The sequence below is a fragment of the Oncorhynchus nerka genome, linkage group LG23 (genome assembly GCF_034236695.1).
Source record: "Oncorhynchus nerka isolate Pitt River linkage group LG23, Oner_Uvic_2.0, whole genome shotgun sequence".
NCBI lineage: Eukaryota > Metazoa > Chordata > Actinopteri > Salmoniformes > Salmonidae > Oncorhynchus > Oncorhynchus nerka.
In genome coordinates, this window is record NC_088418.1 from 4805676 (window position 1) to 4877764 (window position 72089).

A 72089-nucleotide genomic window follows, 5' to 3' on the forward strand; every position below is an offset into this window, starting at 1 on the left:
ACTGACTAAACCCCGGCTGAGCCTTCCCCTCACCAGGCTCTACCATCTGAACTGACTAAACCCCGGCTGAGCCTTCCCCTCATCAGGCTCTACCATCTGAACTGACTAAACCCCGGCTGAGCCTTCCCCTCATCAGGCTCTACCATCTGAACTGACTAAACCCCGGCTGAGCCTTCCCCTCATCAGGCTCTACCATCTGAACTGACTGAACCCCGGCTGAGCCTTCCCCTCATCAGGCTCTACCATCTGAACTGACTAAACCCCGGCTGAGCCTTCCCCTCACCAGGCTCTACCATCTGAACTGACTAAACCCCGGCTGAGCCTTCCCCTCATCAGGCTCTACCATCTGAACTGACTAAACCCCGGCTGAGCCTTCCCCTCATCAGGCTCTACCATCTGAACTGACTAAACCCCGGCTGAGCCTTCCCCTCTCCAAGCTCTACAATCTGAACTGACTAAACCCTGGCTGAGCCTTCCCCTCATCAGGCTCTACCATCTGAACTGACTAAACCCCGGCTGAGCCTTCCCCTCACCAGGCTCTACCATCTGAACTGACTAAACCCCGGCTGAGCCTTCCCCTCATCAGGCTCTACCATCTGAACTGACTAAACCCCGGCTGAGCCTTCCCCTCATCAGGCTCTACCATCTGAACTGACTAAACCCCGGCTGAGCCTTCCCCTCATCAGGCTCTACCATCTGAACTGACTAAACCCCGGCTGAGCCTTCCCCTCACCAGGCTCTACCATCTGAACTGACTAAACCCCGGCTGAGCCTTCCCCTCGCCAGGCTCTACCATCTGAACTGACTAAACCCCGGCTGAGCCTTCCCCTCACCAGGCTCTACCATCTGAACTGACTAAACCCCGGCTGAGCCTTCCCCTCATCAGGCTCTACCATCTGAACTGACTAAACCCCGGCTGAGCCTTCCCCTCGCCAGGCTCTACCATCTGAACTGACTAAACCCCGGCTGAGCCTTCCCCTCATCAGGCTCTACCATCTGAACTGACTAAACCCCGGCTGAGCCTTCCCCTCGCCAGGCTCTACCATCTGAACTGACTAAACCCCGGCTGAGCCTTCCCCTCATCAGGCTCTACCATCTGAACTGACTGAACCCCGGCTGAGCCTTCCCCTCGCCAGGCTCTACCATCTGAACTGACTAAACCCCGGCTGAGCCTTCCCCTCATCAGGCTCTACCATCTGAACTGACTGAACCCCGGCTGAGCCTTCCCCTCGCCAGGCTCTACCATCTGAACTGACTAAACCCCGGCTGAGCCTTCCCCTCGCCAGGCTCTACCATCTGAACTGACTGAACCCTCTAATTATGTTGCGGGTCAATTTGACCCATTTCCACTTTTGAGTTGTCTAAAATACTAGTTAACCTCTCCTTTTCTCCACGAAATTAAATTACTTTTCCTTATTTATAGGGTCATGAACCTAACTTTAAAAATGTGGACACTGATGTGTTGTGTAATGTCTGTGTAGATTTTGTATACAAACATGATGTTGTGGGTCATTTTGACCTGGAGGTTTTCATGTGTGTAGATATTCGTACAGGTCCAAAATAAACAGGTGTGTTTGATGTATTTTGTTTTTGACATGGTTCTGGTTGCATTTTTATAATTATGTTTGAGTAAAAAGCAACTTTCCCAAGCTTCTCTTTCTCAGTGCGAGAGTAGCAGATCTCTGACACAAACAGTCAAATTTGCTCCAAACAGAAAATGCTTGTTTGTGAAAAAGGGGAAATAAGTTTAACATATACTTTTGTTTTTAAATCAAACATTATTGTATTTCTTCTTTCTGAAAAGTCTGACAAGACAAAATCAAGTTTAGGCTGTTTTTACTTATTTGACTGTCTTGAATGTGTTTAAACTGACCAATGTGTTAATTAAACTGACCAATGTGTTTATTAAACTGACCAATGTGTTAATTAAACTGAGCAATGTGTTTATTAAACTGACCAATGTGTTTATTAAACTGACCAATGTGTTAATTAAACTGACCAATGTGTTAATTAAACTGACCAATGTGTTAATTAAACTGACCAATGTGTTTAAACTGACCAATGTGTTAATTAAACTGACCAATGTGTTTATTAAACTGACCAATGTGTTAATTAAACTGACCAATGTGTTTAAACTGACCAATGTGTTAATTAAACTGACCAATGTGTTAATTAAACTGACCAATGTGTTAATTAAACTGACCAATGTGTTAATTAAACTGACCAATGTGTTTATTAAACTGACCAATGTGTTTATTAAACTGACCAATGTGTTTATTAAACTGACCAATGTGTTAATTAAACTGACCAATGTGTTAATTAAACTGACCAATGTGTTAATTAAACTGACCAATGTGTTAATTAAACGGACCAATGTGTTAATTAAACTGACCAATGTGTTAATTAAACTGACCAATGTGTTTAAACTGACCAATGTGTTAATTAAACTGACCAATGTGTTTATTAAACTGACCAATGTGTTTATTAAACTGACCAATGTGTTAATTAAACTGACCAATGTGTTAATTAAACGGACCAATGTGTTAATTAAACTGACCAATGTGTTAATTAAACTGACCAATGTGTTTAAACTGACCAATGTGTTAATTAAACTGACCAATGTGTTTATTAAACTGACCAATGTGTTTATTAAACTGACCAATGTGTTAATTAAACTGACCAATGTGTTAATTAAACTGACCAATGTGTTAATTAAACTGACCAATGTGTTTATTAAACTGACCAATGTGTTTATTAAACTGACCAATCATTTGTCAGTCTGACCCATACCACAATGGATGTCCTTTTTAATGGACTGAGCAGCCATCTCAGATATGAAAATATTGACTAACAGTTCTGTCAAATGTCAAATGCAAGTTAGTTTGCAATTTCATTATGCAAAAACTGTTGCACGGGCATTTTCCTGCCCTACCTCCAGGTTAAGGATATGAACCTGTCTAACATCAGTTTGGGTTAGGGTTAAGTTTGGTTGCTCTGAGGTTGGAGGGGTGGCGATATTTGAGGTGTGTCCTTTAAATTAAGTGCAAAATTGACAATTTCATGCAGTGCTAATGGGAGGTTTTAAGACCCACAAAAAGCAAGTCTTAATTGTACCAGACAACAACCTCCAGAACCTGTTTTGTGTTAAAAATCCACTTCATGTACTCTGTGTTATTGTCAAACAATAAAAACGACATGTTTGTAAGCATAAACAGAGTGGATTTCTACAGGCTAGACCAGACAGTGTGTTCTATAAGATCTGTCCACGGACCAGGTTTAACAATCTCACTAGTGGTTAAACAAACATACGTTGTGTTAATTGATGTGGTTTAATGTATTATATTTCAGACATATAAAACATTATATTTCAGCCGAACTATTTCCCAATTTGAAGTCTAGCCAATGTTGATATTTTAAGCTCACTGGACATTTTCTATGATGTACGATAGACCGAGAACACAGACAAAACTCATGGTGACTTACATCTGTCAACTTTTGCAAAAAAATTATTATGAAAATATATACAAAATCATTGCGTCAATACAAACATGGTCTTGAGTAAGGCAGCTCCAAAATGCAGGTGTTTCAGTCTAGCTCAGTGCTTTCTGTGGTGGTGGGGCAGCCAGAGGAAAATAAGGAGCGTAGGGGGTCGGAAAATGTTCTCTAGTTGCGCCGTGATTGGCTCAGTGTCCTGTCACTCATGGGGACACTACTTCACTTTCAAATCTAGGGGTAGAGCTTGACACTTCAAGACCCTTGGGTGCTGACATAGAGTTACTTTAGAAGTGCCCATCCAAGAAGGCTCGAGGTCATTGGATAAAATTATGTCAAATCACGTTATATTTACAGCAGCCTTGATTGGACTGATCATTTCAACATAATTTTTTTTTTTAAATACTAAAAATAAAGAAAAACCCTAAAATAAGAAGGTGTGTCTATACTTTTGACTGGTACTGTATATGCATTCCAGATCACTACCTCATGATGGTTGGTTGAGAGAAGGCCAAGAGTGAGGTCATAATGTATTATTCCAGCCCAGGTGCAATTTAGATTTTGACCACTAGATGGCAGCAGTGTGTGTGCAAAGTTTTAGACTGATCCAATGAACCATTGTATTTATGTTCAAAATGTCGTATCAAGAATGCCCAAATGTGCCTAATTTGTTTATGAATAACTTTTCATGTTCAAAATTGTGCACTCTTCTCAAACAATAGCATGGTATTATTTCACTGTAATAGTTACTGTAAATTGGACAGTGCAGTTTGATTAACAATAATTTAAGCTTTCTGCGAATATCAGATATGTCCTGGGAAATGTTCTTGTTACTTACAACCTCATGCTAATCGCATTAGCCTACGTTAGCTCAACCTCATGCTAATCGCATTAGCCTACGTTAGCTCAACCTCATGCTAATCGCATTAGCCTTTGTTAGCTCAACCTCATGCTAATCGCATTAGCCTACGTTAGCTCAACCTCATGCCAATCGCATTAGCCTACGTTAGCTCAACCTCATGCTAATCGCATTAGCCTACGTTAGCTCAACCGTGCCATGGACAGATCCCGAAGAAGTGTTCAAACGTAATTTTGGACTCACTAATGTAGATAGGTTGAAATACATACAACTTACATATCACAACATTTTGATTTTGAAATCTCTTGCACCTGAGAGCAACCTTGAGGGAATCTTATTTGAGTCAGAATAGGATGTTCATATGATAGGTAAGATATAGAAACCTTGCAGAGAACAAAAACTCAAAAAATAACGGATATTGACACATGATGGAGGGAATGTTGGAATATAACTAACAAAAATTATACTTTATGAAAATATACGATTAATCCAGTATTTACTCATGTATATAATTTATTATACAAGAGACAAAATGCACAAATTCTGCAGCACAACAGCAGAGTCATGTCTTAAACCTTGCAGAAAGTCTATCCAACCAAGACTTAATTCTAAATTCTACAGCATAATGGGCAGAGTCATGTCTTAATTCTAAATTCTACAGCATAATGGGCAGAGTCATGTCTTAATTCTAAATTCTACAGCATAATGGGCAGAGTCATGTCTTAATTCTAAATTCTACAGCATAATGGGCAGAGTCATGTCTTAATTCTAAATTCTACAGCATAATGGGCAGAGTCATGTCTTAATTCTAAATTCTACAGCATAATGGGCAGAGTCATGTCTTAAGTGTAAAACTAATCATGACTCAATAATCCATGCTTTCTGGGAATGCAATAAAGTCCGGAAGTTGTGGGCGGAGCTAGAAAGTTGGCTGTCAGAAGTATTACAACGTAAACATACTTTTAATCCGTCTGTCTGCATATGGGCTGGACGATTCTCTTCTCATCACTCATCTTGAAAACACCTACACTAAAAAACGTGAAAATCAATCAATCCACCACCACTAGGAAAATGAAAAAAAATCAAATAAATCGTATGATTTATTTTTGAAATATTGAAATAGCAACCGAGGAAAATTTAACTGGTACAAGCGGCATACAATAATGCAGGCATTAGAGACGGGGGGGTGTGAGTACCGCGGGTCACCCGTGGTACAAGTCAGTATTCAACGTCCATATCTGAGGACGTCAGGAGATGACGTGGAGAACAGGCCACTAGGGGGGCAACAGTGAGCTCTGTTGCCTTCAAGTCGGTTTTGCTTCCAGAGATCAGAAAAGCTTAAATATGCCGTTTTGAATAATCAATAATAATAACTGTATTTTTTATAACGGGAGGATTTATTATTGTAGCAAGGTTAATTAAGATAAACAGGACCCAGTTGTACTGTTTTGTACAGCAAAGGTCAAAATGTTATATAAAATCAATCCAGGAACCATCTACTGAAACCACCCCAGCCAACCTCAGTCCAGGCCTGTCCAGCTGAGACCTAGTCAGTATAATGCATGCTAGAGTGGATTATAGATAACAGCCTGTCAGATATCTGACCTCGCTATCCATCACCCTGACTGATAGGGTAGCATCCTGTATCCTGTATGCAGAGTGATCAGCACAAATACTCTATCAACAATCAAGCTGTACAGGGAGAGAGAGAGAGTGGGAGAAAGAGAAACAGAGAGAGAGAGAGTGAAAGAGAGACAGAGAGAGAGAGAGAGAGAGAGAGAGAGAGACAGAGAGAGAGAGAGAGAGAGAAAGAGAGAGAGAGAGAGACAGAGTGAGACAGAGAGAGACAAAAAGGAAGTGGGAGAAGAGATACAGAGAGAGACTCACTCCCGAGAATCCACGCCAAGAGGACCTACACCCAGACCACAGCATCACCAGTCACAGCCCCACCCCAACCAGCCGAGACCCCCCCAAAAACAAATCCTGGCCACACCCTTTATAGACCCCCCCCAATCAGGCCTATGCCCCTTCTGCCCCCTCCCCCCCTTCAGCAAAGACCACAACATGACAGCCCCATGTATGCCCAGGTTGTGAGCAGAGCAACAGGCCCAACCCCCACTAATGCATCCCCCAAAGCCCCATCCGGCGGCAGGGCAGCCTAGTGGTTAGAGTGTTGGACTAGTAACCGGAAGGTTGCAAGTTCAAACCCCCGAGCTGACAAGGTACAAATCTGTCGTTCTGCCCCTGAACAGGCAGTTAACCCACTGTTCCTAGGCCGTTATTGAAAATAAGAATTTGTTCTTAACTGACTTGCCTGGTTAAATAAAGGTAAAATAAATAAAACAAATTTAAAGGTATGTATCAGATGCTCTGGAGGCGAAAGAAACGCACACCTGTTTAGGAGAGGTGCTGGTTAGCAGAGTTGAACACCTGTTTAGGAGAGGTGCTGGTTAGCAGAGTAGAACACCTGTTTAGGAGAGGTGCTGGTTAGCAGAGTTGAACACCTGTTTATTAGAGGTGCTGGCTAGCGGAGTAGAAACCTGTTTAGGAGAGGTGCTGGCTAGCAGAGTAGAACACCTGTTTAGGAGAGGTGCTGGTTAGCAGAGTAGAACACCTGTTTATTAGAGGTGCTGGCTAGCAGAGTAGAACACCTGTTTAGGAGAGGTTCTGGCTAGCGGAGTAGAAACCTGTTTAGGAGAGGTGCTGGTTAGAGGAGTAGAACACATGTTTAGGAGAGGTGCTGGTTAGCAGAGTAGAACACCTGTTTATTAGAGGTGCTGGTTAGCAGAGTTGAACACCTGTTTATTAGAGGTGCTGGTTGGCGGAGTAGAACACCTGTTTAGGAGAGGTGCTGGTTAGCAGAGTAGAACACCTGTTTAGGAGAGGTGCTGGTTAGCAGAGTAGAAACCTGTTTAGGAGAGGTGCTGGTTAGCAGAGTAGAACACCTGTTTAGGAGAGGTGCTGGTTAGCAGAGTAGAACACCTGTTTAGGAGAGGTGCTGGTTAGCAGAGTAGAACACCTGTTTAGGAGAGGTGCTGGTTAGCAGAGTTAAACACCTGTTTATTAGAGGTGCTGGTTAGCAGAGTTGAACACCTGTTTAGGAGAGGTGCTGGTTAGCAGAGTAGAACACCTGTTTATTAGAGGTGCTGGTTAGCAGAGTTGAACACCTGTTTATTAGAGGTGCTGGCTAGCGGAGTAGAAACCTGTTTAGGAGAGGTGCTGGCTAGCGGAGTATAAAACCTGTTTAGGAGAGGTGCTGGCTAGCAGAGTAGAACACCTGTTTAGGAGAGGTGCTGGCTAGCGGAGTAGAAACCTGTTTAGGAGAGGTTCTGGCTAGCGGAGTATAACACCTGTTTAGGAGAGGTGCTGGCTAGCGGAGTAGAACACCTGTTTATTAGAGGTGCTGGCTAGCGGAGTAGAAACCTGTTTAGGAGAGGTTCTGGCTAGCGGAGTATAACACCTGTTTAGGAGAGGTTCTGGCTAGCGGAGTAGAAACCTGTTTAGGAGAGGTTCTGGCTAGCGGAGTATAACACCTGTTTAGGAGAGGTGGTGGCTAGCGGAGTATAACACCTGTTTAGGAGAGGTGCTGGCTAGCGGAGTAGAACACCTGTTTATTAGAGGTGCTGGCTAGCGGAGTAGAAACCTGTTTAGGAGAGGTGCTGGCTAGCGGAGTAGAAACCTGTTTAGGAGAGGTGCTGGTTAGCAGAGTAGAACACCTGTTTAGGAGAGGTGCTGGTTAGCAGAGTAGAACACCTGTTTATTAGAGGTGCTGGCTAGCGGAGTAGAAACCTGTTTAGGAGAGGTGCTGGCTAGCGGAGTATAACACCTGTTTAGGAGAGGTGCTGGCTAGCGGAGTATAACACCTGTTTAGGAGAGGTGCTGGTTAGCAGAGTTGAACACCTGTTTATTAGAAGTGCTGGCTAGCGGAGTAGAAACCTGTTTAGGAGAGGTGCTGGCTAGCGGAGTATAAAACCTGTTTAGGAGAGGTGCTGGCTAGCAGAGTAGAACACCTGTTTATTAGAGGTGCTGGCTAGCGGAGTAGAAACCTGTTTAGGAGAGGTGTTGGCTAGCAGAGTAGAACACCTTTTTAGGAGAGGTGTTGGCTAGCGGAGTATAACACCTGTTTAGGAGAGGTGCTGGCTAGCGGAGTATAACACCTTTTTAGGAGAGGTGTTGGCTAGCGGAGTAGAACACCTGTTTAGGAGAGGTGCTGGCTAGCGGAGTATAAAACCTGTTTAGGAGAGGTGCTGGCTAGCAGAGTAGAACACCTGTTTAGGAGAGGTGCTGGCTAGCAGAGTAGAACACCTGTTTAGGAGAGGTGCTGGCTAGCGGAGTATAAAACCTGTTTAGGAGAGGTGCTGGCTAGCAGAGTAGAACACCTGTTTAGGAGAGGTGCTGGCTAGCAGAGTAGAACACCTGTTTAGGAGAGGTGCTGGCTAGCAGAGTAGAACACCTGTTTAAGAGAGGCTAGCAGAGTAGAACACCTGGGAGAGAAAAAGAGAGCCGCGCACTCTAGGAGCTCAGATGCAATAATGTAATACCCTAATAACCAAGGTCTCGACAGACAAGCTGTCTCCATCAGGGTTTCACATTGGTTATTAAATGATTGCGTCTGAGCTCCTAGAGTGTGCGGCTCTCCTCTTCTCTTCCATGTATCGATTGTCCAACACACTCTGCTCACACCTACTGTGAATCGTGTGTTTCTAAACCACACAAAAACAACACTAGACACAACAGGAACACAAAGATTTTACTGTCTCGTCCTGGAATATACAAGGTCAGAGGTCATCTGCCTTTGGCCTCAAGAACAGGAACCCAGACTTCATCAAATAAAAATTTGAAATACAGAAATGTTCATCCTACAGGAAACATGGCATGGAGGAGATCGACCCACTGGTTGCCCCATGGGTTACAGAGACCTGATATTCCCATCCTTTAAACTACCAGGCGTGAAACGAGGAAGAGATTCGTTCAAAATAAAGCCAGGTCACACTTGATACAAGTCCGTATACAACGTCCATCCTTTAAACTACCAGGCTACCTGCCAGGTCACACTTGATACAAGTCCGTATACAACGTCCATCCTTGTCTGAGAACGTCGCGAGATGTTCCGGTCACTAGGGGCAACGAGGAGTGCTGTTACCTTCAAGTAGGGGGTTTTGCTAGGGCGTTGTGGATGGTGGGTAGTTGTGTTTGTTTGAAGCCTATCCCAAACTTTAACACTGACTTTAAACATTCACATTTAATACCTATCCACAAGATTTCGGAGTTTGCAATTACAATTTAGTCCTTTAGCAGACGCTATTATCCAGAGCGACTTGCAGTAGTGAGTGTATACATTTTTCATAGTTTAAGACTTAAACTTAACTCTTTACAATTAAGTTCCTCCCCCTTATCATTAAATTCCTATACCATTAGGTTAAATTCCTCTCCCTTACCATTAAATTCCTATACCATTAGGTCCCCCTTACCATTACATTCCTACACCATTAGGTCCCATTCCTCGCTCTTACCATTAAATTCCTACACCATTAGGTCCCCCTTACCATTACATTCCTATACCATTAGGTCCCATTCCTCCCCCTTACCATTAAATTCCTACACCATTAGGTCCCCCTTACCATTACATTCCTATACCATTAGGTCCCATTCCTCCCCCTTACCATTAAATTCCTACACAAGTAGGTCCCCCTTACCATTACATTCCTATACCATTAGGTCCCATTCCTCCCCCTTACCATTAAATTCCTATACCATTAGGTCCCATTCCTCCCCCTTACCATTAAATTCCTACACCATTAGGTCCCATTCCTCCCCCTTACCATTAAATTCCTATACCATTAGGTCCCATTCCTCCCCCTTACCATTAAATTCCTACACCATTAGGTCCCATTCCTCCCCCTTACCATTAAATTCCTACACCATTAGGTCCCATTCCTCCCCCTTACCATTAAATTCCTACACAATTAGGTCCCATTCCTCCCCCTTATCATTAAGTCCACATCCCCCCATATCTACCGCCACCTTTTTCTGCCAGTCTTGATGCTGCTGTGGATATGGTTACCAAGGTAACGTCTCCAGTGGCTTTCAGGTTACAGTAGTTTATAATGTTGTTGCATGATGGGAGAACACACACACACACACAGGGTACAGTATTATACAGCATTGCTGCAAGGAGAAGTGAAACATTGGCACTAGGCAGCCTGATATCTTCTAGAGGAGTGATATATTGGCACTAGGCAGCCTGATATCTTCTAGAGGAGTGATATATTGGCACTAGGCAGCCTAATATCTTCTAGAGGAGTGATATGTTGGCATTAGGCAGCCTGATATCTTCTAGAGGAGTGATATGTTGGCACTAGGCAGCCTGAAATCTTCTAGAGGAGTGATATATTGGCACTAGGCAGCCTGATATCTTCTAGAGGAGTGATATGTTGGCACTAGGCAGCCTGATATCTTCTAGAGGAGTGATATATTGGCACTAGGCAGCCTGATATCTTCTAGAGGAGTGATATGTTGGCACTAGGAAGCCTGATATCTTCTAGAGGAGTGATATATTGTCTTCAAGAGAGCGAGAGTTGCACCCCTTCTGAAAAAACCTACACTCGATCCCTCCGATGTCAACAACTACAGACCAGTATCCCTTCTTTCTTTTCTCTCCAAAACTCTTGAACGTGCCGTCCTTGGCCAGCTCTCCCGCTATCTCTCTCAGAATGACCTTCTTGATCCAAATCAGTCAGGTTTCAAGACTAGTCATTCAACTGAGACTGCTCTTCTCTGTATCACGGAGGCGCTCCGCACTGCTAAAGCTAACTCTCTCTCCTCTGCTCTCATCCTTCTAGACCTATCGGCTGCCTTCGATACTGTGAACCATCAGATCCTCCTCAACACCCTCTCCGAGTTGGGCATCTCCGGCGCGGCCCACGCTTGGATTGCGTCCTACCTGACAGGTCGCTCCTACCAGGTGGCGTGGCGAGAATCCGTCTCCTCACCACGTGCTCTCACCACTGGTGTCCCCCAGGGCTCTGTTCTAGGCCCTCTCCTATTCTCGCTATACACCAAGTCACTTGGCTCTGTCATAACCTCACATGGTCTCTCCTATCATTGCTATGCAGACGACACACAATTAATCTTCTCCTTTCCCCCTTCTGACGACCAGGTGGCGAATCGCATCTCTGCATGTCTGGCAGACATATCAGTGTGGATGACGGACCATCACCTCAAGCTGAACCTCGGCAAGACGGAGCTGCTCTTCCTCCCGGGGAAGGACTGCCCGTTCCATGATCTCGCCATCACGGTTGACAACTCCATTGTGTCCTCGTCCCAGAGCGCTAAGAACCTTGACGTGATCCTGGACAACACCCTGTCGTTCTCAAATAACATCAAGGCGGTGGCCCGTTCCTGTAGGTTCATGCTCTACAACATCCGCAGAGTAATGACCCTGCCTCACACAGGAAGCGGCGCAGGTCCTAATCCAGGCACTTGTCATCTCCCGTCTGGATTACTGCAACTCGCTGTTGGCTGGGCTCCCTGCCTGTGCCATTAAACCCCTACAACTCATCCAGAACGCCGCAGCCCGTCTGGTGTTCAACCTTCCCAAGTTCTCTCACATCACCCCGCTCCTCCGCTCTCTCCACTGGCTTCCAGTTGAAGCTCGCATCCGCTACAAGACCATGGTGCTTGCCTACGGAGCTGTGAGGGGAACGGCACCTCAGTACCTCCAGGCTCTGATCAGGCCCTACACCCAAACAAGGGCACTGCGTTCATCCACCTCTGGCCTGCTCGCCTCCCTACCACTGAGGAAGTACAGTTCCCGCTCAGCCCAGTCAAAACTGTTCGCTGCTCTGGCCCCCCAATGGTGGAACAAACTCCCTCACGACGCCAGGACAGCGGAGTCAATCACCACCTTCCGGAGACACCTGAAACCCCACCTCTTTAAGGAATACCTAGGATAGGATAAAGTAATCCTTCTCACCCCCTCCCCCCCTTAAAAGACCTAGATGCACTATTGTAAAGTGGCTGTTCCACTGGATGTCATAAGGTGAAAGCACCAATTTGTAAGTCGCTCTGGATAAGAGCGTCTGCTAAATGACTTAAATGTAAATGTAAATATATTGGCATTAGGCAGCCTGATATCTTCTAGAGGAGTGATATATTGGCACTAGGCAGCCTGATATCTTCTAGAGGAGTAATATGTTGGCACTAGGCAGCCTGATATCTTCTAGAGGAGTGATATATTGGCACTAGGCAGCCTGATATCTTCTAGAGGAGTGATATATTGGCACTAGGCAGCCTGATATCTTCTAGAGGAGTGAAGCATTGGCACTAGGCAGCCTGATATCTACCAGAGGAGTGATATATTGGCACTAGGCAGCCTGATATATTCTAGAGGAGTGATATGTTGGCACTAGGCAGCCTGATATCTACTAGAGGAGTGATATATTGGCACTAGGCAGCCTGATATATTCTAGAGTGATATGTTGGCACTAGGCAGCCTGATATCTACTAGAGGAGTGATATATTGGCATTAGGCAGCCTGATATCTTCTAGAGGAGTGATATATTGGCACTAGGCAGCCTGGTATCTTCTAGAGGAGTGATATATTGGCACTAGGCAGCCTGGTATCTTCTAGAGGAGTGATATATTGGCATTAGGCAGCCTGATATATTCTAGAGGAGTGATATGTTGGCACTAGGCAGCCTGGTATCTTCTATAGGAGTTATATGTAGGCACTAGTCAACCTGGTGTCTTCTAGAGGAGTTATATTTTGGCACTAGTCAACCTGGTTTCTTCTATAGGAGATATATGTTGGCACTAGTCAACCTGGTTTATTCTAGAGGAGTTATATATTGGGACTAGTCAACCTGGTTTCTTCTTGAGGAGTTATATATTGACACTAGTCAACCTGGTTTCTTCTAGAGGAGTGATATATTGGCACTAGTCAACCTGGTTTCTTCTAGAGGAGTTATATATTGGCACTAGTCAACCTGGTATCTTCTAGAGGACTGATATATTGGCACTAGTCAACCTGGTATCTTCTATAGGAGTTATATATTGGCACTAGTCAACCTGGTATCTTCTAGAGGAGTGATATATTGGCACTAGTCAACCTGTATCTTCTATAGGAGTTATATGTTCGCACTAGTCAACCTGGTATCTTCTATAGGAGTTAAATGTTGGCACTAGTCAACCTGGTATCTTCTATAGGAGTTATATGTTGGCACTAGTCAACCTGGTATCTTCTATAGGAGTTATATGTTGGCACAGGGTTGGTTATTATTTTCCTCGGAACCATAAATCTCAGACCAAGACCAAGAGGCTGACATGTAAGAGTAAACAGCAATGATACTGGCTTTTCTTTTCTTTTCAGTTAACTTCACAAACATGACCAAATACCTCTTTGCAGTGATAAGGAAGCACATCACTGTAGACTACTTACAGTGTGCTACAGTCAGATTTAAAAACATACGAAAATATTACAGTGTTGCACACATTGTCCTTTAGCAGCTGGTGTTAAAGGTGCTACGATTCATCTAATGAGAGTAACTTTTTTTGTCATCACGTGTAAAATCTCACTTAACTTCAAAACTTCACGTTAGAAAATCGATGCAATACCAAACCGTCATGCCCGTTGAACGGCTGCCTAGTGCAAACATATCACTCCTCTAGAAGATATCAGGCTGCCTAGTGCCAATATATCACTCCTCTAGAAGATATCAGACTGCCTAGTGCCAATATATCACTCCTCTAGAAGATATCAGACTGCCTAGTGCCAATATATCACTCCTCTAGAAGATACCAGGCTGCCTAGTGCCAATATATCACTCCTCTAGAAGATATCAGGCTGCCTAATGCCAACATATCACTCCTCTAGAATGAGAACAGTCTTACTTAGAAATAGTTGCTTCAATGTGTTACACATAGAGTGGCTTGGATGTATAGCCCAAAGAGACCAAGGCAGGTCAAAGACGGCAGCGTGTTCTGGCCGGGAACGGCAGGGTAGCCTAGTGGTTAGAGTGGAGGGAAGGCAGGTAGCCTAGTGGTTAGAGTGGAGGGGCGGCAGGTAGCCTAGTGGTTAGAGTGGAGGGGCGGCAGGTAGCCTAGTGGTTAGAGCGTTGGTCAGTTCAAACCCCTGAGCTGACAAGGTACAAATCTGTCGTTCTGCCCCTGAACGAGGCAGTTAACCCACTGTTCCTAGGCCGTCATTGAAAATAAGAATTTGTTCTTAACTGACTTCCCTGGTTAAATAAAGGTTAAAAAAAAAAAGAAAGAAAGAAGAATTACCTGCAGTGACATTGGCTCCCTTATAAATACAGATATAATAATTATAGTAGTAAATAACTGATTATTATATCCTACAAACGAATAATCCTACAATTAAACGACCTTTCTTCAAATGTCCCTAACTATGTAAATATACTGCATTAACATTTGTGTGACTGAATCCCCGTGTGGAATTCAACTGTATGAATATAGAATGTAAAAAAAAAAGCAAATTCCACCCCTTACAAAGACGCTTAGAAATTAGCATTTGTATTTACAATATTTACAATATCAAATACATATGTGGGAGAAGCAGAATGCTTGAAGTTTACAGAGTATGTAAATTAAACAGTATATGAATATGTTGTATGTGTTCTCGTCCAAAATGTCACCCTATTCACTATAAACTACATTAGATAGGATCAGAGCTCTAAATAGGGAATAGGGTGCAGCCAAATAGTGTATCATTATTAGGGGCCATGGCTGTCACTTTAATAGAAGGAGTTCACTTAGCATATCCTAGTAGGTACCGCACTCAGCTGCGGCCAATCAGGAGGCCTGAGCGTGCCTATTGGCCGAGGCTGCGGAGGATGCCTTGTGCCGTTTGATGGGGGGGGGTTTCTCTAGTTTTCTCTCTCTTCTCTCCTCTTTTCTGTGCTCATCCATTCATCCGCTGTAGTCAGCATAATACAGGAGGTGGGGAGAGGAGCCAGAGACCGGAGAGACAGGAGCTGAGAAACGGAGAGAGAGAGAGAGAGAGAGAGAGAGAGAGAGAGAGAGAGAGAGAGAGAGAGAGAGAGAGACAGAGAGAAAGAGAGAGAGACAGAGAGAGAGAGAGAGAGAGAGAGAGAGAGAGAGAGAGAGACAGAGAGACAGAGAGAGAGAAAGAGAGAGAGAGAGAAAACAGGCTGTCTGCCTCAGGACCACTGCATCTCCACTAAATCTCTAGGCTGTCACACCAGCGCACAGCAGAGGAGAGGAGGAGAGAGCGGCGAAGAGTGATTTCAATAAGGACATCATTGGTACGTTATCTGGGACAAACATCGTCTGTCACGAAGATCAAACTTAAAAAAGGAAAACTAGGTGAAAGGAAACGTCCCTTAGGATCATCCATTGGATTTGTCAGATTGTTCCTGTTTCTCTTCAGAAGAAAACATTGGATTCTGTCTATATTCAGAAAAAAACATTGGATTCTGTCTATATTCAGAAAGAAGTCAAGGCAAGAGAAGGATAACCCGTACTGGGACTGTTTGCTCCCTAACAGCTGAGTCAATCATACAGTAGGAGTGCAGGGGTGTTTCTGAGCTGGTTTCTCTGCACTACTCTCTCATTCTGCTACTGAAGACACATTTGGAGTAGGAGAGGATTTCTCAATGTCTGACACATTCTTACTGACTGATTTCCTACTCAAGTATTTATTTTTGACTGACTGATGAACTGAGCTCGTTGCTCGTTGTTGCTACTGTTTTTCTGCTACTGCACAACTCTCTGATACCACTGTCCTGTCTGAGCATCCTCCTTCTCCCCCTCCTCGGCACCTCTGTCCTCCTCTTCCACTTCTACTCTGCCAGTTGATGTCTTTTCTCTGCATACTCTCCCACTGCTCTGCAGAACAACACACTCATGGTCGATGCCAAGGACCGTAAAATGAAATGTCTGACATTCCTCTTGATGCTCCCAGAGTCAGTTAAGAGCAAGTCGGCGAGCTCGAAGAGCTCCAAAAAGACAGTTAACGTCGGTGGCGCTTCCGGGGGTAGTACCGGGTCCAAGCTGCCGCCGGTGTGCTACGAGATCATTACCCTGAAGAAGAAGAAGAAGATGGCAGCAGATATATTCCCCAGTGCTAAGAAGCAGGGTGGAGGGTCGTCGGCCACAGTGCAGGAGTACCAACAACAGAACCTGAATAATAACAATACAATTCAGAACTGTAACTGGCAGGGGCTGTACTCTACCATACGAGAGAGGTAGGTGACACTAACTAACTAACCAAGTTACTAACTAACAAACTAACTAACCCATATAATATATATATATATAGTTGAAACAAACTAACTAATACACATACTAGAGAGGTAGGTGACACTAACTAGAGAACTAACTAACTCATATACTAGATAGATAGGTGACACTAACTAACTACACTAATATATGAGAGAGGAAGGTGAACTAACTAACTAGCTAACTAGCTAACTGACTGACTAACTAACTAACTAACTAACCAACAAACAAACTAACTCATATACAAGAGAGGTAGGTCACACTAACTAACTAACTAACGAACTAACTCATATACTAAAGAGGTAGGTAAAACTAACTAACTAACTCATATACCATAGAGGTAGTTGACACTAACTAAAGAACTAACTAACTCATATACTAGATAGATAGGTGACACTAACTAACTACCCTAATATATGAGAGAGGAAGGTGAACTAACTAACTAGCTAACTAGTTAACTAGCTAACTGACTGACTAACTAACTAACTAACTAACTAACTAATTAACTAACTAACTAACTAACTAACTAATATACAAGAGAGGTTGGTGACACTAACTAACTCACTCATATACTAGAGAGGTAGGTCACACTAACTAACTAACTCATATACTAAAGAGGTAGGTAAAACTAACTAACAACTAACTCATATACTAGAGCGGTAGGTGACACTAACTAACTAACTAACTAACTAACTAACTAACTAACTAACTAACCTAACTAACCCCTATTCTAGAGAGGTAGGTGACACTAACTAACTAACTAACTAACTCATATACTAGACAGGTAGGTGACACTAACTTACTTATATACTAGACAGGTAGGTGACACTACCTAACTAACTAACTCATATACTAGACAGGTAGATGACACTAACTAACTAACCCCTATTCTAGAGAGGTAGGTGACACTAACTAACTAACAAACTCATATACTAGACAGGTAGGTGACACTAACTAACTAACTAACTAACTCATATACTAGACAGGTAGGTGACACTAACTAACTAACTCATATACTAGACAGGTAGATGACACTAACTAACTAACCCCTATTCTAGAGAGGTAGGTGACACTAACTAACTAACAAACTCATATACTAGACAGGTAGGTGACACTAACTAACTAACTTATATACTAGAGAGGTAGGTGACACTAACTAACTAACTCATATACTAGACAGGTAGATGACACTAACTAACTAACTTATATACTAGACAGGTAGTGACACTAACTAACTAACTAACTCATATACTAGACAGGTAGGTGACACTAACTAACTAACTCATATACTAGAGAGGTAGGTGACACTAACGAACTAACTCATATACTAGAGAGGTAGGTGACACTAACTAACTAACTTATATACTAGACAGGTAGATGACACTAACTAACTAACTTATATACTAGACAGGTAGGTGACACTAACTAACTAACTAACTCATATACTAGACAGGTAGGTGACACTAACTAACTAACTCATATACTAGACAGGTAGATGACACTAACAAACTCATATACTAGGAGAGTAGGTGACACTAACTAACTAACTAACTCATGCTACAGAAGTAGGTGACACTAACTTACTCATGTTCACTAGCTCCTTTTGGATATTTACACTTTGCTGTTCTGGGTCAGGTCCCAGGCTGGACAGTGAGCAGAGACCAGGGAATCATACAGTAACAGAATCTCAACATCTTCTAGGACAGAGACCAGGGAATCATACTGTAATGTAACCTCAACATCTTCTAGAACAGAGACCAGGGAATCATACTATAACAGAATCTCAACATGTTCTAGAACACAGACCAGGGAATCATACTGTAATGTAACCTCAACATCTTCTAGAACAGAGACCAGGGAATCATACTATAACAGAATCTCAACATGTTCTAGAACACAGACCAGGGAATCATACTGTAATGTAACCTCAGCATCTTCAAGAACACAGACCAGGGAATCATACTGTAATGTAACCTCAGCATCTTCTAGAACAGAGACCAGGGAATCATACTGTAATGTAACCTCAACATATTCTAGAACACAAACAGGGAATCATACTGTAATGTAACCTCAGCATCTTCTAGAACACAGACCAGGGAATCAAACTGTAATGTTACGTCAACATATTCTTGAACACAAACAGGGAATCATACTGTAATGTAACCTCAACATATTCTAGAACACAGACCAGGGAATCAAACTGTAATGTTACGTCAACATATTCTTGAACACAAACAGGGAATCATACTGTAATGTAACCTCAACATATTCTAGAACACAAACCAGGGAATCATACTGTAATGTAACCTCAGCATCTTCTAGAACACAGACCAGGGAATCATACTGTAATGTTACCTCAGCATCTTCAAGAACACAGACCAGGGAATCATACTGTAATGTTACGTCAACATATTCTAGAACACAGACCAGGAAATCATACTGTAATGTTACCTCAACATCTTCTAGAACACAGACCAGGGAATCATACTGTAATGTTACCTCAGCATCTTCTAGAACACAGACCAGGGAATCATACTGTAATGTAACCTCAACATCTTCTAGAACACAGACCAGAGAATCATACTATAACAGAATCTCAACATGTTCTAGAACACAGACCACGGAATCATACGGTAATGTAACCTCAACATCTTCTAGAACACAGACCAGGGAATCATACTGTAATGTAACCTCAACATCTTCTAGAACACAGACCAGGGAATCATACTGTAATGTAACCTCGACATCTTCTAGAACACAGACCAGGGAATCATACTATAACAGAATCTCAACATGTTCTAGAACACAGACCAGGGAATCATACTGTAATGTTACCTCAGCATCTTCTAGAACACATACCAGGGAATCATACTGTAATGTTACCTCAGCATCTTCTAGAACACAGACCAGGGAATCATACTGTAATGTTACCTCAGCATCTTCTAGAACACAGACCAGGGAATCATACTGTAATGTTACCTCAGCATCTTCTAGAACACAGACCAGGGAATCAAACTGTAATGTTACCTCAGCACTTGGTAGAGCAGGTGTATTCATATCTTACCCCACAAAGTCTGTAGTAGTGGTGGTCTTAATCAGTCCCTTATATGAGAGGAAGAATGAAAAACATAACGGATCTGACTACAAGGTCCAGAACTCAGTTTGGGGGCTCTCAACCCAGAACAGGTTTGTACACTACTATATGAGTGAGATAGGTACAGTAACTGTGTACCACAGGCTGAACAGGAATCATCATCTTGTAGACCCATGCACAGGCAATCATAGTGTAACTTGGCCTGAGCACTGAGAAAGCATCTACTATAGATCCAGGACCAGCCTGGGTACTCTCCTCTAGAGCCTGGACCAGCCTGGGTACTCTCCTCTAGAGCCAGGACCAGCCTTGTTATTCTCCTCTTGAGCCTGGACCAGCCTGGGTACTCTCCTCTAGAGCCAGGACACAGATCAGGTTATTCTCCTCTAGAGCCAGGACCAGCCTGGTTATTCTCCTCTAGAGCCAGAACACTGACCAGGTTATTCTCCTCTAGAGCCTGGACCAGCCTGGGGACTCCCCTCTAGAGCCTGGACCAGCCTGGGTACTCTCCTCTAGAGCCAGGACACAGAGCAGGATATTCTCCTCTGGAACCAGGACCAGCCTGGGTACTCTCCGCTAGAGCCAGGACCAGCCTGGGTACTCTCCTCTAGAGCCTGGACCAGCCTGGGTACTCTCCTCTAGAGCCTGGACCAGCCTGGGTACTCTCCTCTAGAGCCAGGACCAACCTGGGTACTCTCCTCTAGAGCCTGGACCAGCCTGGGTACTCTCCTCTAGAGCCTGGACCAGCCTGGGTACTCTCCTCTAGAGCCCGGACCATCCTGGGTGCTCTCCTCTAAAGCCAGGACCAGCCTGGTTATTCTCCTCTAGAGCCTGGACCAGCCTGGGAACTCTCCTCTAGAGCCTGGACCAGCCTGGGAACTCTCCTCTAGAGCCAGGACACAGAGCAGGTTATCCGGGTATTGAGTAGGGTTAAAACATTACAGTAACGTTCCCCAAACTCCCTGGTTTTCCAGAAACCATTTTAGTAGGAGTGCAGATATAGGATTAGTTTAACCTGTAGATCACAACGAACACAACTATTGTATATGGACGGTGAGGACCAGGGTCAGTATCAGAGTAGGAATGGTGATCTAGGATCAGGTCATAAAGCGTCTCAGTAGGAATGGTGATCTAGGATCAGGTCATAAAGAGTCTCAGTAGGAGTGGTAATGTAGAATCAGGTCATAAAGAGTCTCAGTGGGAGTGGTGATCTAGGATCAGGTCATAAAGAGTCTAAGTAGGAGTGGTGATCTAGGATCAGGTCATAAAGAGTCTCAGTAGGAGTGGTGATCTAGGATCAGGTCATAAAGAGTCTCAGTAGGAGTTGTGAACTAGGATCAGGTCATAAAGAGTCTCAGAGTAGGAGATCTACTATCAGGTCATAAAGAATCTCAGTAGGAGTTGTGATCTAGGATCAGGTCATAAAGAATCTCAGAGTAGGTGATCTAGGATCAGGTCATAAAGAGTCTCAGTAGGAATAGTGATCTAGGATCAGGTCATAGTCTCAGTAGGAGTGGTGATCTAGGATCAGGTCATAAAGAGTCTCAGTAGAAATGGTGATTTAGGATCAGGTCATAAAGAGTCTCAGAGTACCTGATCTAGGATCAGGTCATAAAGAGTCTCAGAGTAGGTGATCTAGTATCAGGTCATAAAGAATCCCGGAGTAGTTGATCTAGGATCAGGTCATATAGAGTCTCAGAGTAGGTGATCTAGGATCAGGTCATAAAGAATCTCAGAGTAGGGGATCTAGGATCAGGTCATAAAGAGTCTCAGTAGGAATAGTGATCTAGGATCAGGTCATAGTCTCAGTAGGAGTGGTGATCTAGGATCAGGTCATACAGAGTCTCAGTAGGAATGGTGATTTAGGATCAGGTCATAAAGAGTATCAGTAGGAGTTGTGATCTAGGATCAGGTCATAGTCTCAGTAGGAGTTGTGATCTAGGATCAGGTCATAAAGAGTCTCAGTAGGAGTGGTGATCTAGGATCAGATCATAAAGAGTCTCAGTAGGAGTGCTGATCTAGGATCAGGTCATAAAGAGTCTCAGAGTAGGTGATCTAGTATCAGGTCATAAAGTGTCTCAGAGTAGCTGATCTAGGATCAGGTCATAAAGCGTCTCAGAGTAACTGATCTAGGATCAGGTCATAAATAGTCTCAGAGTAGCTGATCTAGGATCAGGTCATAAAGAGTCTCAGAGTAGGTGATCTAGGATCAGGTCATAAAGAGTCTCAGAGTACCTGATCTAGGATCAGGTCATAAAGAGTCTCAGAGTAGGTGATCTAGTATCAGGTCATAAAGTGTCTCAGAGTACCTGATCTAGGATCAGGTCATAAAGAGTCTCAGAGTAGGTGATCTAGTATCAGGTCATAAAGAATCTCAGAGTAGGTGATCTAGGATCAGGTCATAAAGCGTCTCAGAGTAACTGATCTAGGATCAGGTCCTACATTGTCTCCGAGTAGGTGATCTAGGATCAGGTCATAAAGAGTCTCAGTAGGAGTGGTGATCTAGGATCAGGTCATAAAGAGTCTCAGTAGGAGTGGTGATCTAGGATCAGGTCATAAAGAGTCTCAGTAGGAGTGGTGATCTAGGATCAGGTCATAAAGAGTCTCAGAGAAGGAGATCTACTATCAGGTCATAAAGAATCTCAGTAGGAGTTGTGATCTAGGATCAGGTCATAAAGAATCTCAGAGTAGGTGATCTAGGATCAGGTCATAAAGAGTCTCAGTTGGAATAGTGATCTAGGATCAGGTCATAGTCTCAGTAGGAGTGGTGATCTAGGATCAGGTAATAAAGAGTCTCAGTAGGAATGGTGATTTAGGATCAGGTCATAAAGAGTATCAGTAGGAGTTGTGATCTAGGATCAGGTCATAGTCTCAGTAGGAGTGCTGATCTAGGATCAGGTCATAAAGAGTCTCAGAGTAGGTGATCTAGTATCAGGTCATAAAGTGTCTCAGAGTACCTGATCTAGGATCAGGTCATAAAGAGTCTCAGAGTAGGTGATCTAGTATCAGGTAATAAAGAATCTCAGTAGGAGTGGTGATCTAGGATCAGGTCATAAAGAGTCTCAGAGTAGGTGATCTAGTATCAGGTCATAAAGTGTCTCAGAGTACCTGATCTAGGATCAGGTCATAAAGAGTCTCAGAGTAGGTGATCTAGGATCAGGTCATAAAGAGTCTCAGTAGGAGTGGTGATCTAGGATCAGGTCATAAAGAGTCTCAGTAGGAGTGGTGATCTAGGATCAGGTCATAAAGAGTCTCAGAGTAGGTGATCTAGGATCAGGTCATAAAGAGTCTCAGAGTAGGTGATCTAGGATCAGGTCATAAAGAATCTCAGAGTAGGAGTGGTGATCTAGTATCAGGTCATAAAGAATCTCAGAGTAAAGAATCTCAGAGTAGGTGATCTAGGATCAGGTCATAAAGAGTCTCAGTAGGAGTGGTGATCTAGGATCAGGTCATAAAGAGTCTCAGTAGGAGTGGTGATTTAGGATCAGGTTATAAAGAGTCTCAGAGTAGGTGATCTAGGATCAGGTCATAAAGAGTCTCAGAGTAGGTGATCTAGGATCAGGTCATAAAGAATCTCAGAGTAGGTGATCTAGGATCAGGTCAAAAAGAGTCTCAGAGTAGGTGATCTAGGATCAGGTCATAAAGAATCTCAGAGTAGGGGATCTAGGATCAGGTCATAAAGAGTCTCAGTAGGAATAGTGATCTAGGATCAGGTCATAGTCTCAGTAGGAGTGGTGATCTAGGATCAGGTCATAAAGAGTCTCAGTAGGAATGGTGATTTAGGATCAGGTCATAAAGAGTATCAGTAGGAGTTGTGATCTAGGATCAGGTCATACATTGTCTCCGAGTAGGTGATCTAGGATTAGGTCATAAAGAGTCTCAGAGTAGGTGATCTAGGATCAGGTCATAAAGAGTCTCAGTAGGAATAGTGATCTAGGATCAGGTCATAGTCTCAGTAGGAGTGGTGATCTAGGATCAGGTCATAAAGAGTCTCAGTAGGAATGGTGATTTAGGATCAGGTCATAAAGAGTATCAGTAGGAGTTGTGATCTAGGATCAGGTCATACATTGTCTCCGAGTAGGTGATCTAGGATTAGGTCATAAAGAGTCTCAGAGTAGGTGATCTAGGATCAGGTCATAAAGAGTCTCAGAGTAGGTGATCTAGGATCAGGTCATAAAGAGTCTCAGTAGGAGTGGTGATCTAGGATCAGGTCATAAAGAGTCTCGGTAGGAGTGGTGATTTAGGATCAGGTTATAAAGAGTCTCAGAGTAGGTGATCTAGGATCAGGTCATAAAGAGTCTCAGAGTAGGTGATCTAGGATCAGGTCATAAAGAGTCTCAGTAGGAGTGGTGATCTAGGATCAGGTCATAAAGAGTCTCGGTAGGAGTGGTGATTTAGGATCAGGTTATAAAGAGTCTCAGAGTAGGTGATCTAGGATTAGGTCATAAAGAGTCTCAGAGTAGGTGATCTAGGATCAGGTCATAAAGAGTCTCAGAGTAGGTGATCTAGGATCAGGTCATAAAGAGTCTCAGTAGGAGTGGTGATCTAGGATCAGGTCATAAAGAGTCTCAGTAGGATCTAGTGGTCATGTAGGAGTGGTGATCAGGATCAGGTAAAAGAGTCTCAGAGTAGGTGATCAGGATCAGGTCATAAAGAGTCTCAGAGTAGGTGATCAGGTCAGGTCATAAAGAATCTCAGAGTAGGTGATCTAGGATCAGGTCATAAATAGTCTCAGAGTAGGTGATCTAGGATCAGGTCATAAAGAATCTCAGAGTAGGGGATCTAGGATCAGGTCATAAAGAGTCTCAGTAGGAATAGTGATCTAGGATCAGGTCATAGTCTCAGTAGGAGTGCTGATCTAGGATCAGGTCATAAAGAGTCTCAGAGTAGGTGATCTAGTATCAGGTCATAAAGAATCCCGGAGTAGTTGATCTAGGATCAGGTCATATAGAGTCTCAGAGTAGGTGATCTAGGATCAGGTCATAAAGAATCTCAGAGTAGGGGATCTAGGATCAGGTCATAAAGAGTCTCAGTAGGAATAGTGATCTAGGATCAGGTCATAGTCTCAGTAGGAGTGGTGATCTAGGATCAGGTCATACAGAGTCTCAGTAGGAATGGTGATTTAGGATCAGGTCATTAAGAGTATCAGTAGGAGTTGTGATCTAGGATCAGGTCATAGTCTCAGTAGGAGTTGTGATCTAGGATCAGGTCATAAAGAGTCTCAGTAGGAGTGGTGATCTAGGATCAGATCATAAAGAGTCTCAGTAGGAGTGCTGATCTAGGATCAGGTCATAAAGAGTCTCAGAGTAGGTGATCTAGTATCAGGTCATAAAGTGTCTCAGAGTAGCTGATCTAGGATCAGGTCATAAAGCGTCTCAGAGTAACTGATCTAGGATCAGGTCATACATTGTCTCCGAGTAGGTGATCTAGGATCAGGTCATAAAGAGTCTCAGAGTAGGTGATCTAGGATCAGGTCATAAAGTGTCTCAGAGTACCTGATCTAGGATCAGGTCATAAAGAGTCTCAGAGTAGGTGATCTAGTATCAGGTCATAAAGTGTCTCAGAGTACCTGATCTAGGATCAGGTCATAAAGAGTCTCAGAGTAGGTGATCTAGTATCAGGTCATAAAGAATCTCAGAGTAGGTGATCTAGGATCAGGTCATAAAGCGTCTCAGAGTAACTGATCTAGGATCAGGTCCTACATTGTCTCCGAGTAGGTGATCTAGGATCAGGTCATAAAGAGTCTCAGTAGGAGTGGTGATCTAGGATCAGGTCATAAAGAGTCTCAGTAGGAGTGGTGATCTAGGATCAGGTCATAAAGAGTCTCAGTAGGAGTGGTGATCTAGGATCAGGTCATAAAGAGTCTCAGAGAAGGAGATCTACTATCAGGTCATAAAGAATCTCAGTAGGAGTTGTGATCTAGGATCAGGTCATAAAGAATCTCAGAGTAGGTGATCTAGGATCAGGTCATAAAGAGTCTCAGTTGGAATAGTGATCTAGGATCAGGTCATAGTCTCAGTAGGAGTGGTGATCTAGGATCAGGTCATAAAGAGTCTCAGTAGGAATGGTGATTTAGGATCAGGTCATAAAGAGTATCAGTAGGAGTTGTGATCTAGGATCAGGTCATAGTCTCAGTAGGAGTGCTGATCTAGGATCAGGTCATAAAGAGTCTCAGAGTAGGTGATCTAGTATCAGGTCATAAAGTGTCTCAGAGTACCTGATCTAGGATCAGGTCATAAAGAGTCTCAGAGTAGGTGATCTAGTATCAGGTAATAAAGAATCTCAGAGTAGGTGATCTAGGATCAGGTCATAAAGCGTCTCAGAGTAACTGATCTAGGATCAGGTCATACATTGTCTCCGAGTAGGTGATCTAGGATCAGGTCATAAAGAGTCTCAGTAGGAGTGGTGATCTAGGATCAGGTCATAAAGAGTCTCAGTAGGAGTGGTGATCTAGGATCAGGTCATAAAGAGTCTCAGAGTAGGTGATCTAGGATCAGGTCATAAAGAGTCTCAGAGTAGGTGATCTAGGATCAGGTCATAAAGAATCTCAGAGTAGGAGTGGTGATCTAGTATCAGGTCATAAAGAATCTCAGAGTAGGTGATCTAGGATCAGGTCATAAAGAATCTCAGAGTAGGGGATCTAGGATCAGGTCATAAAGAGTCTCAGTAGGATCTAGGATCAGGTCATAGTCTCAGTAGGAGGTGATCTAGGATCAGGTCATAAAGAGTCTCAGTAGGAATGGTGATTTAGGATCAGGTCATAAAGAGTATCAGTAGGAGTTGTGATCTAGGATCAGGTCATACATTGTCTCCGAGTAGGTGATCTAGGATTAGGTCATAAAGAGTCTCAGAGTAGGTGATCTAGGATCAGGTCATAAAGAGTCTCAGAGTAGGTGATCTAGGATCAGGTCATAAAGAGTCTCAGTAGGAGTGGTGATCTAGGATCAGGTCATAAAGAGTCTCAGTAGGAGTGGTGATCTAGGATCAGGTCATAAAGAGTCTCAGAGTAGGTGATCTAGGATCAGGTCATAAAGAGTCTCAGAGTAGGTGATCTAGGATCAGGTCATAAAGAATCTCAGAGTAGGAGTGGTGATCTAGTATCAGGTCATAAAGAATCTCAGAGTAGGTGATCTAGGATCAGGTCATAAAGAGTCTCAGTAGGAGTGGTGATCTAGGATCAGGTCATAAAGAGTCTCAGTAGGAGTGGTGATTTAGGATCAGGTTATAAAGAGTCTCAGAGTAGGTGATCTAGGATCAGGTCATAAAGAGTCTCAGAGTAGGTGATCTAGGATCAGGTCATAAAGAATCTCAGAGTAGGTGATCTAGGATCAGGTCAAAAAGAGTCTCAGAGTAGGTGATCTAGGATCAGGTCATAAAGAATCTCAGAGTAGGGGATCTAGGATCAGGTCATAAAGAGTCTCAGTAGGAATAGTGATCTAGGATCAGGTCATAGTCTCAGTAGGAGTGGTGATCTAGGATCAGGTCATAAAGAGTCTCAGTAGGAATGGTGATTTAGGATCAGGTCATAAAGAGTATCAGTAGGAGTTGTGAACTAGGATCATGTCATAAAGAGTCTCAGAGTAGGTGATCTAGGATCAGGTCATAAAGAGTCTCAGAGTAGGTGATCTAGGATCAGGTCATAAAGAGTCTCAGAGTAGGTGATCTAGGATCAGGTCATAAAGAGTCTCAGTAGGAGTGGTGATCTAGGATCAGGTCATAAAGAGTCTCAGTAGGAGTGGTGATTTAGGATCAGGTTATAAAGAGTCTCAGAGTATCTAGGATCAGGTCATAAAGAGTCTCAGAGTAGGTGATCTAGGATCAGGTCATAAAGAGTCTCAGTAGGAGTGGTGATCTAGGATCAGGTCATAAAGAGTCTCGGTAGGAGTGGTGATTTAGGATCAGGTTATAAAGAGTCTCAGAGTAGGTGATCTAGGATTAGGTCATAAAGAGTCTCAGAGTAGGTGATCTAGGATCAGGTCATAAAGAGTCTCAGAGTAGGTGATCTAGGATCAGGTCATAAAGAGTCTCAGTAGGAGTGGTGATCTAGGATCAGGTCATAAAGAGTCTCAGTAGGAGTGGTGATTTAGGATCAGGTTATAAAGAGTCTCAGAGTAGGTGATCAAGGATCAGGTCATAAAGAGTCTCAGAGTAGGTGATCTAGGATCAGGTCATAAAGAATCTCAGAGTAGGTGATCTAGGATCAGGTCATAAATAGTCTCAGAGTAGGTGATCTAGGATCAGGTCATAAAGAATCTCAGAGTAGGGGATCTAGGATCAGGTCATAAAGAGTCTCAGTAGGAATAGTGATCTAGGATCAGGTCATAGTCTCAGTAGGAGTGCTGATCTAGGATCAGGTCATAAAGAGTCTCAGAGTAGGTGATCTAGTATCAGGTCATAAAGTGTCTCAGAGTACCTGATCTAGGATCAGGTCATAAAGAGTCTCAGAGTAGGTGATCTAGTATCAGGTCAGAAAGAATCTCAGAGTAGGTGATCTAGGATCAGGTCATAAAGCGTCTCAGAGTAACTGATCTAGGATCAGGTCATACATTGTCTCCGAGTAGGTGATCTAGGATGAGGTCATAAAGAGTCTCAGTAGGAGTGGTGATCTAGGATCAGGTCATAAAGAGTCTCAGTAGGAGTGGTGATCTAGGATCAGATCATAAAGAGTCTCAGAGTAGGTGATCTAGGATCAGGTCATAAAGAGTCTCAGAGTAGGTGATCTAGGATCAGGTCATAAAGAATCTCAGAGTAGGAGTGGTGATCTAGTATCAGGTCATAAAGAATCTCAGAGTAGGTGATCTAGGATCAGGTCATAAAGAGTCTCAGTAGGAGTGGTGATCTAGGATCAGGTCATAAAGAGTCTCAGTAGGAGTGGTGATTTTAGGATCAGGTTATAAAGAGTCTCAGAGTAACTCAGGTCATCATTGTCTCTCAGAGTAGGTGATCTAGGATCAGGTCATAAAGAGTCTCAGTAGGAGTGGTGATCTAGGATCAGGTCATAAAGAGTCTCAGTAGGAGTGGTGATCTAGGATCAGGTCATAAAGAGTCTCAGAGTAGGTGATCTAGGATCAGGTCATAAAGAGTCTCAGAGTAGGTGATCTAGGATCAGGTCATAAAGAATCTCAGAGTAGGAGTGGTGATCTAGTATCAGGTCATAAAGAATCTCAGAGTAGGTGATCTAGGATCAGGTCATAAAGCGTCTCAGTAGAGTCTCAGGTGGAGTGGTGATCTAGGATCAGGTCATAAAGAGTCTCAGTCTCCGAGTGGTGATTTAGGATCAGGTCATAAAGAGTCTCAGAGTAGGTCAGTCTCAGAGATCTAGGATCAGGTCATAAAGAGTCTCAGAGTAGGTGATCTAGGATCAGGTCATAAAGAATCTCAGAGTAGGTGATCTAGGATCAGGTCATAAAGAGTCTCAGAGTAGGTGATCTAGGATCAGGTCATAAAGAATCTCAGAGTAGGGGATCTAGGATCAGGTCATAAAGAGTCTCATCTAGTAGGTCATAAAGAGTCTCAGAGTGGTGATCTAGGATCAGGTCATAGTCTCAGTCAGGTCAGTGGTGGTGATCTAGGATCAGGTCATAAAGAGTCTCAGTAGGATCTAGGATGGTGATCTAGGATCAGGTCATAAAGAGTCTCAGTAGGAGGATGATCTAGTTGGTGAGTAGGACTGATCTAGGATCAGGTCATAAAGAGTCTCAGAGTAGGTGATCTAGGATCAGGTCATAAAGAGTCTCAGAGTAGGTGATCTAGTGATCAGGATCAGGTCATAAAGAGAGTCTCAGGTCATAAGTCTCAGTAGGAGTGGTGATCTAGGATCAGGTCATAAAGAATCTCAGAGGAGGGTGATCTAGGATCAGGTCATAAAGAGTCTCAGTAGGAGTGGTGATCTAGGATCAGGTCATAAAGAGTCTCAGTAGGAGGGAATAGTGATCTAGGATCAGGTCATAGTCTCAGAGTAGGTGATCAGTAGGAGTGGTGATCTAGGATCAGGTCATAAAGAGTCTCAGTAGGAATGGTGATCTAGGATCAGGTCATAAAGAGTCTCAGTAGGAGTGGTGATCTAGGATCAGGTCATAAAGAGTCTCAGAGTAGGTGATCTAGGATCAGGTCATAAAGAGAGAGTAGGTGATCTAGGATCAGGTCATAAAGAGTCTCAGGTGAGTGGTGATCTAGGATCAGGTCATAAAGAATCTCAGAGTAGGTCAGTGGTAACTGATCTAGTATCAGGTCATAAAGAATCTCTCAGAGGGAGGTGATCTAGGATCAGGTCATAAAGAGTCTCAGTAGGAGTGGTGATCTAGGATCAGGTCATAAAGAGTCTCAGAGTAGGTGATCTAGGATCAGGTCATAAAGAGTCTCAGAGTAGGTGATCTAGGATCAGGTCATAAAGAGTCTCAGAGTAGGTGATCTAGGATCAGGTCATAAAGAGTCTCAGTAGGAGTGGTGATCTAGGATCAGGTCATAAAGAGTCTCAGAGTAGGTGATCTAGGATCAGGTCATAAAGAGTCTCAGAGTAGGTGATCTAGGATCAGGTCATAAAGAATCTCAGAGTAGGAGTGGTGATCTAGTATCAGGTCATAAAGAATCTCAGAGTAGGTGATCTAGGATCAGGTCATAAAGAGTCTCAGTAGGAGTGGTGATCTAGGATCAGGTCATAAAGAGTCTCAGTAGGAGTGGTGATCTAGGATCAGGTCATAAAGAGTCTCAGAGTAGGTGATCTAGGATCAGGTCATAAAGAGTCTCAGAGTAGGTGATCTAGGATCAGGTCATAAAGAATCTTAGAGTAGGAGTGGTGATCTAGTATCAGGTCATAAAGAATCTCAGAGTAGGTGATCTAGGATCAGGTCATAAAGAGTCTCAGTAGGAGTGGTGATCTAGGATCAGGTCATAAAGAGTCTCAGTAGGAGTGGTGATTTAGGATCAGGTTATAAAGAGTCTCAGAGTAGGTGATCTAGGATCAGGTCATAAAGAGTCTCAGAGTAGGTGATCTAGGATCAGGTCATAAAGAATCTCAGAGTAGGTGATCTAGGATCAGGTCATAAAGAGTCTCAGAGTAGGTGATCTAGGATCAGGTCATAAAGAATCTCAGAGTAGGGGATCTAGGATCAGGTCATAAAGAGTCTCAGTAGGAATAGTCATCTAGGATCAGGTCATAGTCTCAGTAGGAGTGGTGATCTAGGATCAGGTCATAAAGAGTCTCAGTAGGAATGGTGATTTAGGATCAGGTCATAAAGAGTATCAGTAGGAGTTGTGATCTAGGATCAGGTCATCAAATCAAATCAAATCAAATCAAATGTATTTATATAGCCCTTCGTACATCAGCTGATATCTCAAAGTGCTGTACAGAAACCCAGCCTAAAACCCCAAACAGCAAACAATGCAGGTGTAAAAGCACGGTGGCTAGGAAAAACTCCCTAGAAAGGCCAAAACCTAGGAAGAAACCTAGAGAGGAACCAGGCTATGTGGGGTGGCCAGTCCTCTTCTGGCTGTGCCGGGTAGAGATTATAACAGAACATGACCAAGATGTTCAAATGTTCATAAATGACCAGCATGGTCGAATAATAATAAGGCAGAACAGTTGAAACTGGAGCAGCAGCACAGTCAGGTGGACTGGGGACAGCAAGGAGTCATCCTGTCAGGTAGTCCTGGGGCACGGTCCTAGGGCTCAGGTCCTCCGAGAGAGAGAAAGAAAGAGAGAATTAGAGAGAGCATATGTGGGGTGGCCAGTCCTCTTCTGGCTGTGCCGGGTCATACATTGTCTCCGAGTAGGTGATCTAGGATCAGGTCTTAAAGAGTCTCAGAGTAGGTGATCTAGGATCAGGTCATAAAGAGTCTCAGAGTAGGTGATCTAGGATCAGGTCATAAAGAGTCTCAGTAGGAATAGTGATCTAGGATCAGGTCATAGTCTCAGTAGGAGTGCTGATCTAGGATCAGGTCATAAAGAGTCTCAGAGTAGGTGATCTAGGATCAGGTCATAAAGAGTCTCAGTAGGAGTGGTGATCTAGGATCAGGTCATAAAGAGTCTCAGTAGGAGTGGTGATTTTAGGATCAGGTTATAAAGAGTCTCAGAGTAACTGATCTAGGATCAGGTCATACATTGTCTCCGAGTAGGTGATCTAGGATCAGGTCATAAAGAGTCTCAGTAGGAGTGGTGATCTAGGATCAGGTCATAAAGAGTCTCAAATCTAGGATCAGGTCATAAAGAGTCTCAGAGTAGGTGATCTAGGATCAGGTCATAAAGAGTCTCAGAGTAGGTGATCTAGGATCAGGTCATAAAGAGTCTCAGAGTAGGTGATCTAGGATCAGGTCATAAAGAGTCTCAGAGTAGGTGATCTAGGATCAGGTCATAAAGAGTCTCAGAGTAGGTGATCTAGGATCAGGTCATAAAGAGTCTCAGTAGGAGTGGTGATCTAGGATCAGGTCATAAAGAATCTCAGAGTAGGAGTGGTGATCTAGTATCAGGTCATAAAGAGAGTCTGATCTAGGATCAGGTCAGAGTCATAGGATCAGGTCATAAAGAGTCAGGTCATAAAGAGTCTCAGTGGTGAACTAGGTCAGGTCATCAGTAGGAGTGTGATCTAGGATCAGGTCATAAAGAGTCTCAGTAGGAGTTGTGATCTAGGATGAGGTCATAAAGAGTCTCAGTAGGAGTTGTGATCTAGGATGAGGTCATAAAGAGTCTCAGTAGGAGTGGTGATCTAGGATCAGATCCGCTCTCTTATTCATTACGATTTATAAGGCAAAACTGATCTTGGATCAGCGATCATACTCTGATACACTCAAGTTAACAATCGGGTAATGACATTCGTTATATTCTTTCCAATGTGCTGAATTCTGCATTAAGGGGTGTTAATGTGAGGAATGATTCCCATCTCTGTAAGCTAAAGAGTTGTAATTAACCGAGTATTGAATTCTTGCCAAAAGCTAGTAGACCATTTAACAGCTGCATCCAGAGGTCTTCTGTTTTCTCCTGAGCAACAGAACAAAGTAGAGGCCATGTAGTCAATTCAGTTCCTGAAATTAAATTGTGTGAGATTGAATGTGATTGCCTGTGGCTATAAATCCGTGTAGTAGTAGGAGTTACCTTTTTCATATTGATTCTCCTTGATTTATTTAATTCCATTTTTAATTGTCCTTGTCAATCCCTCTCTTGAGATCTCTCTCTCTCTCTCTCTCTCTCTCTCTCTCTCTCTCTCTCTCTCTCTCTCTCTCTCTCCCTCTCTTCTCTCTCTCTCTCTCTCTCTCTCTCTCCCTCTCTCTCTCTCTCTCTCTCTCTCTCTCTCTCTCTCTCCCTCTTTCTCTTTCCCTCTCTCTCTCAATCTAGATAGTACTCTATGTGAGAGATACGATCAAAACAGTGACAGTACGATCAAAGATCCCCTGACACAACCTTTCTCTCTGTCGACCAGTAATATATTAGGGGTTGACATAAAATACCGAACAGGTTACTACTCTGTCCAATGAAGTCCTTCAATCATTCTCTGATCTGTTTCTCAGGAACTCTGTGATGTTCAACAATGAGTTGATGGCCGACGTTCACTTTGTGGTTGGACAAACAGGAGGGACGCAGAGACTACCAGGACACAGGGTAAGGGCCAGTATCCTTAATATCATTACTGTCAGGATCCTTACTGTTAGTATCATTACTGTTAGTATCATTAGTGTTAGTATCATTAGTGTTAGTTTCATTACTGTCAGTATCATTACTGTTAGTATCATTAGTGTTAGTTTCATTACTGTCAGTATCATTAGTGTTAGTATCATTACTGTTAGTATCATTACTGTTAGTATCATTAGTGTTAGTATCATTACTGTTAATATCATTACTGTTAGTATCATTACTGTTAGTATCATTACTGTTAGTATCATTAGTGTTAGTGTCATTACTGTTAATATCATTACTGTTAGTATCATTAGTGTTAGTATCATTACTGTCAGTATCATTAGTGTTAGTATCATTACTGTTAATATCATTACTGTTAGTATCATTACTGTTAGTATCATTAGTGTTAGTATCATTAGTGTTAGTATCATTACTGTTAGTATCATTACTGTTAGTATCATTAGTGTTAGTATCATTACTGTTAGTATCATTACTGTTAGTATCATTAGTGTTAGTATCATTAGTGTTAGTATCATTACTGTTAGTATCATTAGTGTTAGTATCATTAGTGTTAGTATCATTACTGTTAGTATCATTACTGTTAGTATCATTAGTGTTAGTATCATTAGTGTTAGTATCATTACTGTTAGTATCATTACTGTTAGTATCATTAGTATCATTAGTGTTAGTATCATTAGTATCATTAGTGTTAGTATCATTAGTGTTAGTATCATTAGTATCATTAGTGTTAGTATCATTAGTATCATTAGTGTTAGTATCATTAGTGTTAGTATCATTAGTATCATTAGTATCATTACTGTTAGTATCATTAGTATCATTAGTGTTAGTATCATTCGTATCATTACTGTTAGTATCAGTAGTATCATTACTGTTAGTATCATTAGTATCATTAGTGTTAGTATCATTAGTGTTAGTATCATTAGTATCATTAGTATCATTAGTGTTAGTATCATTAGTGTTAGTATCATTAGTATCATTAGTATCATTAGTGTTAGTATCATTAGTATCATTAGTATCATTACTGTTAGTATCATTAGTATCATTAGTGTTCAGTATCATTAGTGTTAGTATCATTAGTATCATTAGTGTTAGTATCATTAGTATCATTAGTGTTAGTATCATTAGTGTTAGTCATCATTAGTATCATTAGTATCATTAGTGTTAGTATCATTAGTGTTAGTATCATTAGTATCATTAGTATCATTAGTGTTAGTATCATTAGTATCATTACTGTTAGTATCATTAGTGTTAGTATCATTAGTGTTAGTATCATTACTGTTAGTATCATTAGTGTTAGTATCATTAGTGTTAGTATCATTAGTATCATTAGTGTTAGTATCATTAGTATCATTAGTGTTAGTATCATTAGTATCATTAGTATCATTAGTGTTAGTATCATTAGTGTTAGTATCATTAGTATCATTAGTATCATTAGTGTTAGTATCATTAGTATCATTAGTTTAGTATCATTAGTATCATTAGTTTAGTATCATTAGTATCATTAGTGTTAGTATCATTACATTAGTGTTAGTATTAGTATCATTAGTGTTAGTATCATTAGTGTTAGTATCATTAGTATCATTAGTGTTAGTATCATTAGTCATAATATCATTAGGGGTTAGTATCATTAGTGTTAGTATCATTAGTATCATTAGTGTTAGTATCATTAGTGTTAGTATCATTAGTATCATTAGTGTTAGTATCATTAGTATCATTAGTGTTAGTATCATTAGTATCATTAGTGTTAGTATCATTAGTATCATTAGTGTTAGTATCATTAGTATCATTAGTGTTAGTATCATTCATTAGTACTGTTAGTAGTATCATTAGTATCATTACTGTTAGTATCATTAGTATCATTAGTGTTAGTATCATTAGTATCATTAGTGTTAGTATCATTAGTGTTAGTATCATTAGTATCATTAGTGTTAGTATCATTAGTATCATTAGTGTTAGTATCATTAGTATCATTAGTGTTAGTATCATTAGTGTTAGTATCATTAGTATCATTAGTGTTAGTATCATTAGTATCATTAGTGTTAGTATCATTAGTATCATTAGTGTTAGTATCATTAGTATCATTACTGTTAGTATCATTAATATCATTACTGTTAGTATCATTAGTATCATTAGTGTTAGTATCATTAGTATCATTACTGTTAGTATCATTAGTGTTAGTATCATTACTGTTAGTATCATTAGTATCATTAGTGTTAGTATCATTAGTATCATTACTGTTAGTATCATTAGTATCATTAGTATCATTAGTGTTAGTATCATTAGTGTTAGTATCATTAGTATCATTAGTGTTAGTATCATTAGTATCATTAGTATCATTACTGTTAGTATCATTAGTATCATTAGTGTTAGTATCATTAGTATCATTAGTGTTAGTATCATTAGTATCATTAGTATCATTAGTATCATTACTGTTAGTATCATTAGTATCATTAGTGTTAGTATCATTAGTATCATTAGTATCATTACTGTTAGTATCATTAGTATCATTAGTGTTAGTATCATTACTGTTAGTATCATTAGTGTTAGTATCATTAGTGTTAGTATCATTAGTGTTAGTATCATTACTGTTAGTATCATTACTGTTAGTATCATTAGTATCATTAGTGTTAGTATCATTACTGTTAGTATCATTAGTGTTAGTATCATTAGTGTTAGTATCATTACTGTTAGTATCATTACTGTTAGTATCATTACTGTTAGTATCATTAGTATCATTAGTGTTAGTATCATTAGTGTTAGTATCATTAGTATCATTAGTGTTAGTATCATTAGTATCATTAGTGTTAGTATCATTAGTGTTAGTATCATTAGTATCATTAGTATCATTACTGTTAGTATCATTAGTATCATTAGTGTTAGTATCATTCGTATCATTACTGTTAGTATCATTAGTGTTAGTATCATTAGTATCATTAGTGTTAGTATCATTAGTGTTAGTATCATTAGTATCATTAGTATCATTACTGTTAGTATCATTAGTATCATTAGTATCATTAGTGTTAGTATCATTAGTGTTAGTATCATTAGTATCATTAGTATCATTAGTGTTAGTATCATTAGTATCATTAGTGTTAGTATCATTACTGTTAGTATCATTAGTATCATTAGTATCATTACTGTTAGTATCATTAGTATCATTAGTGTTAGTATCATTAGTGTTAGTATCATTAGTATCATTAGTGTTAGTATCATTAGTATCATTGGTGTTAGTATCATTAGTGTTAGTATCATTAGTATCATTAGTATCATTAGTGTTAGTATCATTAGTGTTAGTATCATTAGTATCATTAGTATCATTACTGTTAGTATCATTAGTATCATTAGTGTTAGTATCATTAGTGTTAGTATCATTAGTATCATTAGTATCATTAGTGTTAGTATCATTAGTATCATTAGTGTTAGTATCATTAGTGTTAGTATCATTAGTATCATTAGTATCATTAGTGTTAGTATCATTAGTGTTAGTATCATTAGTATCATTAGTATCATTAGTGTTAGTATCATTAGTATCATTACTGTTAGTATCATTAGTGTTAGTATCATTAGTGTTAGTATCATTACTGTTAGTATCATTAGTGTTAGTATCATTAGTGTTAGTATCATTAGTATCATTAGTGTTAGTATCATTAGTATCATTAGTGTTAGTATCATTAGTATCATTAGCGTTAGTATCATTAGTATCATTAGTATCATTAGTATCATTAGTGTTAGTATCATTACTGTTAGTATCATTAGTGTTAGTATCATTAGTGTTAGTATCATTACTGTTAGTATCATTAGTGTTAGTATCATTAGTGTTAGTATCATTAGTATCATTAGTGTTAGTATCATTAGTATCATTAGTGTTAGTATCATTAGTATCATTAGTGTTAGTATCATTAGTGTTAGTATCATTAGTATCATTAGTGTTAGTATCATTAGTATCATTAGTGTTAGTATCATTAGTATCATTAGTGTTAGTATCATTAGTATCATTAGTGTTAGTATCATTAATATCATTACTGTTAGTATCATTAGTATCATTAGTATCATTACTGTTAGTATCATTAGTATCATTAGTGTTAGTATCATTAGTATCATTAGTGTTAGTATCATTAGTGTTAGTATCATTAGTATCATTAGTGTTAGTATCATTAGTATCATTAGTGTTAGTATCATTAGTATCATTAGTGTTAGTATCATTAGTGTTAGTATCATTAGTATCATTAGTGTTAGTATCATTAGTATCATTAGTGTTAGTATCATTAGTATCATTAGTGTTAGTATCATTAGTATCATTACTGTTAGTATCATTAATATCATTACTGTTAGTATCATTAGTATCATTAGTGTTAGTATCATTAGTATCATTACTGTTAGTATCATTACTGTTAGTATCATTAGTGTTAGTATCATTACTGTTAGTATCATTAGTATCATTAGTGTTAGTATCATTAGTATCATTACTGTTAGTATCATTAGTATCATTAGTATCATTAGTGTTAGTATCATTAGTGTTAGTATCATTAGTATCATTAGTGTTAGTATCATTAGTATCATTAGTATCATTAGTATCATTACTGTTAGTATCATTAGTATCATTAGTGTTAGTATCATTAGTATCATTAGTGTTAGTATCATTAGTATCATTAGTATCATTAGTATCATTACTGTTAGTATCATTAGTATCATTAGTGTTAGTATCATTAGTATCATTAGTATCATTACTGTTAGTATCATTAGTATCATTAGTGTTAGTATCATTACTGTTAGTATCATTAGTGTTAGTATCATTAGTGTTAGTATCATTAGTGTTAGTATCATTACTGTTAGTATCATTACTGTTAGTATCATTAGTATCATTAGTGTTAGTATCATTACTGTTAGTATCATTAGTGTTAGTATCATTAGTGTTAGTATCATTACTGTTAGTATCATTACTGTTAGTATCATTAGTATCATTAGTGTTAGTATCATTAGTATCATTACTGTTAGTATCATTAGTATCATTAGTGTTAGTATCATTAGTATCATTACTGTTAGTATCATTAGTATCATTAGTATCATTAGTGTTAGTATCATTAGTGTTAGTATCATTAGTGTTAGTATCATTAGTGTTAGTATCATTACTGTTAGTATCATTAGTGTTAGTATCATTAGTATCATTACTGTTAGTATCATTAGTATCATTAGTGTTAGTATCATTAGTATCATTAGTGTTAGTATCATTAGTATCATTAGTATCATTAGTGTTAGTATCATTAGTGTTAGTATCATTAGTATCATTAGTATCATTAGTGTTAGTATCATTAGTGTTAGTATCATTAGTGTTAGTATCATTAGTGTTAGTATCATTAGTATCATTAGTATCATTAGTGTTAGTATCATTAGTGTTAGTATCATTAGTGTTAGTATCATTAGTATCATTAGTATCATTAGTGTTAGTATCATTAGTGTTAGTATCATTAGTATCATTACTGTTAGTATCATTAGTATCATTAGTGTTAGTATCATTAGTATCATTAGTGTTAGTATCATTAGTATCATTAGTGTTAGTATCATTAGTATCATTAGTATCATTAGTGTTAGTATCATTAGTGTTAGTATCATTAGTATCATTAGTGTTAGTATCATTAGTATCATTAGTGTTAGTATCATTACTGTTAGTATCATTAGTATCATTAGTGTTAATATCATTACTGTTAGTATCATTAGTATCATTAATATCATTACTGTTAGTATCATTACTGTTAGTATCATTAGTGTTAGTATCATTAGTGTTAGTATCATTAGTATCATTAGTGTTAGTATCATTACTGTTAGTATCATTAGTATCATTAGTGTTAATATCATTACTGTTAGTATCATTAATATCATTACTGTTAGTATCATTACCATTAGTATCATTACTGTTAGTATCATTACTGTTAGTATCATTACTGTTAGTATCATTAATGTCATTACTGTTAGTATCATTAATATCATTACTGTTAGTATCATTAGTATCATTACTGTTAGTATCATTACTGTTAGTATCATTACTGTTAGTATCATTAATGTCATTACTGTTAGTATCATTACTGTTAATATCATTAGTGTTAGTATCATTCGTATCATTAGTGTTAATATCATTAATATCATTACTGTTAGTATCATTACTGTTAGTATCATTAGTATCATTACTGTTAGTATCATTACTGTTAGTATCATTAGTGTTAGTATCATTAGTATCATTACTGTTAGTATCATTACTGTTAATATCATTAGTGTTAGTATCATTCGTATCATTAGTGTTAATATCATTAATATCATTACTGTTAGTATCATTACTGTTAGTATCATTAGTATCATTACTGTTAGTATCATTACTGTTAGTATCATTAGTATCATTACTGTTAGTATCATTACTGTTAGTATCATTAGTGTTAGTATCATTAGTATCATTACTGTTAGTATCATTACTGTTAGTATCATTAGTATCATTACTGTTAGTATCATTACTGTTAGTATCATTACTGTTAGTATCATTAGTATCATTACTGTTAGTATCATTACTGTTAGTATCATTAATATCATGACTGTTAGTATCATTACTGTTAGTATCATTAGTGTTAGTATTATTAGTATCATTAGTGTTAGTATCATTAATATCATGACTGTTAGTATCATTAGTATCATTACTGTTAGTATCATTAGTGTTAGTATCATTAATATCATGACTGTTAGTATCATTAGTATCATTACTGTTAATATCATTAGTGTTAGTATCATTACTGTTAATATCATTACCATTAATATCATTACTGTTAGTATCATTAGTGTTAGTATCATTACTGTTAATATCATTACCATTAGTATCATTACTGTTAGTATCATTACTGTTAGTATCATTACTGTTAGTATCATTAGTGTTAGTATCATTAGTGTTAATATCATTACTGTTAGTATCATTACCATTAGTATCATTACTGTTAGTATCATTAGTGTTAGTATCATTAGTGTTAATATCATTACTGTTAGTATCATTACCATTAGTATCATTACTGTTAGTATCATTAGTGTTAGTATCATTAGTGTTAATATCATTACTGTTAGTATCATTACCATTAGTATCATTACTGTTAGTATCATTAGTGTTAGTATCATTAGTGTTAATATCATTACCATTAGTATCATTACCATTAATATCATTACTGTTAGTATCATTAGTGTTAGTATCATTAGTGTTAATATCATTACTGTTAGTATCATTAGTGTTAATATCATTACTGTTAGTATCATTAGTGTTAATATCATTACTGTTAATATCATTAGTGTTAGTATCATTACTGTTAGTATCATTAGTATCATTACTGTTAGTATCATTACTGTTAGTATCATTAGTGTTAGTATCATTAGTGTTAGTATCATTACTGTTAGTATCATTAGTGTTAGTATCATTAGTGTTAGTATCATTACTGTTAATATCATTAGTGTTAGTATCATTAGTGTTAGTATCATTACTGTTAATATCATTAGTGTTAGTATCATTAGTGTTAGTATCATTACTGTTAATATCATTAGTATCATTAGTATCATTAGTGTTAGTATCATTAGTGTTAGTATCATTACTGTTAGTATCATTAGTATCATTAGTATCATTAGTGTTAGTATCATTACTGTTAGTATCATTACTGTTAGTATCATTAGTGTTAGTATCATTAGTGTTAGTATCATTACTGTTAGTATCATTAGTGTTAGTATCATTAGTGTTAGTATCATTACTGTTAGTATCATTAGTATCATTAGTATCATTAGTGTTAGTATCATTACTGTTAGTATCATTAGTATCATTAGTATCATTAGTGTTAGTATCATTACTGTTAGTATCATTAGTATCATTAGTATCATTAGTGTTAGTATCATTACTGTTAGTATCATTAGTGTTAGTATCATTACTGTTAGTATCATTAGTGTTAGTATCATTACTGTTAGTATCATTAGTGTTAGTATCATTAGTGTTAGTATCATTACTGTTCATATCATTAGTGTTACTATCATTACATCATCATCATCTGTCAGTATCGGTACCGTTACTATCATCACATAGACTCTGCTTCGTCGCTTCATAGCAGACAACACTGTAGGTTTAGAAGGAGGAATCCTTTGTGTTCCTCTCTCACTTCCTTCGTCATGTGTCTTTCAGACGCCACTCAATTATTTAACTACATGAGGCTAAAGGATGAAGGGAGGGAGACAGGAGGAGGAGGAGGAGGAGGAGGATGAAGGGGAGGGGAAGGATGGAGAGACTGAGACAGACAGTTGAGTGAAGGAGGAGGAGGAAGAGGAGGAAAGATGGAGAGAGGGAGTGGAGTGGAGGAGGAGGAGAAGGACTGAGAGACAGACAGACAGTTGAGTGAAGGAGGAGGAGGAGGAGGAGGAGGAGGAAGAGGAAGAGGAGGAGAGATGGATAGAGGGAGTGGAGTGGAGGAGGAGGAGAAGGAGGGGAAGGACAGAGAGACTGAGACAGACAGTTGAGTGAAGGAGGAGGAGGAGGAGGAAGAGGAAGAGGAGGAGAGATGGAGAGAGGGAGTGGAGGAGGAGGGGGATGGAGAGATGAAGGGGGGAGTGTAGTGAAGGTGGAGGTGGAGGATGGAGAGATGAAGGGAGGGAGTGTAGTTTAAAATTATATATATTTTTTTTACATTTTTACCTTTATTTAACTAGGCAAGTCAGTTAAGAACAAATTCTTATTTTCAATGACGGCCTAGGAACAGTTGGGTTATCTGCCTGTTCAGGGGCAGAACGACAGATTTGTACCTTGTCAGCTTAGGGATTTGATCATGAAACTTTTCAGTTACTAGTCCAAAGCTCTAACCACTAGGCTATCCGGCCACCCCAAAGTGAAGGTGGAGGTGGAGGAGGAGGATGGAGAGATGTAGGGGGTGTAGTGAAGTGGAGGAGGAGGTGGAGGAGGAGGATAGAGAGATGAAGGGAGGGAGTGTAGTGAAGGTGGAGGTGGAGGAAGAGGATGGAGAGATGAAGGGAGTGTAGTGAAGGAGGAGCTGGAGGAGGAGGATGGAGAGATGAAGGGAGGGAATGTAGTGGAGGAGGAGGTGGAGGAGGAGGATGGAGAGATGAAGAGAGTGTAGTGGAGGAGGAGGTGGAGGAGGATGGAGAGATGAAGGGAGTGTAGTGCAGGAGGAGGTGGAGGAGGATGGAGAGATGAAGGGAGTGTAGTGGAGGTGGAGGAGGAGGAGGATGGATAGACTGGAATACGGCATGTCTGTAGACACACCTCCACCACACCTTCTTATCTTTGATCACTAGCGCCTACAAATAGTGGATGAATAGCACGCTATTCTCCTGCTTAAATTCAAGGTCAGAATACGCATAGAGAGAAAAGGAATTACCTCCCATTTATGTGCATTAGTGTATAGCTGCTCAGACAGATCTGGGACCACACTGTGTTTTATTATTTTAGGACATTGTGACATATATTGCTGTCTCCCCCAGGGACCCAAGTGCGGTAGTCCGGCCCTGTGAGCATAGAATTACATATAAAAGGATCTCTGTGATTTTCTTAGACGCAGTCTTATTTCTGCGGATCATAGAAATAGATTAAATAGAAAGGACATGACTATACTGAAGGGCTATTACCGTTCTAGTAATTATATTTCTACTCTGCCTGACATCATTGTGTTTACCAGATGTTTGCATTAATTATTACTCACTCCCCCCCCGTTCATAACATTTTCATGGACCCATGCTTCACCATGAACAAAACATTATCATCACATACGACTAGCTAGCGACAACATACTCTGCTAAAACACATAAGGCCAGTTTTCCCTGACCCAGATTATACCTGGTGCTGGATTTAAAGGACGCCTCATTGGAGAATCTCCACACATGGCCAGTTTCCGAGACACATATTAAGCCTATAGTGCTGGAATCAAAAACATTATCAACGGAGATTGATCAAATGTGTTTACCCAGCTAGCACGTAACGTTCTGAGAACCATGTGTTTACCCAGCTACCACATAACGTTCTGAGAACCATGTGTTTCTTAGGTGGGAATGCAGCATCACATTTTAGGCAGGTTTCCTCATGATTCTATTTAAAGCCATGTACTCACTGAATGTTCAGAGAACGTTAAGAAACAACGTTCTTCTATGGAAACGTCAGTACTTCAGCATAACGTTACCACCAGGTTTCCTCATGGTTCTATTTAAAGTCATGTTCTCTGAATGTTCAGAAACAACGTTCTTCTGTTGGATTTTTAGAACTTCACCATAACGTTTTTTTTCTGCATGTTTCCTCATGGTTCTATTTAAGAACATTATCATCACTGTTCTCAGAACATTAAGAAAACGTTCCATAAAAAACCACAAGACAACTTTAGTAAACGTTCAAAGAACATTCTAAGAATGTTAATTTTAAAACACGTACATTCCGTTCTCAGCGTTACAACAAACTCTCTCTCTATCCTCTATCTTGTTAATTAAGTGTGTTCAGGGGTGTTGGCCGTAACCCACTAATTGTCCACAGCTGATCTTAATGAGTCCTTGTTTCCTTTGAAATGGGGTCTGTTTGAATAGACAAAACATTAACAGCTTCGTATGAGTTAAAAACAACATAGCATTCTATCTCCATCCTGGTGGTGCAGTGGACTAAATCCATGGATAGAGAACAGATGATCATAGGTTGGGATCTCACTGATGCCGCGCCACAATACAAATACATGTGTTTACAAGAGTAATGCCTCAGCAAATTTAATTCCCTTGAGTCTTAATTGTGCTTGGATTTCAAAACAGTTAACCCTTAGGTTACAGTCGTATCGAAACATGTTATCAGAACGTTAATACAACCTTCAAATAATAACCTAGAATTTACGTTCTCGAAACGTTCATAAAATCTCCCGGGAAAACTTCCAGGGAACCGTATTAAACTAATCTTAGAACATCTCTGCAAACAAAAAATGTACGTTCCCAGAACATGCAACATTTCTAGTTCCGTTCTCAGCGTGTTAAAAAACAAAAAAGTTCAGTTTTACCAGTCAGGAAACGTATGGCTTTGTTCCCAGACCCAATGGGAAACCAATGGGAAATTGAAAACGTACGTTCCCACAAATTCCAAGGAACCAAATGTGCTAATTGGGTGGTTTGTTAGTCCAGAAACTAGGCTTCATGGAGGTCAGGGAAAAAGACCCATAGAGTCGATGTGGGTGGTAATGGGCTGCAATATTTACTAGCTGTTCAATGTACATATGACTTATGATATAGTGCAGAGGTATTCCAGGCTGCATCACAACCGGCCGTGATCGGGAGCCCACAGGGCGGCGCACAATTGGCCCCAGCGTCGTCCGGGTTTGGCCGGGGTAGGCCGTCATTGTAAATAGGGAATTTGTTCTTAATTAACTGACTTGCCTGGTTAAATAAAAATTAAATAAATATATATATATTCACCTCTGACCCTACGAGGTCCGTAGTCTGCTAGTTTTCTGTTTTACCTGATAAAGAATTGCACCCACCTGGTGTCCCAGGCAGAAGTCCCTGATTAGACGGGAACTATATATATATATATATTTTTTTTTTAAATGCATTGGAACTGGTTTCGATGTCCATAGTTGAGTTTGAAGGATATACGGTATACCAATTGACTCCTGAATTAAGGGTTGTGCTTTTAAAATTGACTCTGACTGCAGCCTTCTGCCCATATTCATTCCCAGAATACATACAAGAGCTGAGCCAAGCATGAGTCATCGCTCTGTTCATTTTAGGGTGAAATATATTGGCCTGTGATTGGTTGGCAGGGATGCACTTTGCTCATTTTATGGAATGCAGTTATGGAAAGGCATTGTGGATAATTGGCTGAGTCTACATCTCAAATAGCCTCCTATAACCCTACATAGTGCACTACTTTTGATTGGAGCCCATAAGGCCCTGATTGAAAGTAGTGCACTACATCGGGAAAAGGATACCATTACAAAACCATTCGGAGCCAGTACAGTCTGCAAATGGAGCATGCGAATATGGCGATCTGTAGAGCAGGACTTTATGACGTGTGTGTGTGTGTGTGTGTGTGTGTGTGTGTGTGTGTGTGTGTGTGTGTGTGTGTGTGTGTGTGTGTGTGTGTGTGTGTGTGTGTGTGTGTGTGTGTGTGTGTCTGATGTCCATTTTGCAGGCGTTCAGATATGCATTATGATTTCATTGACCAAGTTATGATGGGGTGAGCAGCAGTAACTGTACTGGCAACGTTAATGATTTACAATAGCACGATACCGTGCTCTGAAATCTGTGTCCAGCTGAATTTCAATTGGCTCTAAAGAACATAACAATAATAACCATCTCTACCGATCCCAGCTTGACCCACCCTGATAGATGTCCACTTTTATCAAAATAAGATCTTACTCAAAGTGTTTTTTTTGTTTTGTTTTTTACTGTAGACACAGGGTCATATTACTGTAAACACTGGGCCCTATTACTGTAAACACTGGGCCATATTACTGTAAACACTGGGCCATATTACTGTAGACACTGGGTCATATTACTGTAAACACTGGGCCCTATTACTGTAAACACTGGGCCCTATTACTGTAAACACTGGGCCCTATTACTGTAAACACTGGGCCCTATTACTGTAAACACTGGGCCCTATTACTGTAAACACTGGGCCCTATTACTGTAAACACTGGGCCCTATTACTGTAAACACTGGGCCATATTACTGTAAACACTGGGCCCTATTACTGTAAACACTGGGCCATATTACTGTAAACACTGGGTCATATTACTGTAAACACTGGGCCATATTACTGTAAACACAGGGTCATATTTCATGTAAACACTCAGTCATATTACTGTAGACACTGGGTCATATTACTGTAGACACTGTGTCATATTACTGTAAACACTGGGTCATATTACTGTAGACACAGTCATATTACTGTAGACACTGGGTCATATTACTGTAAACACTGGGTCATATTACTGTAGACACTGGGTCATATTACTGTAAACACTGGGCCATATTACTGTAAACACTGGGTCATATTACTGTAGACACTGGGTCATATTACTGTAAACACTGGGTCATATTACTGTAGACACTGGGTCATATTACTGTAGACATTGGGTCATATTACTGTAGACACTGGGTCATATTACTGTAAACACTGGGTAATATTACTGTAGACACTGGGCCATATTACTGTAGACACTGGGTCATATTACTGTAAACACTGGGTCATATTACTGTAGACACTGGGTCATATTACTGTAAACACTGGGTCATATTTAACAGGGTCAGTTAGACGTCACATTTCTGATATTTGCTGACCGATTAGTCCTTTTTGAGATGTTTTTTTAACACATCAACTGTCCCCTACTTAAAATTGATTCCACTCGAGTCATGCATTTCTATTCTCCTCTCCCTCTCCTCTCTAGTTCTTCTCCCTAACGTATCTCTCTCCTCTTCCTCTCTTCTCCCTAATGTCTCTCTCCTCTCTCTCTCCTCTCCCTCTCTTCTCCCTAACGTCTCTCTCTCCTCTTCCTCTCTTCTCCTTAACGTCTCTCCCTCTCCTCTCCCTCTCTTCTCCCTCTCCTCTCCCTAATGTCTCTCTCTCTCCTCTTCCTCTCTTCTCCTTAACGGGTCTCTCTGTCCTCTTCCTCTCTTCTCCTTAACGTCTCTCCTCTCCTATTACTCCTGGGCCTATTCTCCCTAACGTCTATCTCTCTGGGCTCTTCCTCTCTTCTCCTTAACGTCTCTCCCTCTCCTCTCCTCTCCTCTTCCTCTCTTCTCCCTAACGTCTCTCTCTCTCCTCTTCCTCTCTTCTCCTTAACGTCTCTCTCTCTTACTCTCCTCTCCTCTCCTCTCTTCTCCCTCTCTTCTTACTCTAACCTCTCCTCTCTCCTCTCTTCTCCCTAACGGCTCTCTTACTCGTCTTCTCACTCTCTCTCCCTCACGTCTGTCTCTCCCCTCTTCCTCTCCCTCTCTTCTCCCTAATGTCTCTCTCCTAGACTCTCCTCCTCTCCTCTCCTCTCCCTCCCTCTCCACTCTCTTCTCCCTAACGTCTCTGCCTCTCCTCTACCTATCTTCTCCTCTCTTTACTCCCTAACGTCTCTCTCATCTCTTCCTCTCTTCTCCTTAACGTCTCTCCCTCTCTCTCCTCTCATATTACTCCCTCTCCTCTCTCTAATGTCTCTCTCTCTCCTCTTCCTCTCTTCTCCTTAACGTCTCTCATCTGTCCTCTTCCTCTCTTCTCCTTAACGTCTCTCCCTCTCCTCTCCCTCTCTTCTCCCTAACGTCACTCTCTCTTACTTCCTCTCTTCTCCTTAACGTCTCTCCCTCTCCTCTAAACACTCTCTTCTCCCCCTAACGTCTCTCTCTCCTCTTCCTCTCTTCTCCTTAACGTCTCTCCCTCTCCTCTCCCTCTCCTCTTCCTCTCTTCTCCCTAACGTCTCTCTCTCTCCTCTTCCTCTCTTCTCCTTAACGTCTCTCTCTCTCCTCTCCCTCTCCTCTCCCACTCTCTTTCTCCCTCTCTTCTCTCTAACCTCTCCCTCTCTCCTCTCACTCCCTAACGGCTCTCTCTCGTCTTCCTCTCTCTTCTCCCACACGTCTGTCTCTCCCCTCTTCCTCTCCCTCTCTTCTCCCTAATGTCTCTCTCCTCTCTCTCTCCTCTCCCTCTCCTCTCCCTCTCCTCTCCCTCTCTTCTCCCTAACGTCTCTGCCTCTCCTCTACCTATCTTCTCCCTCTCTTCTCCCTAACGTCTCTCTCTCCTCTTCCTCTCTTCTCCTTAACGTCTCTCCCTCTCCTCTCCCTCTCTTCTCCCTCTCCTCTCCCTAATGTCTCTCTCTCTCCTCTTCCTCTCTTCTCCTTAACGTCTCTCTCTGTCCTCTTCCTCTCTTCTCCTTAACGTCTCTCCCTCTCCTCTCCCTCTCTTCTCCCTAACGTCTCTCTCTCCTCTTCCTCTCTTCTCCTTAACGTCTCTCCCTCTCCTCTCCCTCTCCTCTTCCTCTCTTCTCCCTAACGTCTCTCTCTCTCCTCTTCCTCTCTTCTCCTTAACGTCTCTCTCTCTCCTCTCCCTCTCCTCTCCCTCTCTTCTCCCTCTCTTCTCTCTAACCTCTCCCTCTCTCCTCTCTTCTCCCTAACGGCTCTCTCTCATCTTCCTCTCTTCTCCCTCACGTCTGTCTCTCCCCTCTTCCTCTCCCTCTCTTCTCCCTAATGTCTCTCTCCTCTCTCTCTCCTCTCCCTCTCCTCTCCCTCTCCTCTCCCTCTCTCCTCTCCCTCTCTTCTCCCTAACGTCTCTGCCTCTCCTCTACCTATCTTCTCCCTCTCTTCTCCCTAATGTCTCTCCTCTCGGGGCGGCAGAAGTAGCCTAGTAGTTAAAGCGTTTGGCCAGTAACCAAAAGGTAGCTGGATCAAATCCCCAAGCTGACCATTTAAAATCTGTCCTTCTGCCCCTGAGCAAAGCAGTTAACCTACTGTTCCCGGGCGCTGTAGATGTCGATTAAGGTAGCCCTCCACACCTCTCTGATTCAGAGGGGCTGGGTTAAGTGTGAAAGACACATTTCATTTTACTTCCCTCTCTGTCTTCTCTTTCTTCTCTGTTCCTCTGTCTGTCCTCTCTATCTGCGTATCATCTGCGGTGTGGTGATCATTACCAGAGATAGTTCATTAGCAACATAGAAAAGAGTCTTCAGCACCCTCTTCACACTCTTCTCTTCTCATTATAAAACACTGGATGTGTAAATGGCACCCTATTGTCTACATAGCACACTACTTAGGGCTCTAATGCACTAACGGGAATAGGGTGTCATTGGGATACTCTGGTTCTTCTCCAGAGTGAGAGAAGAGGCAGGTACATTATTAATAGAACAGGGGGTATGTCCAAAATGACACCCTATTGCTTTTATAGTGCACTATTGTAGACCCGGGCCCTATTCCCTATATAGTGCACTACTATAGACCAGATCCCTATTCCCTATATAGTCCACTACTGTTGACCAGAGCCCTACTCCCTATATAGAACACTACTGTTGACCAGGGCCCTACTCCCTATATAGTGCACTACTGTTGACCAGAGCCAAATTCCCTTTATAGTGCACTACTTTGCCATTTGGGACTCAGAGTGTGTATTTTTCTGGCCCCCCGGGGGGCAATTATGATTCTTACAACTGTAGTTAACCATTGCTGCTGATTGTGGGGAATCTTTGTGTGTGCTCCAGCATATTGCACAGTCAAATAAACTCTAGGGGAGAGAGGAGAGTGGAGAGAGGAGAGTGGAGAGAGGAGAGTGGAGAGTGGAGAGAGGAGAGAAGAGAGTGGAGAGAGGAGAGAGGAGAGTGGAGAGAGGAGAGAGGAGAGAGGAGAGAGGAGAGGGAGAGAGGAGAGAGGAGAGGGAGAGGGAGAGAGGAGAGAGGAGAGTGGAGAGAGGAGAGAGGAGAGAGGAGAGAGAAGAGAGAGGAGAGAGAGGAGAGAGGAGAGGAGAGAGGGAGAGAGGAGAGAGGAGAGTGGAGAGAGGAGAGAGGAGAGAGGAGAGTGGAGAGAGGAGAGAGGAGAGAGGAGAGAGAGAGAGAAGAGAGAGGAGAGTGGAGAGAGGGGAGAGTGGAGAGAGGAGAGAGGAGAGAGGAGAGAGAGGAGAGAGGAGAGGAGAGAGAGTGGAGAGAGGAGAGAGAGAGAGGAGAGAGGAGAGAGAAGAGAGGAGAGTGGAGAGAGGAGAGTGGAGAGAGGAGAGAGGAGAGAGAAGAGAGGAGAGTGGAGAGAGGAGAGAGGAGAGTGGAGAGAGGAGAGTGGAGAGAGGAGAGTGGAGAGAGGAGAGAGGAGAGAGAAGAGAGGAGAGAGGAGAGAGTGGAGAGTGGAGAGTGGAGAGAGGAGAGTGGAGAGAGGGGAGAGGAGAGAGAAGAGAGGAGAGTGGAGAGAGGAGAGTGGAGAGAGGAGAGAGGAGAGAGTGGAGACGAGAGAGTGGAGAGAGGAGAGAGGAGAGAGGAGAGAGTGGAGAAAGGAGAGAGGAGAGAGGAGAGCGGAGAGAGGAGAGCGGAGAGAGGAGAGAGTGGAGAGAGTAGAGTGGAGAGGAGAGAGAGGAGAGTGGAGAGAGGAGAGAGGAGAGAGTGGAGAGAGTAGAGTGGAGAGTGGAGAGAGGAGAGAGAGGAGAGAGGAGAGAGTGGAGAGAGTAGAGTGGAGAGGAGAGAGAGGAGAGTGGAGAGAGGAGAGAGGAGAGAGTGGAGAGAGTAGAGTGGAGAGTGGAGAGTGGAGAGAGGAGAGAGGAGAGAGTGGAGACGAGAGAGTGGAGAGAGGAGAGAGGAGAGTGGAGAGAGGAGAGAGGAGAGTGGAGAGTGGAGAGTGGAGAGAGAGAGAGAGAGTGGAGACGAGAGAGTGGAGAGGGGAGAGGGGAGAGAGGAGAGAAGAGAGAAGAGAGAAGAGAGAGCAGAGAGGAGAGGATGAAGCTGTACAAGACAATGATTCATATGGATGTACTGTATAGACTAAAAACAAGTGATTGGAGTGATTGCATGAATCAGCATAGCCTCTATCTCTTTCACTATCTAAATGTACTAGTACAGTTCAACTATCTCTCTCTCTCTCTTTCTCTCTCTCAATTCAATTCAATTCAATTCAATGGGAAACTTGTTGACAAGTGAAATGGATGAACAGAAATGAGATCAACAATAACAAAATAGACAGTTACACTCACAAATGATCCAAAAGAAAAAATATATTTCAAATGTCATATTATGTGAAAATAGTTCAAGTACAAAAGGGATAATAAATAAACATAAATATGAGTTGCATTTACAATGGTGTTTGTTTTTCACTGGTTGCCCTTTTCTTGTGGCAACAGGTCACAAATCTTGTTGCTGTGATGGCACACTGTGGTATTTCACCCAGTAGATATGAGAGTTGATCAAAATTGGATTTGTTTTCGAATTCTTTGTGGATCTGTGTAATCTGAGGGAAATATGTCTCTCTAATATGGTCATACATTGGGCAGGAGGTTAGGAAGTGCAGCTCAGTTTCCACCTCATTGTGTGGGCAGTGAGCACATAAACCTGTCTTCTCTTGAGAGCCAGGTCTGCCTACGGCGGCCTTTCTCAATAGCAAGGCTATGCTCACTGGGTCTGTACATAGTCAAAGCTTTCCTTAAGTTTGGGTCAGTCACAGTGGTCAGGTATTCTGCCGCTGTGTACTCTCTGTGTAGGGCCAAATAGCATTCTAGTTTGATCTTTTTTTTTTATTCTTTCCAATGTGTCAAGTAATTATCTTTTTGTTTTCTCATGATTTGATTGGGTCTAATTGTGCTGCTGTCCTGGGGCTCTGTGGGGTTTGTTTGTGTTTGGGAACAGAGCCCCAGGACCAGCTTGCTTAGGGGTCTCTTCTCCAGGTTCATCTCTCTGTAGGTGATGGCTTTGTTAGGGAAGGTTTGCCTTTTAGGTGGTCGTAGAATTTAACGTCTCTTTATCATATTTTGATAATTAGTGGGTATCGGCCTAATTAATTGGTGTTTTACATTGCACATGAAGGATATTTCAGCAGAATTCTGCAAACATAGTTTCAATTTGGTGTTTGTCCCATTTCGTGAATTCTTGGACCTCACAACCATAAAGATCGTTCACAGCTTTTGTGGAAGTTACCTGTGGCGCTGATGTTTAGGCCGAGGTGTGTATAGTGTTTTGTGTGCTCTGAGGCAACGGTGTCCAGAAAGAATTTGTATTTGTGGTCCTGGCAACTGGACCTTTTATGGAACACCGTTATTTTGGTCTTGCTAAGATTTACTGTCAGGGCCCAGGTCAGACGGAATCTATGCAGAAGATCTAGGTGCTGCTGTAGGCCCTTGGTTGGTGACAGAAGCCCCAGATCATCAGCAAACAGCAGACATTTGACTTCAGGTTCTAGTAGGGTGAGTCCGGCTGCTGCAGAATGTCCTAGTGCCCTCACCAGTTTGCTGATATTTATGTAGAAGAAGGTGGGGCTTAAGCTGCATCCCTAAAAAAAAATATTTAACCGCACACTTTTTGTTTGTGTATATATATTTTATAATGTTTTATTATTGTCGTTTTCCCCCCAACACCACTTTCCATCAATTTGTATAGCCTCATGCCAAATTGAGTTGAAAAGCTTTTTTGAAATCAACAAAGCATGAGAAGACTTTGCCTTTTTTTTGGTTTGTTTGATTGTCAATTATGGTGTGCAGGGTGAATACGTGGTCTGTCGTATGATAATTTGGTAAAAAGTACATTTGGCATTTTCTCAGTACATTGTTTTCACTGAGGAAATGTACAAGTCTGCTGTTAATGATAATGCAGCTGATTTCCCCAAGGTTGCTGTTGACAGATATATCCCACCGTAGTTATTGGGGTCAAATTTGTCTCCACCTTTCTGGATTGGGGTGATCAGTCCTTGGTTCCAAAATATTGGGGAAAATGCCAGAGCTAAGGATGATGTTAAGAGTGTAAGAATAGGCCATTAGAATTTGTGATCTGTATATTTATCATTTCATTTAGGATACCATCAACCCCACAGGCCTTTTTGGGTTGGAGGGTTTGTATTTTGTCCTGTAGTTCATTCAATGTAATTGGAGAATCCAGTAGCTTCTGGTCGTCTCTAATAGTTGATTCCAAGATTTGTATTTGATCATGGTTTTACTGTTTGTTCTGTGTTATTGAGCTAAAAAGTTTGGAGAAGTGGTTTATTCTTACATCTCTGTTTTGGATAGATAACTCTCTGTGTTGTTGTTTGTTTAGTGTTTTCCAAATCTCTCTCTCTCTTTATTTTTACCTTTATTTAACTAGGCAAGTCAGTTAAGAACAAATTCTTATTTTCAATGACGGCCTAGGAACAGTGAGTTAACTGCCTGTTCAGGGGCAGAACGAGTCTCTCTCTCTCTCTCTCTCTCTCTCTCTCTCTCTCTCTCTCTCTCTCTCTCTTTCTCTCTCTCTAACTTATTTTCTCTCTGTCCAACAGTATGTTCTGGCTGTTGGTAGTTCTGTGTTCCATGCCATGTTTTATGGAGAGCTGGCGGAAAACAAGGATGAAATCCGAATTCCGGACGTGGAGCCTGCAGCATTCCTGGCCATGTTGAAGTAAGGAAGGATTCTACTCGCTTTCACCTCCCTCTTCCTCTCTCCTCTCCTCTTCTCCTCTTTCACCTCCCCTCTCTTCTTTCAGCACCAGGACACTCACCATGGTCTTTTTCTCGCCTCTCCTCTTCTCCTCTTTCACCTCCCTCTTCCTCTCTCCTCTCCTCTTCTCCTCTTTCACCTCCCTCTTCCTCTCTCCTCTCCTCTTCTCCTCTTTCACCTCCCTCTTCCTCTCTCCTCTCCTCTTTCACCTCCCTCTTCCTCTCTCCTCTCCTCTCCTCTTCTCCTCTTTCACCTCCCCTCTCTTCTTTCACCTCCCTCTTCCTCTCTCCTCTCCTCTTCTCCTCTTTCACCTCCCCTCTCTTCTTCTCTTTCAACTCCCTCTTCCTCTCTTCTCTCATCTTTCACTTCCCTTTTCGTTTCTCCTCTTTCACCTCCCTCTTCCTCTCTCCTCTCTCACTCCTCTTTCAACTCCCTCTTCCTCTCTCCTCTCCTCTTTCACCTCCCTCTTCCTCTCTCCTCTCTTCTCTCCTCTTTCACCTCCCACTTCCTCTTTCCTCTTCTCCTCTTTCACCTCCCTCTTCCTCTCTCCTCTCCTCTTCTCCTCTTTCACCTCCCTCTTCCTCTATCCTCTCCTCTCCTCTTCTCCTCTTTCACCTCCCCTCTCTTCTTTCACCTCCCTCTTCCTCTCTCCTCTCCTCTTCTCCTCTTTCACCTCCCCTCTCTTCTTCTCTTTCAACTCCCTCTTCCTCTCTTCTCTCATCTTTCACTTCCCTTTTCGTTTCTCCTCTTTCACCTCCCTCTTCCTCTCTCCTCTCTTCACTCCTCTTTCAACTCCCTCTTCCTCTCTCCTCTCCTCTTTCACCTCCCTCTTCCTCTCTCCTCTCTTCTCTCCTCTTTCACCTCCCTCTTCCTCTCTCCTCTCCTCTTCTCCTCTTCTCCTCTTTCACCTCCCCTCTCTTCTTCTCCTCTTTCAACTCCCTCTTCCTCTCTTCTCTCCTCTTTCACTTCCCTCTTCCTTTCTCCTCTTTCACCTCACTCTTCCCCTCGCTTCCTTTCTCCCTCTGCTCTTTCCTCCTCTCCTCATCTTTCACCTCCCTCTTTCTCCCTCTCCTCTCCTCTCCTCTCCTCTCCTCTCCTCTCCTCTCCTCTCCCATTGTTCTCTCTCCCCCATTGTTCTCCTGTATCTCTGTAGCACAAATAAACCTCCTACTAACACATAGGCACTATATACCCCCTACTAACACATAGACACTATATACCCCCTACTAACACATAGACACTATATACCCCCTACTAACACATAGACACTATATACCCCCCAACACATAGACACTTGTGAAGATGAGAAAATTGGATAAATTGAAGCAATATGGTCACATTTACACACGGCCACCCAGTCAATATCTCTCTCTCTCTCTCTCTCTCTCTCTCTCTCTCTCTCTCTCAATTAAATTCAAATAGCTTTATTGGCATGGGAAACATATGTTAACATTGTCAAAGCAAGTGAAATAGATAATAAACAATCAAAAATAAACAATAACAATAAATATTACACTTGCAAAAGTTACGTAGTTATAGAGACATTTCAAATGTAATATTATGGTTTTATACAGTGCTATAAAAATGTATAGAAATATAAACATTGTTCCCTTTCTCTCTCTCTGCTGTTTCTCTCCTGTGTGAGTCGTGTTGTTCCTGCCCCTGTGTGGGTACTGAGTGGTATATAAGCTCAGTGTCTAACTCCCAAATGGTGCCCTATTCCCTATGTAGTGCACTGCTTTAGACCAGCGTCCAATAGGCCTTCATAGGGGCTCCGGTCGAAAGTAGTGCACCATGTAGGGTGTTTCACTATGTAGGAGACAGTGGGGGCCATTTGGGAGGCATAAGTGTGTAGGAGTATACCAGCTGCTGTGTTACTGCAAAATGGATTAAACTCTGTGTTCCTGCCTCCAGCCCTATATCTCTTCACTGTAGTTAATATCTATTTTTACCTTTCACATATTCCCAGTCCTCACACCAGTGTCAGAAAATACATTGTTGTTGTGCTTTACGGGATACATCTGAAATATGAAAACAAACGTTGTCCTCTAGGCTGCCTGAATAATACATCCAGTGCTGTTTGCTCGCCAAATTGCACCCTATTCCCTATGTAGTGCACTACTTTTGACCAGGGTCTTATGCAGCGAATAGGGTGCAATTTGAGTTGCTGACGTTGTTATGTGTTTGACCCTCAGTGCAGTCTGTGTTGTCCTCTCATGAATATAAATTTGGTAAATGAATCTGTACTGTAGCAACCTCTACCTAATACATACTGTCAACAGTTGGTCACGTTCTTTATACACTGCATCTGGAAAATATTCAGACCCCTTTACTTATTCAAAATGTTGCTACGTTACAAACCTATTCTAAAATTGATTAAAACATTCTCATCAATCTACACACAATACCCCATAATGACATCACAATACCCTATACTGACATCACAATACCCCATAATGACATCACAATACCCTATAATGACATCACAATACCCCATAATGACAAAGCAAAAATCAGGTGGTTAATTGTTAAAACAGAAAGTTTTCAGACCCTTTATTCAGACCCTTTACTCAGTACTTTGTTGAAGCACCTTTCGCAGCGATTACAGCCTCGAGTCGTCTTGGGTTTGACGCTACAAGCTTGGCACACCTGTATTTGGGGAGTTTCACCCATTCTATTCTGCAGATCCTCTCAAGCTCTGTCGTGTTGTATGGGGAACGTCGCTGCACAGCTATTTTCAGGTCTCTAAAGAGATGTTAGATCGAGTTCAAGTCCGGGCATTCAGAGGCTTGTACCAAAGCCACTCCTGCCTTGTCTTGGCTGAGTGCTTAGAGTCATTGTCCTGTTGGAAGGTCCTTGTCTTGGCTGAGTGCTTAGAGTCATTGTCCTGTTGGAAGGTCCTTGTCTTGGCTGAGTGCTTAGAGTCATTGTCCTGTTGGAAGGTCCTTGTCTTGGCTGAGTGCTTAGAGTCATTGTCCTGTTGGAAGGTGAACCTTTGTCTGAAGTCTTGAGCGCTCTGGAGCAGTTTTTCATCAAGGATCTCTCTGTCCTTTAACCTCTTGCGTCCCCCCGACACGCAGGCGTCCCATCTAGACATCTGGAAATGCAAATGCACTACGCTAAATGCTAATAGCACTCGTTAAAACTCAAACGTTCATTAAAAAACACATGCAGGGTACTGAATTAAAGCTACACTCGTTGTGAATCCAGCCAACAAGTCAGATTTTTAAAATGCTTTTCGGCGAAAGCATGAGAAGCTATTATCTGATAGCATGCAACACCCCAAAAGACCCGCAGGGGACGTAAACAAAATAATTAGCATAGTCGGCGCTACACAAAACGCACAAATAAAATATAAAACATTCATTACCTTTGACAATCTTCTTTGTTGGCACTCCTAGATGTCCCATAAACATCACAATTGGGTCTTTTTTTCGATTAAGAAAAAAACACAGTTTTATAACGCAACGTCATTTTTTAAAATTAAAAAAGTCGACGATAAACTTTCACAAAACACTTCGAAATACTTTTGTAATGCAACTTTAGGTATTAGTAAACGTTAATAAGCGATCAAATTGATCACGAGGCGATGTATATTCTATAGCTGTACGTCTTGAAATAATGTCCGGGTAAATCTCAACCAAAATATCCAGTCGGAGACCGGAAGATATGGGCTGTCTCTTCTTCGTTTGACCAAGAAACAAAGCCTAGGCAAATGACAAGACTGTTGACATCGTGTGGAAGCTGTAGGTATTGCAACCTCGGCCCCATTTAATATGGTTTCTATTCAACAATACGTTCAAGTGGCGTATTGATATATTTTCCCATTTCCAGTGATCAGATTTTCCTGCGCTTTTCGATGAAACGCACGTTCTGTTATAGTCACAGCCGTGATTTAGTTTTAGAAACATCTGAGTGTTTTCTATCCACACATACTAATCATATGCATATACTATATTCCTGGCATGAGTAGCAGGGCGCTGAAATGTTGCGCGGTTTTTAACAGAATGTTCGAAAAAGTAGGGGGTAGGATCAACAGGTTAATCAGTTGATCTTTCCCTTGATCCTGACTATTCTCCCAGTCTCTGCCGCTGAAAAACATCCCCACAGCATGATGCTGCCAACACCATGCTTCACCGTAGAGATGGTGCCAGGTTTCCTTCAGACTTGACGCTTGGCATTCAGGCCAAAGATTTCAATCTTGGTTTCATCAGACCGAAGAATCTTGTCTCTCATGGTCTGAGAGTCTCTAGGTGCCTTTTGGTAAACTCCAAGTGGGCTGTCATGTGCCTTTTACCACTCCACCATAAAGGTCTGATTGGTGGAGTGCTGCAGAGATGGTTGTCCTTCTGGAAGGTTCTCCCATCTCCGCTGATGAACTCTGGAGTCCTGTCAGAGTGACCATCGGGTTCTTGGTCACCTCCCTGACCAAGTCCCTTCTCCCCAGGCGGCCAGCTCTAGCAATAGTCTTGGTGGTTCCAAACTTCATCCATTTAAGAATGATGGAGGCCACTGTGTTCTCGGGGACCTTCAATGATGCAGAAATGTTTTGGTGCCCTTCCCCAGATCTGTGCCTCGACACAATCCTGTCTGGGGGCTCTAAGGCCAATTCCTTCAACCTCATGGCTTGGTGTTGCTCTTACATGCACTGTCAACTGTGCCTTTACAAATCATGTCCAATTCATTGAATTTATGACAGGTGGACTCCAATCAAGTTGTGAAAACATCTCAAGGATGATCAATGGAAACAGGATACACCTGAGCTCAATTTTGAGTCTCATAGCAAAAGGTCTGAATACTGATGTAAATGACGTATTTCTGTTTTAGTTTTTAATACATTTGCCAAAATCTCTTAAAACCTGTTTTCACTTTGTCCTTATGGGGTATTCGAACAAGGTTGTAAGTTAACAAAATGGGGTCTGAATGCCACTTTATATGTATCCACTGCCCTTATTGGTAATGTGTTTTGTTGACTACCTGTCGACTAAACCAACTCCTCTACCTGTCCCCCAGGTACATCTATTGTGACGAGATAGACCTGAGTGCTGACACAGTGCTGGCCACGCTCTACGCTGCTAAGAAGTACATCGTGCCTCACCTGGCCAGAGCCTGTGTTAACTTCCTAGAGACTAGCCTGTCAGCTAAGAATGCCTGCGTCCTGCTGTCACAGAGCTGTCTGTTCGAAGAGCCCGAACTCACACAACGCTGCTGGGAGGTGAGTGATGTATACGTGGTCACACTTTATTTGGTTACTCCGGATCTGTTACTAAGGTTAGGGTTAGAAAAAGGGTTAGGGTTAGAATAAGGGTTAGGGTTAGGATAAGGGTTAGGGTTAGGTTTAGAATAAGGGTTAGGGTTAGAATAAGGTTTAGGGTTAGGGTTAGAAAAAGGGTTAGGGTTAGAATAGAATAAGGGTTAGGGCTAGGTTTAGAATAAGGGTTAAGTTTATGGTTAGGATAAGGGGTAGGGTTTAGGTTTAGAATAAGGGTTTAGGGTTAGAATAAGGGTTAGGGTAAGGGTTAGAATAAGGGTTAGGGTTAGGATAAGTGGTTAGGGTTAGGGTTAGGGTAAAGTTTAGGATTAGAATAAGGGTTAGGGTTAGGATTAGAATAAGGGTTAGGGTTAATTCCATCACATTCGATTCCAAGCCCAAGTCTAAGTCCTTTATACTTGAGTCCTAGTTCAGTGACGAGTCATTTGGCTAAAAGAGGAAACTTGGCCCTTTAGTTATGGCCAAAACGATCTCTGTGTAGAAAATTCAATGAATCATTCCAGACTAGCTACATTCTGCTGTCCACCTCCATCCCACCAGGTTATTGACGCTCAGGCAGAGCTGGCCCTGCGGTCAGAGGGTTTCACTGACATCGACTCCCAGACACTAGAGAGTATCCTCCAGAGAGAGACCCTCAACGCCAAGGAGGAGGTGGTGTTTGAGGCAGCTCTGAGCTGGGCCGAGGCAGAGTGTCAGAGACAGGACCTCACCACCTCCATAGACAACAAGAGAAAGGTATTTCTGACGGTAGATGTTGATGAAATGTATCTGTGGAGTAAACATACTACTTGTTACATAGGAAACATGCTCTTGTAGCAAAGCAACATTTATATGGTTCCACTGTGTACTGTATTCTATTCAAGGTTCTTGGCAAGGCCGTGTTCCTGATCCGTATCCCCACCATGGCATTGGACGACTTCGCCAATGGTGCCGCCCAATCGGGCGTCCTGACCCTGAATGAGACAAACGACATCTTCCTGTGGTACACCGCTGCCAGGAAACCGGACCTCCTGTTCGCCAGCCAGCCACGGAAAGGGTTATCTCCGCAACGCTGCCACCGGTTCCAATCCTGCGCCTACCGCAGCAACCAATGGCGCTACCGAGGGCGGTGCGACAGCATCCAGTTCGCCGTGGACAAACGCGTCTTCATCGCCGGGTTCGGACTCTACGGCTCCAGCTGCGGCTCGGCAGAGTACTCGGCTAAGATCGAGCTCAAGCGCCAAGGCATTCTCCTTGGACATAACCTGAGTAAATACTTCTCTGACGGTTCTAGTAACACGTTCCCCGTGTGGTTTGAGTACCCCGTGCAGATAGAACCCGATACGTTCTACACGGCTTCTGTAGTTTTGGATGGGAACGAGTTGAGTTACTTTGGACAGGAAGGAATGACAGAGGTGCAGTGTGGGAAGGTGACGTACCAGTTCCAATGTTCGTCAGACAGCACAAATGGGACAGGAGTACAGGGCGGTCAGATACCTGAACTCATTTTCTACGCCTAAAGGAACACAATGAAATGGACATTACCATTACTGACTTTAGTGAAGTTGGGTAACAGTTGCCCCAAGTCGCTGATGTTGGGTCAGTTTTACATTTGCCCCACTAGTAGGATTAAGGTAGGGGAAACTGATCCTAGATGAAACGTCATCCCGGAGTGAATTTGATGCCCATGGAGATGTGCTTGTTTTTATGTCCATTGCGAGGACTGATTGAGAATGGATTAATCTAAATGACACTTTGTGAGTGCTGGCTGCCACCATTGTGATGAAACACTATTCCATTGCTGACTTTGTACGTTCTATAAATATTTTTCGTTTTCTCTCTTTCTTTATATGCGGAAATTTGGAATTTGACAATTCATGATTGAGGATTCCCAGCAAACAGAGGACATCCTGAGGACATTTCCATTAGGTCCCTTAAAAGGGTTTCTGCACAACGTTATCTCACAGACGCTCTGAGAACATTCTAAGAACATCGCATGATGGTCCCAATGGAACGTTCACTGGGGGACCTTTTTCTAGTTCCCAGTTGGTCCCGGGGGACGTTTTTAGGACGTTGTGTCATGGTCCTGGTCACGGGGACGTCCCCGAGGATATTTTAAGGACATTCCTAGGACGTTGTGTCATGGTCCTGGTCACGGGGACGTCACCTAGAATTTGAACTCACAACCGCTGCTGTGCCAAAAAGTCTGTAGATTGTCACAAGTCCCTTACACATTTGTTACCTATAATACATCTTCTCTGCGCTTAGAAAAAAAGAGTGCCAATTGCCCTGCTATTTTAGCTAGCGGTTAATCCGATTATTCTCTTATCCTTGATTTCCTTTACTTATTTCAGCAATTTGAAGGTTTTCAGTATAGTTGTCTAATGTTTGTGAGGCGTGCTGAATTATTCTGTTACTCCTCAATCACTATGATAAATATAATACTTTTTTCTTCAGTGTATTTTTTTTACAGAGATGAAATTTGCTTTGAAGAGCAAAGTGTAGGAATACAGGTATAATCAGTCATTGGCACAGACATGGTGACGTAGCAGGAAGATTGGAATGTTAAAATCCCAGGTGAGGAATAATCATTTCTGTGTGAATAAACGTACACAACGTATTAAATCAAAGTGTGTCACGTATGGAAGTTGAAACAACGTACGTTGGAACGTACCTTTTTGTGTAAGTTTCCCTAAACTTAAAAAAGTATTAGTTGTAAATGGATCAGTTGATCACCAATCAGGACAAAAGAAACAAGGGTTGATGTGTAATGGGGGGACTGTCTCTTTCTGACCATCATGAACAAGCCGGGACCTAGACAAAACCTCCAGGGGACCATGACACAAAGTCCTGGCCACTTTCTGGGGACCATTTCAAGACGTCCTGAGGACGTCCTAAGAACTTAATTTTGTTTGCCGGGTTTACTTTTGGTACTGTGGATGGTCAGCACTTTGTTCAACGAGTTCTTCGCCTCAAACGGACTCCTTAACCTCAAATAACTCAACAACAGACATCTCACTGGAACGGAACATCATTGGATTATATAACAGGAATTCCGATTAAAAAAGGAATTGACTTCGTGTGAAGTAGTTTTTTTTCAAATTTCTCACCACTGTTAGGAATCGTGAATCTATTATTTTTTTTTAATCAACTCCCAGCCCCAATGTGTGTATGCACTGTATATAGTGTAATATATAGCGCAGAGGGTATCTTATGACTAATATGCTATATGTTTCTTATTTTGATGCTTACACATGATGCACATGATATATACAGAACAGCAATACTTCACTGCCTAATATATTCTCTGAATTGATTGATTGGCGTTACGCACGCCTCTGTGAAGACGGAACGCAACACCCTGCTACGACTCAATTGATTGATCGCTCTCTGTTTTAGCCGATGAGTTGCACTTCACAAAGCACCCCACCCCAATATTTATATTTTAGAACTGGTGACAATTAAGAGACAATGTTGACATTTAAACACCAAACACTCACTCGTGTAACCTACGGTTACAGGTATGTGAGAAATCATGTCTTTGTAAAGAAGATATGTCACAAAAAGAGACATACAGAAAAACAGTTCAATGTCACTTATTTTGACAAATTATCAACGTAATTAAAAATATCAGTTAAAAAAAAACAAAAGAGTTACCATTGTAAGAGCTGTTGTGGATTATTATTGTTATTTTGTTTACTTTGATATGAGGCAGCCTTTTCTTTTGCTACGTTGACTGGTTACTAACCACTAACTGGTATAGATTCACCTTACTGGGACTGGTTACTGTCTACTAACCACTAACTGGTATAGATTCACCCTACTGGGACTGGTTACTGTCTATTAATCACTAACTGGTATAGATTCACCCTACTGGGACTGGTTACTGTCTATTAATCACTAACTGGTATAGATTCACCCTACTGGGACTGGTTACTGTCTATTAATCACTAACTGGTATAGATTCACCTTACTGGGACTGGTTACTGTCTACTAACCACTAACTGGTATAGATTCACCTTACTGGGACTGGTTACTGTCTATTAATCACTAACTGGTATAGATTCACCTTACTGGGACTGGTTACTGTCTACTAACCACTAACTGGTATAGATTCACCTTACTGGGACTGGTTACTGTCTATTAATCACTAACTGGTATAGATTCACCTTACTGGGACTGGTTACTGTCTACTAACCACTGACTGGTATAGATTCACCTTACTGGGACTGGTTACTGTCTATTAACCACTAACTGGTATAGATTCACCTTACTGGGACTGGTTACTGTCTACTAACCACTAACTGGTATAGATTCACCTTACTGGGACTGGTTACTATCTACTAACCACTAACTGGTATAGATTCACCTTACTAGGACTGGTTACTGTCTACTAACCACTAACTGGTATAGATTCACCTTACTGGGACTGGTTACTATCTACTAACCACTAACTGGTATAGATTCACCTTACTGGGACTGGTTACTATCTACTAACCACTAACTGGTATAGATTCACCTTACTGGGACTGGTTACTGTCTACTAACCACTAACTGGTATAGATTCACCTTACTGGGACTGGTTACTGTCTACTAACCACTAACTGGTATAGATTCACCTTACTGGGACTGGTTACTGTCTACTACCCACAAACTGGTATAGATTCACCTTACTGGGACTGGTTACGGTCTACTAACCACTAACTGGTATAGATTCACCTTACTGGGACTGGTTACTGTCTACTAACTGGTATAGATTCACCCTACTGGGACTGGTTACTGTCTATTAACTGGTATAGATTCACCTTACTGGGACTGGTTACTGTCTACTAACTGGTATAGATTCACCTTACTGGGACTGGTTACTATCTACTAACTGGTATAGATTCACCTTACTGGGACTGGTTACTGTCTACTAACTGGTATAGATTCACCTTACTGGGACTGGTTACTGTCTTCTAACTGGTATAGATTCACCTTACTGGGACTGGTTACTGTCTTCTAACTGGTATAGATTCACCTTACTGGGACTGGTTACTGTCTACTAACTGGTATAGATTCACCTTACTGGGACTGGTTACTGTCTTCTAACTGGTATAGATTCACCTTACTGGGACTGGTTACTGTCTTCTAACTGGTATAGATTCACCTTACTGGGACTGGTTACTGTCTACTAACTGGTATAGATTCACCTTACTGGGACTGGTTACTGTCTTCTAACTGGTATAGATTCACCTTACTGGGACTGGTTACTGTCTTCTAACTGGTATAGATTCACCTTACTGGGACTGGTTACTGTCTTCTAACTTCACCTTAACTGGGACTGGTATATAGATTCACCTTACTGGGACTGGTTACTGTCTTCTAACTGGTATAGATTCACCTTACTGGGACTGGTTACTGTCTTCTAACTGGTATAGATTCACCTTACTGGGACTGGTTACTGTCTTCTAACTGGTATAGATTCACCTTACTGGGACTGGTTACTGTCTTCTAACTGGTATAGATTCACCTTACTGGGACTGGTTACTGTCTTCTAACTGGTATAGATTCACCTTACTGGGACTGGTTACTGTCTTCTAACTGGTATAGATTCACCTTACTGGGACTGGTTACTGTCTTCTAACTGGTATAGATTCACCTTACTGGGACTGGTTACTGTCTTCTAACTGGTATAGATTCACCTTACTGGGACTGGTTACTGTCTTCTAACTGGTATAGATTCACCTTACTGGGACTGGTTACTGTCTTCTAACTGGTATAGATTCACCTTACTGGGACTGGTTACTGTCTTCTAACTGGTATAGATTCACCTTACTGGGACTGGTTACTGTCTTCTAACTGGTATAGATTCACCTTACTGGGACTGGTTACTGGGTATAGATTCACCTTACTGGGACTGGTTACTGTCTACTAACTGTTACTGTCTTCTAACTGGTATAGATTCACCTTACTGGGACTGGTTACTGTCTTCTAACTGGTATAGATTCACCTTACTGGGACTGGTTACTGTCTTCTAACTGGTATAGATTCACCTTACTGGGACTGGTTACTGTCTTCTAACTGGTATAGATTCACCTTACTGGGACTGGTTACTGTCTTCTAACTGGTATAGATTCACCTTACTGGGACTGGTTACTGTCTTCTAACTGGTATAGATTCACCTTACTGGGACTGGTTACTGTCTTCTAACTGGTATAGATTCACCTTACTGGGACTGGTTACTGTCTTCTAACTGGTATAGATTCACCTTACTGGGACTGGTTACTGTCTTCTAACTGGTATAGATTCACCTTACTGGGACTGGTTACTGCCCTTACAACTGGTATAGATTCACCTTACTGGGACTGGTTACTGCCCTTACAACTGCTACAGATTCACCTTACTGGGACTGGATACTGTCTACTAACTGGTATAGATTCACCTTACTGGGACTGGTTACTGTCTTCTAACTGGTATAGATTCACCTTACTGGGACTGGTTACTGCCCTTACAACTGGTATAGATTCACCTTACTGGGACTGGTTACTGCCCTTACAACTGCTACAGATTCACCTTACTGGGACTGGTTACTGTCTTCTAACTGGTATAGATTCACCTTACTGGGACTGGTTACTGTCTTCTAACTGGTATAGATTCACCTTACTGGGACTGGTTACTGTCTTCTAACTGGTATAGATTCACCTTACTGGGACTGGTTACTGCCCTGGTATAGATTCACCTTACTGGGACTGGTTACTGCCCTTACAACTGCTACAGATTCACCTTACTGGGACTGGTTACTGTCTTCTAACTGGTATAGATTCACCTTACTGGGACTGGTTACTGTCTTCTAACTGGTATAGATTCACCTTACTGGGACTGGTTACTGCCCTTACAACTGCTACAGATTCACCTTACTGGGACTGGTTACTGCCCTTACAACTGCTACAGATTCACCTTACTGGGACTGGTTACTGTCTACTAACTGGTATAGATTCACCTTACTGGGACTGGTTACTGTCTTCTAACTGGTATAGATTCACCTTACTGGGACTGGTTACTGCCCTTACAACTGCTACAGATTCACCTTACTGGGACTGGTTACTGTCTTCTAACTGGTATAGATTTACCTTACTGGGACTGGTTACTGCCCTTACAACTGCTACAGATTCACCTTACTGGGACTGGTTACTGTCTACTAACTGGTATAGATTCACCTTACTGGGACTGGTTACTGCCCTTACAACTGCTACAGATTCATCTTTCTCTGTGCATCAGTTGTAGATCGGCAGTTGCCGGATCAAACAGTGAGCACGTGAAGGGGTTAACCTGGGGTGTTGTGAAGTTCCTGGGGTGTTGTGAAGGAATGCATCATTTCTCCCCCTTTTTATTGAAAAGCAGTGCATTCATATCGTGGTTTTAGCATATCGGTATCGGAGCAGTAGAGGCACTTACAGAAGTTGCAGAATAATGTCCGGGAAAATGTTGGCCTTTTTAAATAAACACTTATAACGCAATTCTTCGTCATTTTTACATGACTGGAGATGTTGACAGAATCGTTGTTAATACCACACAAATTATGGAAATGACAAGCTACTTTGACACTGACAAACTGAGAACCTGAGATCAATAAAAACAACCTTGTCTTGAATCTATCAAACAGCTAGGCTACAATACGAGGAGGATATTATAGCTCTGAACGTGCTTTCCAGTTTCACTGATTCTCCCAATGACGGGGAGTTCACTCACTGACGATGAACGATTCACTCCTGCCAAAAGCCTATTTCTCTCCTTTTTTTTTTGTAAAACACAATTTGGAAGTTGATCAAATATTTTGGGTGCCTACAGCATAGAGTCTAAGTATATGATTAAGTGTAACGCTTGAGAGATGAGAGTTCAGGCTTTTGTCTTTCGGAGCAGAGAGGGAGAGAGATCATAGAAAGTGAATCTCATTCTATTTATGTGAGAGATACTGGCACGCTTCTCACACAGCCATCGTCACGTGACGGCGTTGGTCTCAAACATATACTGTGCCCACATAATCTAGTATAGCTGTGGGGCTTACAAATCTGAATTTCTTATAAACCTAATTTTAAAGACATCAATGTACAGCAACACCCACCATATGCATGCATACTCAGCAGTGGGGCTTACAAGACCCAAATTTCATATACTTTTTAAAGACATCAATGTAGCAGTAGAACAAATCATATCACAATCATTTGATTTTATATCACAATATCATAAACATATGTATCATATACTTCCAATAGAATGTGTCAATGTAGGCTACTGCAGAACACAATTGATAATGTACAGGCCTCCTGCCTATGATAATATGAAGTCCATTTTCAGATTAACTTCACAGAACAAGTTTGTAAAGGAAAGAGATAGCCCTACTTTAGTTTTCCAAATCCTCCCGCAAAACAGCCATTTTCTCGTGAGTCTTATCCTCCCTATTTCTCATTTTTGCTCCTGGTGTCTGTGACACGTCTGTGTTCTTTAACAATCCATGACCTCACGTAGAGTAGTAGGATGAATTTGGTCCGGGGTTGAGTCAACAAGGATCGGAAAGAGTAGCCCTGATATGGTGGAGGTATTGAGGTGCAGGTTCAGGAGCCAATCAGATTCATTTGACAAAAATCCTGCTGGCATTCTGCACTGGAGATAGGGAAGGTGCTGACCGCCAGATCTTTAAGTCCGTCTGGAATCTCTCCTTTATCTTTACCATCAATGTTCCTGTACTGTCTGTAGATCTGTATGACCGTATTTGGACAGTCAATCCAAACCAGACAGATTCTATCTCTGTTTCTCCATAGAGTGATCCTCCTATTGCGCCTAAAGCACCTTCAGCTCCTCTATGAACTGGTTGTATCCTGTATTGTCCTCTGCCCGACCTCCTTCAGAGAACATTCTCGCCTCCATGTTTCTCGACAAGCTATTGAAAAAACCCTTCTGAATGAGGACTCTGTTTCTGGGTCTTCCACCATTCAGTTTGACGCCCTGGAAAAAGTTATCCTGAATCCCTCTCTGGCTGAGTTGTGTGTGTGTGGCTGCTCTGACACGGCACTGAATACCCTCCCTTGGTGAATGCCCTGTGTGTAGAAAGAATTGTGCAGTTTCACTTTTGGAGCTTGAGTGACAGTTCAGATAGTTGCTGAACACAAACAGAGCCTTGAGAGAGTATTCACCTTTTGGCATTTTTCCTATTTTGTCTGGAATTAAAATATATTTTTGGGGTTTGTATCATTTGATTTACACACCACTTTAAAATGGCTAAAATATTCTTATTGTGGAAAAAAACAAGAAATAAGAAAAAGAATCAGAACTTGAACGTGCATAACTATACATCCCCCCCAAAGTCAATATTTTGTAGAGCCACCCTTTGCAGTAATTAGAGCTGCAAGTCTCTTGGGGAATGTCTCCATAAGCTTGGCACATCTACCCACTGGGATTTGTGCCCATTCTTCAAGGCAAAACTGCTCCAGCTCCTTCAAGTTGTATGGGTTCATCTCAATTGGATTGAGGTCTGACCAGGCCATTCCAATACATTTAAATGTTTCCTTTTAAACCACTCGAGTGTTGCTTTAGCAGTATGCTTAGGGTCATTGTCCTGCTGGAAGGTGAACCTCCTTCCCAGTCTCAAATCTCTGGAAGACTGAAACAGGTTTCCCTCAAGAATTTCCCTGTATTTAGCTCCATCCATCATTCCTTCAATACTGACCAGTTTCCCTGCCGATGAAAAACATCCTCACAGCATGATGCTGCCACCACCATGCTTCACTGTGGGGATGGTGTTCTCGGGTGATGAGAGGTCTTGTGTTTATGCCAGAGATTTTCCTTGATCGCCAGCATTTTCCTTGATGGCCAAAAAGCTCAATTTTAGTCTCATCTGACCAGAGTACCTTATTCCATATGTTTGGGGAGTTTCCCACATGCCTTTTGGGGAACACCAAACCTGTTTTCTTATTTTTCTATTAAAGTAATTTAAGTAGCTTTTTTTCTGACCACTCTTCTGTAAAGCCCATCTCTGTGGAGGGTACGGCTTAAAGTGGTCCTATGAACAGATACTCCAATCTCCGCTGTGGAGCTTTGCAGCTCTTTCAGGGTTATCTTTGGTCTCTTTGTTGACTCTCTGATTAATGCCCTCCTTGTGTGGTCCGTGAGTTTTTGTGGGCGGCCCTCACTTGGCAGGTTTGTTGTGGTGTCATATTCTTTCCATGTTTTAATAATGGATGTAATGGTGCTCCGTGGGATGTTTAAAGTTTCTGATATTTTTTATAACCCAACCCTGATCTGTACTTCTCCACAACTTTGTTCCTGACCTGATTGGAGAGCTCCTTGGTCAACATGGTGCCACATGCTTGGTGGTGCCCCTTGCTTAGTGGTGGTGCAGACTCCGGGGCCTTACAGAACAGGTGTATATATACTGAGATGATGTGACAGATCATGTGACACTTAGATTGCGCACAGGTGGACTTTATTTAACTAATTTATTTAAAATAACTAATTATGTGACCTTTGAAGGTAATTGGTTGCACCATATCTTATTTACGGGCTTCAGAGGGGGTGAACACCTATGCACACACCACTTTCCCTTTTTTTTTTTGTGAATTTTTTGAAATTTTTTGAAAGTCATTTTTTTAATTTCACCAATTTGGACTATTCTGTGTATGTCCGTTACATGAAATCCAAATAAAAATATATTTAAATTACAGGTTGCGATGCAACAAAATACGAAAACGTCAAGGGGGATGAATACTTCAGCAAGGCACTGCAGGGTCTAGATTGTTAACAAATGCATGCGAGGATATGCTCATGGCGAGGATATGCTCATGACGAGGATATGTTCATGGCCCAGGCCACTATAACTCTGATGGGTCTCGCTGTCTCTTAAGGCATCCCCAGCTGCTGTGGTGAAATGCTAATGAAGAGTCGGGTCATTTTTCCACACACTCTACAGATCCTGCCGATTTTGCACAGCTGAATGTCTGGCTGATTTTGGGAGAACACTGTACTATTCTTTCAGATAGTTTTCGCTCCATTTCGGATTACATTTGTATCTGTATGTTGGAGCAAGCAACATTGAAATGGAGAATACTCCCCAAGTCAAATCCATTTAACTCCTGACAAAACCGTGAGCGGGTCTGTGACGGTTAGCTTCCTTGCGGGTCTGTGACGGTTAGCTTCCTTGCGGGTCTGTGACGGTTAGCTTCCTTGCGGGTCTGTGACGGTTAGCTTCCTTGCGGGTCTGTGACGGTTAGCTTCCTTGCGGGTCTGTGACGGTTAGCTTCCTTGCGGGTCTGTGACGGTTAGCTTCCTTGCTTCGGAAGAGTCTGGCTGTAGTGTCTAATGCTTTTTTATTTTGAGCGTTAACTACAACCTGTGTTTAGGTGTCCTCTTTAGCCTTGTCTACAATGCTTGCTGCTGCTAAATGGGCCTTGGTTTGGGCATGTTCAAAAACCTTTTATCTGAGGGCTCTTTGTCTCTTTCTTTTAATGTTGGAGGCAGAGGATTTTACTATATATTCTACCCACTCTTTGGCTAGTTTCATCCTTCCAGTATTTTCCAGGCCCAAATTCCCTACATTTCTGCATGTTGGATAGCTCATCTTTAAATTTTGCTTGACAAGCCAGGGGATATAAATTTGCCTGGTCTTGCACCTGCTCTGGGCACCACACCTGCTCTGGTGTGCATCCTTGGCACCACTCCTCCAGGCTGGATGACCACTTTAGCCTGGACCCTCCAGAGTGCAGGCACAGTTTGAACCGGGCTGTGGGTAAGCACTGGAGCTTTGGTGCATACCACTCGCACCTTTCCCTTAGGCTCAATGCCCACATAGGCTGGGATGTAGCGCACCGGGCTAAGAACGCGCACTGGAGACACTGTGCGCTTGACCGCATAACAAGGTACCTGACCAGTATGACGCCCACCACGGTAAGCACGGGGAGTTGGCTCAGGTCTCCAACCTGACTCTGCTACACCCCCTGTGTGCCTCCCCCAATTTTTTGTGGGGGCTGCCTCTCGTGCCTGTTGCGCTACCGTGCTAACTCCTCATAATGCCGCCGCTCTGCTTTGGCTGCCTCCAGCACTTCCCTGGGGCGGCGATATTCCCCATCCTGTACCCAGGGTCCCTTTCCGTCCAAAATCTCCTCCCATGTCCAGGAGTCCAGAACCTCCTGCTGCTTGGTCCGGTTTGGGTGGGTGATTCTGTAACGGTTTTCGTCCTTCTCTTCAGAGGAGGAGTAGGAAGGATCGGACCAAAAAACAGCGTGTTAAGTGTTAGCCATCTTTTTAATTAAAACTGAACACTACACAAAATGAAAACGAAACAGTTCGGTATGGAAAACACAGGTACAGAAAACAATCACAACCAAACTGGGGAAAACAGGCTACCTAAGTATGATTCTCAATCAGAGACAACGACTACCCACAACTAACAGTGGGAAAACAGGCTGCCTAAGTATGATTCTCAATCAGAGACAACGACTACCCACAACTAACAGTGGGAAAACAGGCTGCCTAAGTATGATTCTCAATCAGAGACAACGACTACCCACAACTAACAGTGGGAAAACAGGCTGCCTAAGTATGATTCTCAATCAGAGACAACGACTACCCACAACTAACAGTGGGAAAACAGGCTACCTAAGTATGATTCTCAATCAGAGACAACGACTACCCACAACTAACAGTGGGAAAACAGGCTACCTAAGTATGATTCTCAATCAGAGACAACCAGGCTACCTAAGTATGATTCTCAATCAGAGACAACCAGGCTACCTAAGTATGATTCTCAATCAGAGACAACCAGGCTACCTAAGTATGATTCTCAATCAGGGACAACCAGGCTACCTAAGTATGATTCTCAATCAGAGACAACCAGGCTACCTAAGTATGATTCTCAATCAGAGACAACCAGGCTACCTAAGTATGATTCTCAATCAGGGACAACCAGGCTACCTAAGTATGATTCTCAATCAGAGACAACCAGGCTACCTAAGTATGATTCTCAATCAGAGACAACGATCAACAGCTGCCTCTGATTGAGAACCATACCAGGCCAAACACAGAATTACAACATAGAAAAAAGAACATAGACTACCCACCCCAACTCACGCCCTGACCAAACTAACACAAAGACATAATAAAGGAACTAAGGTCAGAACGTGACACTAATGTACTAATAAGAGAACAGATCTGAAATCAGTGTGGAAGGATAAGGAGGAAGTTTTACCACACTTTTACATCACTGTTTTACTGGGATGCGGGAGAAAAAACAGGAGGCAACTTAATAGTAACTATGATCGCTTTTTTTTCTTTTTTTTTCTTTTTGCTCTTCGATATTTGTCTTCCCTATTGAACATGCTATTCTCCGTCTTACATTTACATTTACATTTAAGTCATTTAGCAGACGCTCTTATCCA

At 41.7% G+C, this 72089-nt stretch overlaps 1 protein-coding gene across 1 annotated transcript; it reads left to right on the forward strand.

Annotated features, from left to right (window-relative positions):
- The first annotated feature begins 15356 nt into the window (after positions 1–15356).
- Positions 15357–60383, forward strand: btbd3b (BTB (POZ) domain containing 3b). The gene is made up of 6 exons (XM_065007797.1): positions 15357–16578; positions 33204–33294; positions 53272–53390; positions 58443–58644; positions 59242–59436; positions 59565–60383. Exons 1-6 carry the CDS (start codon positions 16238–16240, stop codon positions 60198–60200), a joined length of 1584 nt encoding a protein of 527 aa, XP_064863869.1. The 5' UTR covers positions 15357–16237; the 3' UTR covers positions 60201–60383.
- The last annotated feature ends 11706 nt before the right edge of the window (positions 60384–72089 follow it).

Excerpts from the sequence above, each read along its gene's own strand:
- btbd3b (XM_065007797.1), top strand. The coding sequence starts at position 16,238 with ATGGTCGATGCCAAGGACCGTAAAATGAAATGTCTGACATTCCTCTTG. Across the intron at positions 16,579-33,203 it reads TACTCTACCATACGAGAGAG|GAACTCTGTGATGTTCAACA; the intron begins GTAGGTGACACT and ends TCTGTTTCTCAG. Across the intron at positions 58,645-59,241 it reads TCACACAACGCTGCTGGGAG|GTTATTGACGCTCAGGCAGA; the intron begins GTGAGTGATGTA and ends CCATCCCACCAG.